The following is a 72,089-nucleotide window of genomic DNA, read 5'->3' as shown; positions in this document are numbered from 1 at the left end:
TAATTGCATCATATTTCATGTTGAGCATATATTTGTGCATTGAAATTGTATGGCTCCACGAACTATTTATTGTATCCTTTTGGGGGTTGGAATTTCTATGGAAACGCGTTAGTAAGACTTTTGAGTTGTGAATTTTCAGGAATTAAGGATGCTACCTTCTAAGTTCACCAGTTTAGGATACTTAGAGAAGATGGATAATGAGACTCCTCGCACGTATGTTAAGAAGATCGTGTTTGCTTGTGACTATTTGGCTTCGACCAAGAACATGCCCCACCTTAGGCACAAAGATATGATGGCTAGTATGATTATACATTGTTTACCCCATAAGAACCCTTACATAGACCTCAAGAATAGGTTCAGTGACATGCATTACGGTGATGGTACCCCTAATTGGTACAAATATGGGACTAGTGATGGTAGGTGGAAGTATGATTCTGAGGTTCTTGCTACTATCCTAGAGGTTGCGGAAATTAGCTATGAGGATGGAAAGTATTCTGCGGGTTTTGGTATGGGCTATGGAGGAATAGAAAGTGATGGTGAGGATGGCATGATCCATGATGAGCAAGCTAGTGATGTTGAGGAGGATAGTGATGATGATGTGGTAGAGATTGAGAATCCTAACCCTATAGTTCCTGAACCAACCATTGAGATATCCAGTGGATCTGAAGATGAGCTTGAGGAGAATAATGTGGTTGATAGTGAGCCACAGCAAGATAATGAGGCTATGGATGAAGACTCGGATCCGGAAGAAGACTTGGATGATCCTAATGATCAAGACTTTACTCCAGAGCAATACAAGGAAAGAAATGATCGTCGTGATGACGTTAGTCTCTAGAGAAATGTAATCCTTAGTTTTATTTCTTTTTGTTCTTTCTTTTCGTTGAAGTAATAAAGTGGCAAAGCTACTATTTATGGTTATAGATATTATAGTTGGAGAATAAATGTTATGGCATTAGTGGATGTAAGACTTATTCATTGGAGTTTTAATAAAAGAATAGAATTTCCTTTTTCGTTATCCTTTAAGTTTAATTCTCAATTCTAAGTCGTGTGGGTATCGCAAAGGGATTATTTGTTATTTCTTCAAGGAAATTTTATGTGCAAGGTGGTTTAGTAGCAACCATCTAAATTTACTTGCATCGAATAGTGGGGTGAGAAGGCCCGAAAGTGGCGCCAACTCTTCCCCCTAGGTGGCGCTTAAGTGTGTTCTTGTTGTGACTAGGTTCGTTGTGGAACCCGTACCTTAGTGATGTCATGTCCAACCAATATTAAAGTTAGACTTTTTATTTATTCAGGAGAAGGGATATGGCTAGCCAAGAGATTTCTGAAGTGGTTAGACAACTAGCTGAGGTAGTTCGTGACCTAGCTCAAACCAGAGCAAACCCAATGCATGACCCGGCTGGGGAAATGTTTAAGAAAATAGCTTAAAGCAAGCCTCCACTCTATAGCGGAGAGATTGAACCAAGTGTGTTGGAGAACTGGTTGAGAGAGTTTGATAAACTCATTGTAGCTGTGAATTGCCCCGAAAACCTTAGGGTGAATAGTGCTGTGTACTACCTGAGAGGTGAAGCTGATTTGTGGTGGCAACGATGTGAAAATACCCTTAGAGCCACACCTAGCTTTGGATGGGAAGCATTCAAAACTGCACTAAGGAACAAGTTTTACCCACCCTACCTGAAGAAGCAAAAGGCGCATGAGTTCATTGAACTCAAAATGGGAAGTCTGTCTGTGACGGAATACTATTCTAAGTTTATAGAGCTGTCTAGGTTTGCACCTGAAGTGGTGGCAACGGAAGAGCTCAAGGCTCAAAGATTCGAGAATGGGTTGACCATGGACTTACAGCTGTTGTTGTCTGGAGAGACCTTTACCTCATTAGACACCCTGTACGGAAAAGCTGCTCACCTGTATGGGTTACAGCAAAGGAAGAATGGTAGTGCTAAAAAGAGAAAGAATGTTGGAAACTCAAATCAAGGAAATAACCATCAGAATCAGGGGAATTTTAAGAAGCACAAAGGAAATGGGAATTTCCAGTTAGGGCTAACAATGGTGGTAATCGCAACAACCAAGGTGGTGGAAATCTGTCTGGAAGGAATACAGTACGGACCTACGAATGTAGGCGCTGTAACATGAATCACCCTGGAAAAGATTGTGATGGGAATTTGGTGACTTGTAGATTCTGTCAAAAGTTAGGCCATAGGGAGTATGAATGCTATTCTAAGAATGGAAAGCCTAACCAAGGTAACCACCAAGGCAATAACCGGAATAATCAGAACCGGAACGGGGGAAATGGAGGTGGAAATCAAAGGAACTACCAAAGTGGTAACAATGGCAATAGCAATGGCAATCACCAGAACCATGGAAAGCCTAGAGGGAACCAACAGCAAAATGGGAATCGAAACAACAATGGGAACACCAATGGAGGTGGCTATAACAAGGGAGTTGCCCAAGGAAAGTTGAATGTGATATCTAGGCAAGAAGCAGAGACTTCCTCTGACGTCATAGCGGGTACTTTTTCTATTAATTCCGTTTCAGTTAAAGTTCTATTTGATTCTGGTGCGACTTATTCTTTTATATCAGTAGATGCTTTGGGGAAATTAGGGTTGAAAGAGCCTGAATCGATTGAAGTACCTATAGTCATACCTACTGGTAGTATAGTGAAGTGTACCAAAATCCATATAGATGTGCCTATGACCATAGCCAAGACCGTATTCTTATCTAACCTAATCGAATTCGAGTTAGGAGAGCTAGAAGTAATTCTAGGGATGGATTGGTTGGCCAAGTTCAAAGCCAAAATAGATTGTGAGAAGCAGAAGGTTCACTTGAGGTCTAGCCTAGGCAAAGTAGTGTCATATCGCCGTTTTGGTAAATCTAAGAACATAGGAATCATCACGGCAATGGAACTCGTGAAGCTAGTCAGTAAAGGGAACCCAGCTTTCTTATGTAATGTAAGGAAATTAGAGCATGTGATCAAGGATCAGCCTGAGGATATTGCAGTAGTCAATGAATTCCTTGATGCATTTCCAGAAGAGATCCCGTGAATGCCTCCCAATCGACCTATTGACTTCACCATAGATTTAGTGCCTGGAACCGCCCCTATTTCAAAGGCCCCTTATCGAATGGCTCCAGCAGAAATGAATGAGTTAAAAGGCCAACTAGAGGATCTATTGGAGAAAGGATATATTAGGCCAAGTGCATCGCCTTGGGGAGCACCATTGTTGTTTGTGAAGAAAAAGGATGGGAGTATGAGGCTCTGTATAGACTACAGGGAGCTCAATAAGGTCACAATCAAGAACAAATATCCATTACCTAGGATAGAAGACCTATTTGACCAACTAAAAGGAGCAGGAATCTTTTCGAAGATCGATTTGCGTTCGGGTTATCATCAATTGAGAATCACTGACCATGACATACCAAAGACCGCATTCAGAACTATATACAGACATTATGAGTTCACTGTTATGCCTTTTGGGTTAACCAATGCCCCTGCAATATTTATGGACTTAATGAACCGTGTATTCCATGCCTATTTGGACAAGTTTGTAGTGGTTTTCATAGATGACATCCTAGTGTATTCAAAGAGTGAAGAAGATCACGCGAAACACTTGAGATCGGTGTTGAGTACCTTGAGAGATAACCAGTTATATGCCAAGTTCTCAAAGTGTGAGTTTTGGTTAGAAAGAGTTGCATTTTTGGGACATTTTGTGTCAAAAGAAGGAGTGGCAGTCGACCCTGCTAAGATCAAAGCTGTCAGTGAATGGCCTACGCCCAAGAGTGTGACTGACATTCGTAGTTTTCTGGGATTAGCTGGCTACTATAGACGATTTGTTCAAGACTTCTCTAGGATAGCCAAGCCCATGACTACTTTGATGAAGAAGGAAACCAAGTTTGAATGGAGTGACCAGTGTGAGGAAGCATTCCAAGCCTTAAAGACGCGATTGACAACCGCGCCAGTGTTAACCTTACCAGATGAGAGTGGTGCATACGATGTGTATAGTGATGCCTCTAAGAATGGTTTAGGGTGTGTATTGATGCAAAACGGGAAAGTTATTGCGTATGCGTCAAGGAAATTGAAGCCATATGAATCCAATTACCCTACCCATGATTTAGAGCTAGCAGCTATAGTATTTACATTGAAGATATGGAGACATTATCTGTATGGTGTGAAGTGTAGGATATTTACGGACCACAAGAGTTTGAAGTACATCTTCACACAGAAGGATTTGAATATGCGCCAACGAAGGTGGTTGGAGTTGATTAAGGACTATTATTTGGATATCCAGTACCATGAGGGAAAAGCCAATGTAGTTGCGGATGCCTTGAGTAGGAAATCAAGTCATAGTATTAATGCGTTAGTAGTTGCTAACGAGCTGTGTAAGGACATGCAGCGGTTGAACCTTGAAATAGTAAGTGGTGAGAGCCTTGTGGGAATAATGAATGCCTTAACCATCCAACCGTCAATATTTGATCAGATTAGAGAGAATCAAGCTGGTGATGTGAAGTTGGAGCGAATCAAGGAAAATATTTCGCAAGGTAAGGAGGTAGATTTCCGAATCCATGATGATGGAAGCTTGAGGTACAAAGGCAGGTTGTGCGTGCCTCAAAAGTGTGGAGAACTGAAAGAGAGATTGATGAAAGAAGAGCATAATACGCCATATTCTGTGCACCCAGGGGGTGACAAGTTGTATAAGGACTTGAAAAAGGTCTATTGGTGGCCAAGGATGAAGAACGAAGTGGTTGAATTTGTGGCTAGATGTCTGACTTGTCAGAAGGTTAAAATTGAGCATAGGAGACCTCAAGGGAAGGTCCAACCTTTAGAGATTCCAAGCTGGAAATGGGACTGTATTTCTATGGACTTTGTCACTTGTTTACCTAAGTCAAAGACTGGGAATGACACAATTTGGGTTGTGGTAGATAGGTTGACCAAGTCAGCAGTGTTTATACCAATGAAGGAAACCTGGAAAATGGAACAACTTGCTAAAGCCTACATTAAGAATGTGGTGAGGTTACATGGAGTTCCTAAGGATATCGTATCAGATAGAGATTCAAGGTTTCTTTCGAATTTCTGGAAAAGTGTGCAGAAGAGCTTTGGTACAACATTGAAAATGAGTACAGCCTTCCACCCAGCCACGGATGGAAAAACTGAAAGGACTATCCAAACCCTGAAAGACATGCTTCGGGCATGCGTTATTGATTTCCAAGGAAGTTGGGAAGATAGCCTAGATTTGATTGAGTTTTCCTATAACAATAGATATCATACTAGCATTGGAATGACACCATTTGAGGCTTTGTATGGACGAAAGTGTAGAAGTCCACTTTGTTGGAACGATATTAGTGAAACCGTAGTGTTGGGACTTCAAATGATAGAGGACACCATGAACCAAATCCGAACCATCCAATCAAAGATTCAAGCGGCGCAGGATCGCTAAAAGAGTTATGCAGACTTGAAACGTAGGGATGAAGAGTTCAACATAGGTGATAAAGTGTTGCTCAAAGTGTCACCAATGAAAGGTGTCATGAGATTTTGGAATAAAGGGAAGTTAAGCCCTAAGTACATAGGCCCATATGAGATCTTAGAAAGAATCGGAAAGGTAGCTTATAGACTAGCCTTGCCTATGGACTTGCATAGAGTGCATAATGTGTTCCACATATCTCAGTTAAGGAAATATATCCCGGATAAATCGCATGTGTTGCAACCGGAGACCATAGAATTAGACCAAAGTCTAACCTTTGAGGAAAGACCTGTCAAAATCCTTGATAGCAAAGTGCGTAGTACGCGTACTAAAGATGTGAAAATTTTCAAAGTGTTGTGGTCTAATCAAGAATCTGAGGAAGCCACTTGGGAAGCGGAGGACGAAATGAGAAAGAAGTATCCCGAGCTTTTTCCCGAGGTTAGTTGAGTTACGGGGTCGTAACTCGTGTCTTTTAAGGGGGGTAGAGTGCGGTAGAATTTCGCGCTTTTTACCTTGTTTTCCCCTATTTTATGCTTAAATTAGTGCTTTCTATTGAATTCACACTTATTATTGTCCTGTTTAATCATGTAAAGAGTACAGCAACTTAAAACTTTTGTAAATGAACGTATTGAAAAGTCTCAGAAAGTCTCAAGTTGAGTTGAATTTTGGATTTCCGAACCCAAGTTTCGGGACGAAACTTCTTTTAAGGAGGGTAGACTGTAATACCTCGTATTTTGATAATATTTATAAATATATTTTTATTATATTTATAAAGCATTTTACGATTTATTAGCATTTAAATAATATTTAAATGTATTTAATGTATTTTAATTAATTAGAATATTTATTATTTTAATTAATTACGAAACGAATTTAATTCTTGAGTCGGGAAATTAAATGAGTTGCAAATGATTTTTAAAGCTTCGGGTTTTAAATAAAAAGTCCAATTCGTTTTATTAAACGAGCCCAATCCAAACAGTTCAATTTAAATCCTAAACTAGCCCAATTCATTTAATTCCTAAGCCCAACTCAAATATCCTAAGCCTAGCCCATCAAGGGATTAGGGAGCCTATAAATAGGACTCCCCATCATTAAATAAACCCCAAAAATTTCATAAAGCCCCTTTTTGATTTCTTGCCCAACACTCCTCTCTCTCTCTCCTCTTTGGTTGGGTCCGCCCGCACGCACAGCACGAGCACGGTCGTGCCTCGTGTGCTGCTCGCCCCTTGTTGCTCGCCCCTTGTTGCTCGCCCCTCCCTCTTGCTTGAGCCCAGCCAGCGCGCCCTCGCGTTGCTGCTGTGCTGTTGTTGTTGCTGCTGTGTGCGTTGCTCGCGCCAGCCACACCCACACTCCCTCTCTCGCCTCGCGCGCCAGCGCCCACACTCGCCCTCTCTCGCTCTCTCCTCGCGCACAGCGCGCGCCTGCAGCCCTCGCGCCCAGCCCCTGCGCGCAGCCCCTACTCGTCGCCCCTCTCGCTCGCGCGCGCGCACACACCACGTGTGTGTGTGTGTGTGTGTGTGTGTGTGTGTCTGTGTGTGTGTGTTGTTCGTGTTCGTAATTCAATTCCTTTTTTGCCCAATCACCCTAATTCGTGATTGTTCCGTGCTATAGGCCGGATTGGTATAATTCTCTTCTTCCTTGCCTATTCTATTTAAATTCCGTTTTTTAAATTATTATATTAATATTGTTTTGAGTAATTAAAATGCTGGGAACCGGTTATGAATACCGTGGTTTGAGGATTTGTGTGTTGTGATTCATTAGGTTTTTTTTAATTATTAAAGGATGAATTTTCAGATTTGTTTATTTAATAAAGCATGGATTTTTATGATATTAAACTAGTGTTATTGGGATTTTCAAGTTAGGGTTTTAACCTAGACCTAATGAGTCAATTGATTAGCATAATTCGGTGATGATTTTAATTATGATAATCAAATATATTTTCAGATTTGAATAAAGGTTTAAAGTGTTGATTTTTATTGATTTTAAATGCGGAAAAAGTATGTTTTTGTACTAGGGATTGATTTTGCAATTTGAGACGACTTTATTATTGAAAAACGATTGAATTCTAAAGTCTAAAGGAAGTTTTAATTCTTATAAAGTTTCTGGAAATTTAATGAACATGGAAATAATTTAATTTTCATTATTTTGATGATAGGAGGTGATTTCTAGTTGAGTGCTCGTTATTGCAAAGTGGCCCTACGCTTAGGTATTCAAGGTACGTACAAGTCTAGGGCGATCACACCTTTTTGTCAATGACATTACATGATTGTTGATGATGTGAATTACATTATGTGGAATCATGTTTATTTTGATGAACGAGCATGTGATTTGTGATGTTGGATTTGTTGGATTAATGGTTGAACAAGCATGTTGAAATTATTATGAGTATGGATTTCATTGTCAATCATGTTGTTCAATATTTATGCATGTATGGTTTAATTCACATGCAAGGGGTGGATTATTTATTTGTATGCTATTGTACGGGATGTCTAGCATACTTTGAGCCATTTATTTGTACCTCATCGTACTATTTATTTTACCACATGTGAAGGGTTAGCTCACGTAAGCCACCGCACATGTAGGGTTCAGTTGGGAATATTATGTATGAAATGAATTAGGATTTGTCGTGCAAGGGCACAACCCTCATGTTAATGTGCATGATGTGGAGTCTCACTTTGGTGAGGAGGAACATGGTAGTAATATCAGAAGTGTCTTGCTTGGTTGATCACAAGTCCTAAAGCATTAAAATAAGATTTGTTTTGGTTGTTGTTTATTAATTGTATGTATGCATGTTGTCGAGTCTTGAGTTCGCCTTTAATAAAATATTAATAAACGTAAAGTGCAACCAGAACAAGCTTCAAAACTCTTGGAACGTATATACCTTGAGTATGAACAATGGGGGGAGTCTTGCCGGAAAGCTCGTACTCCTACTAATGATACAAGACGTTGTTTCATTTATATTATGCGCAGGAATTCCGTCGGTATGGCCCGACACTCGGTATGGCCCGATTTTTATTATTATTATATTTGGTGTATGGTTGGCTCCCATCACCTTTTTCCCTTTGTGGATTATTCTTTTGGCCCGTTCGAATCTTATTCTAATTAAATTGTGAGTCAAGAGTCGAGTCACGAGTCGAGTCTTGTATTCATGATCGGTTGTTAATTATTATATGGCTTTTGCATGTTGATTAGTACTTAGTGAGTGATGCATGTATTAGTTTTGTTTCACTCTATTCTTGTTAGTACTTAGCTTTTGCTGACTACGTGCTTTGTGTGTTTCTGGTCATGGCCTTTGCCTTAATGACCCTATGATGATCCATCATTTGCACTTGCATTGTTGGGGAGTAGATTAATATAGCAGGTTGGTAGATCAAGTACGATCGAAATCATGTGGCTTGGGATGATTGAGAGAGTTGCATGTTTTCGTTCTTTGAAACTATTTTATTTAATATTTTAATTATGTTTGAATTATTTATACTTTGGGTTTTGGGCCATTATGGTTCCAAATTGTAGGAGGCCTCGATATTTCATTTATTATGTTTTTAAAAGTTAGTTGACATTTAATTTCGCTGCGTAATTCTGGTAATAGCCTTAGCCGTTATCACGGTGGCGGTAATACTTTAGTAATTCCTTTATTTTAAGTTGGAAAATGGTTTTATAAAAGCAAGGAATTATTAGGGTGTTACACCTCTGCCTCCTCCTCCTTATCACTCCAATTACCACCACTATCAAAAACTCCTCTTATTGTGTTTCTTTTCCTTCGTTGCTCCGCCTTCCTGTGGAAGAAAGTCGTGTTTTTAAGCATGATAATTGTTTTGTGTTCCTTCCTTTTCGGATTTTAGGAAGGGAAGAGAATAGTCATGTCAGATTTGGGGGTAAAAAACACCTGTTACATCTGTTCTATAAAATTTATAGCTATCGTATTGAACAAAAAAATATCCTTTTTTATGACTTTGTATAATGTCTATGTTTTATATGTCATTTCAGTTTAAAATGTAATAACATATGTTTTATAATATTCACACGCATAGCATGCATATAAAACTAGATGTAATTATAAGTTACCTTATTTTCAAGGCTATTAGCTCAAATGAGAGATCAACGTACAATATTGTACATGGTGTGGGTTCAAGCCCCACATAGTTTACTACCTATATTACACTTGTGTATTAGTGTATTCTCATTGTTGGTGTTGTATTGGTCAATAGTTATAGCTTGTAACAACCATATCACTCTTGATCAGGGTCACTTCATTGTTTATTATTAGGTCACATTTTTCATTGGTTAGGATCACGTTTATCCTTGAGTAAGGTAACTTTATTCCTCAAAGAAAGTCACTTATATCTTTCACTTTTATCTTTGGCCTGGGTCATTGTTTATCTTGATTGAGTTCTATTTTTCATTTTTCACGCTCTAGGTTAGATGTACAATAAAATACCGTAGACCGGGGGCACACACAAGTTTTTGTTTATTGTTTGATTGAGGCTTTTTGGTATGAAACTTCGTACCTCAAGGGTTCTAAATCCATTTCATCCCCCTAAAATCTCATACCCACCTCTCTCCCCAAGTTTCACAATCTGTTCCACACAAGTTACAAACCCTAAGTCACAAAAGAGAGGAGAGAGAGGAGGCGTTTAAAGTTGAACGGAGGCCACCACCTAGGTAGCACCGATACAGATACGGGAACGGATACGGGTACGGGAACGGAATACGGCAAAACCAAAATTTCTAAAAACAGGTACGGCTTGGATTCGGCCAAAAAAAGAAAAAAATATATATATATGTATATATATATATATATATATATATATAAAATCTCCATCTATTTTTTGTAGAAAAATTATCTGATGACATGTTACACACTTACACTGTATAAGTGGACAAGTGGTGTTATGTACTTAAGTATGGGTTGGGCTTATTGGTTAGTCCATGAATAGCACGAGCACCCTCAACTTATTGTACTATTAGAATTTATATTGGATCATATGAGTCAAAAAAATTGACTTTCCTTATTACTATTCTCCCTTCTTTCTTCACCTCTTTCTCTCTCCTCCGTCTTTCCCCTCCATCATCATCATTTATCCCATTTTACCCTAAATTAAAAAAATATTTAAAAACCAAAAAATCACAGAAACTATTTTACACCAAAATCAAGAAAAAAAATCAACATTTAATCAGAATTATCAATATCAATATCATCAATGGCGACATCCGACATGATGGGCGGAGCACAACAACTTGCCGCCACATATCCAGAAGGAATTGACGGTGCTAGAATGCATGGAACGCATGGGCGTGAAGTCACGAATCGAGGTGGAAGCTTCAATAAGCCACCAGCCACCTGTAGACACCTACTTTTGTCCATTATCCCCATTCCCGAAAGGGAAGGTTCGATGATGAAAACGTAAATCTCCACTTGACAACGCATCTCCTATAAAATAACGAATCTCAATCACCCTTCTCGTTTCACCCGAAACCTGCTATTTATAGAAACCTACTATTTATGGAAACCTGCTAAAAATAGTAACTGCCGTAAAGGGTAGCTTCTAAAAGTGGCAAGTCATAAAAGATAGAAACCTGTCAGAATTAGGTGTTGCACTCCAACATAAATCCTAAATGAGATAGAAAACTGCGAGAATCCTATTCCTAATATGATTCGTAAATTAGAGTTACGTATTAATTAAAATCCTAACGAGCCTAGAGTTCGTAACGGGCCCAGACGCATTCCGTCATAAAATTGATACGCAATGAAAGACTCGATTAAATCTCAAACACTCCGGATTCTAAGAATCCGAATCTGACAAAGAACTCGGCCCAGACATCACTTTCAACGCCCAGAGCTGGGCGCCGAAATCTTTAACGCCCAGCCCTGGGCGTCGAAATTGCATGGATCTCTATTTTCAACGCCCAGCCCTGGGCGCCGAAATCTTTGACGCCCAGAGCTGGGCGCTGAAAATACATGGGTACGTGTTTTTTTCCTAATTCTTTGTGGATTAGAGCTCTGCAATTCTGTCTTTCCACAAACTCTTTTCTATAAATATAGCCCAAGTTCGACGTGAAATCACACAACACACAATTCATATTCTGAGTATTGACTCTAAGCCCCTAAGCCTAAGCCTCACGCTACAAAACTGATCACGCGTTCTGTCACAATCGATCCATAAATCGAACAGAACGTATCCCGTCCCATAATTTGAGATTCGTTAAATAAAAAGGAGAAATAGCAAAATCAAAGTGGTTAGTTTTCTGAGAACCGTGACGCACCTCTCAAGGGTGCGTCGTAATGTGTCTCTTTTCCATGGTTTAATTGCTTTCCTCGCCCTTTTTATGAACTGTTAAACTAACTAAATCTGATTGTTCTATCACGCTTAATAAATATAATATCTTTGGGAAATTGGATTATCATGCTAGGTCCCTTAATGCTATTTAAATCAGATAATCGCGATCGATCTAGTATTATATGTTGCATATTGCTAAAATCAACTCAGTTTAATAGTTAACGCATGTCCCTTCAATTATTTATGCTGAGCTAGTAAGGATATCCTGCCTCTGGAGTTATCGACGAGCGAGTACTCCTCTCGGTAGTTACAGTCCCCCGAACCCTCAATCTCTACCTTGCGGGTGTATGTTGAGAGATCCCCACACCAGGGATCACAAGGGAACCTACGGCCGTCGTGGTCAAACATAATTGCACTCCCTTTATGTCACGATAACCGGGTTTTGTCAGTTTTTCTCATTGTTGTTAAAAACTGAATGGCGACTCCTATATTACTAGTCAATTGGGTGTAAACTCACAGGAAATCCAATTACACTTGATTGAATAAAAAAGAATCGTCACACCCACGAGGGACGAGGTCACGCATTAGCCTCGTGCTTTTTCGACCCCCTCACAGTGGCGACTCCACTGGGGATAGTGAAGGAAATACTCGTGCTTGTAGGTAATCAAAATAGCCGAAGGGTGAAACGATCCTACCCCGCGTTTATTTCCCAATCAAGTTGGGACGACCTGAAAATCAGCATATTAATGTGAACGGGCAGAACAGCATAACGAATCTCGGCTCCCTCGGGAGTTGGGACTAAGGATACCTTTTTTCGCCAATAGGGGGGTGCATACGCCGCGAATGTTGCCCACTCGGTACTTGTGCAGGTAGTACACCTATCCCGAACCCAATGGCTCGCTCGTTAGGTCCCTCTCGCCTGCATGCCCCCTTGGCTTGCACTTGCGGGTTGGCCTCTTCAGTGAAATTCGTCTGTTGAAGGCACTACCTCGACCGGGGCATGTGTTGGATCCACGATAGAAGCGATACCAAGCCAGGCGCAAATACTACCCATAGAAGCCTATCATAAACTACGTGACATATTTAATTTTCAAATCCATGTTTGTAATGTAGTTATGTGTAGCGAACTATGTGACTATGTTATGATTGTGCGTACGAATAATGCTAGACAAATAATGCTAGAAAACCAACGACCTTAAAAATTGCCCAAACATTCATGAACCAATTGGCCAAAGAGTTATACCAAAATACGTGTTCCGCAAGCCCGAACGATCGCCACAAAGATAAGCAACGCTCGGGATAGCCTATAACGAATCCCACAAACGCTGTAACGCGTAAAGGACGTTATTAGGCAAGCACGCAAAATCAAAGTCGCATAAACAAAAGTAGACGCAAACAGAAAACGAGAACCAGCCAGGGACGCATTTTCAACGCCCCTGGCTGGGAGCCAGGATTTCTCACGCCCGACGCTGGGCGTTGAAGTTGCTGCTTGGCCTTCTGGTCAGGCGCAGCAGCCTCGGTGCCCGCGCAAAAGGAAAGTACGTAGCACAAAAAAAAACGTTCGTAAAAAGAATTGCTACGAGGGCGTATGAAAAAGCACTCGATTCTAAAAGCGACTAAAAAATAAAAATAAATAACTCTTTGTGTCGTTGTTAGGCCTCCTACGACGACAACGCTCGGCACCAAAACCGAGCATGCTAATTAAACGACCTTGAATGTCACATGGGCAAAGTATTCAAAAAAAATAATGTTCAAATGAAGTTTTCAAGAAAAATAATGTTCGAATAAAAAATAAATCCGAGTCTAGACTAGGTTATGCCAAAGTACAATCTAAATCCTAAGTCTTAGTTGTCTTATCCATAGAATCGGTCCTAATACTTGGTTTCGTTCTGCAAGCTAAAAGGTTAAACCATATTGAGTCTCCCTTCCTACCATTTAAATCAATGAGCACCCATATGTAATTGTCATCCCTTGCTAGGAATCCACGGCCTCAATATTCTCTATCACCAATAAAAAGAATATATTATAGTATTTGCAAAATGGAAACGGTCACATTCTGAAAATCATTCCCCCATAGTCGCACAACCCCCAAAGTGAACCTAAGGTGTCAATACCATTGGCAAAAATTAATGGCCTCAAGGCTTATAATCACATTGGGTCACGACTATCATAGTCCTCTCGAGTCATTCGCTCCTTGAAATTATACTAAGTACGGACTAAAAGATTTTCCATGAATGCAACATGACCAACCATGAAAATACCCAAATCGGCATACCATAAGGCTACCATTGGGGTAAAGCAATACACACTAAGAGGGAAGCCGCACTAATGATTCTAGCCTTGTAAAAATGGAAATTCGATCTCCCTAATTAACTACCTTGCCAACATTAAGCAAAATGGCGCATGACAAACGAACACCCAAGGGTTAAAATCTAAAGTGTCAACCAACGAAAGTTCTGGTCCAATTAACCTAAGTCTGAGAGTCGCTTGGTCAAGTATTATAGGCTTATGACACGTCATTATTTTGAGTCTAGGCCACCTCCTTGTATTCATACACGGGTTATAATCAGAAAGAATAATGAAAGTTTGAGTCTAAATCACAACTTCCAATTAAATCCCGAAAACTGTAAAAAATTATTTTCGATAAATTTCAATAAGGTAAAAACAAGATTTCGAATCTACGCTATTTGCACATTTTAAACGACTAAATACGCTTGCAAAGTAAGACGATTTAAGGGTCCACCCTAGGCCTGCTAGAATTAAAGGTCCACCCCAGGCCCTACTAAAATTAAAGGTCCACTATAGGCCTACCAGACGAGGCTCACTCAGTCTCGCCTCGTGACTCAAAGACCACAACCATCTACCTTTTAGCCCAAATAAATAAAAATTGATTGAAGGATTTATGTTGGGGAGAAAATCCCAAGCAAAAAGAAAAAAAGAGAAAGAGAAAAGGGAGAGCGAAAAGAGCCATGAAATACTTAGCCCGTACCTCCCAAAGTGCGAAATTTACCCAAGTAAACAAAGGAAAAGAATTAAGTCAACCGATCCAAATCATGCCACAAAAACTACATAAAGTTCTGCGATGTCTACCCTTTCCAATCCTTATGTTCTTAGACGTCCTCGCTCTGGGCCCCCTGTTCAGCTCATTTAACCCATCCATGTTCTCATTGCCATAACCCAAGAAACCATTACCTCGACTCTTGTTCTTGAACTTGTTGTCAAACCGCAAACCACGCACGGCCATTGACACGTGCGTCATACCCATTATTTCCAAAGCCCAAACCTGTTCTTACACCACCATTAGCATAATGACCATATAACTTGTGTGGATACACCCTGTTGATATACCCTTGAGCCGTCCTCATGCTACTCATTGGCCTTGATTGATGTAAACTCGTGACACTAGCTTGAGGCTGCAAATTGCGAGCCCTAGCAGATATAATCCTCATGCTTGACCAATACCTATACAAATTATCCTATCTCATTCAACCCATCTTTCAAACCGTCTTGAGTCACGAGTAAGGAAAAAAAAGACTAATGAAAAGTACAAAAAGATAATAAATAATAAAAAAGAAACTTTGCAAAGCGCCTTTAAAGTTAGTCTAAAAAGAAAAGAAGCATTTAGCGCACCAAAAAAAGATCCGCCCAGAAATAATTTTCAGCGCCCACAGCTGGGCGCCGAAATCTTTAGCGCCCCAGCCTGGGCGCCGATTCTCTCTGCTCGCCAAATTTTGTCCAGAAGTGCTCGTCATTTTATCCGCACATGCACGAAAAAATAACGAACACTTGGAGGGGTACAACACGTATTCAGACATACGTACCACCAAAAAATACATGTACTCAAAAAAAAATATATAAAACAAATTTTTGGCTTACGGCAAGGCAGCAGATTAAAATAATAATAAACTTCACTTATTCTACCGTTTCAAATAATATGTTTCCACCTCAGAACGTACTTGTTTAAAATCGGCATTCTAAGAAACCATTTTCTAGGCTAAGAACTACGCAAGACCTGATTCCAAATTAAATCCATTTAAGGCGGATACGTAGGCAATCCATGATTCGGTCCAACCAATTTGCAAAAATATTAAAGCCTATAGAAAAACATGAATAAAGAATAGAAGTCCCTTATTGAAATTTAATTACTTGCAACCCAAGTCGAAAGAAAAGTCAAAGGAAGAATCCAAGTCACCAAGATGCCAAAACGAGCACACATCGAAAAATAATAAAGGCACGTACCCTTGCTAGAAGGAGCACTCACACTCCTAGGCACTTAGCCAAGAATCAAAAAGATCGCTTTGCCTCAATTGAATGGGGGCTAGCGCAAGCGTCCATGACCTCTAAGGTACTCGATTTGACCCTCCCTAAAGCGAACTAACTCACTTAAAGACTTCCTCTCACCACTAGACATAGTCGTTCTCTTAAAGACCTTCTTTCACCCCTAGACACAGTCATAGTCGCCGACAAGTAGTAAAGGCAGTAAGCTTGCAAGAAAGAGGAATGTTCTACGGCATCACCCCATCGTTCCTTCGAACTCAGGGCACCCGTTCATGGTAATTCAAATGCTTGCTAATCTCCTTTGAAAAAAATCAGACATTGTCAATAGGACTTGGCACTTAACCAAGGCTCACCCTACTCAAACATATGACACGGGCATCTAAAATCGAAATCTAAAAGCATCATTAATGGGAAGACATAATAGCAACTGGGGGCTAAAAATTGAAATGAAAGAGCTAGGGAAAGAACTAAGTATACCTTGACCTTTTGTGCAGACATACACCAAGTAAATCTAAGTCGATTTGAAAACGGTTTATATTCCCGCAATTCTGGAAAAGGTGGCCCTAAAAGCCTAAAGCATATGCCAAACGGGCACAAGTGTATCTTGACGCCTGCACCCTGGCCTCCAGCAAATCCTTAGACAGCATTCCAAAAATCGTAACAGTATTTTGATTCACTCAAGTAATCCTGTGCGAACCCTTCTATAAGTCAACTTACTTAGGACACCTCGGATTGTACACAGTAGGATTCGGATTTTAAATAATTTTCAAATGATTTTCAAAGACTTCCTCGAACATAATAAAGTGTCGTTGGTTTAAGCAAAGTATGCGTTTATCTCAATGTTGCAAGTGAGTCAAAAGATTTCTAAATATGATTATGGGTAAAGAAAAGGCACCTAGCTTTTGGTCAAGGCACACTTCAACACGTGACTACCTTGACCATGGCAATGTCGCACAATACGACATTTACAAGAGAAGTAGCAAATCACTACTCGAACGTGCCTCGCACTAAACGAGTCTGGTTCAAACTGTTCATGATCCATGTCACCATGAATGCATAAAAACGTATGCCAAGCATTATAGCACCAAGCCAATCCCGTAGCTACAGTTGGAGGCTTGAGAAAAACACTCTAAAAATGCTCGAATTGACGATTTTATCGAAAATTCTCGACGCTAATGCTATACATACATCATAGGGGCACAATCCTAAGCTTTAATCGTGTAAAACGAACCTTAGAATGGCTACAACCCCTCCCAAATTCTAAGCACTACTTAGAGTATATAAAGTCACCCCACTAACAAGGGTAACTGAAAATCGCGAGTCACCAAAACTCCAATCAAACTACTGCACATAACGCTCGCCCTACAAGCGCCCGTTACACAGTCTACCTCGTTCCAAAGCAAAAGCGAAAGAAAAATCAAGGATAAGAACTGTCAAAATATACCCAGAAATCATTTTCAACGCCCAGAGCTGGGCGCCGATATCTTTAACGCCCCAGCCTGGGCGCTGAATCTTTCTGTTAGCCAAGTTTTGCCCAGATATCAAAATAAGAAAGAAACACCTATGAATCCTCGCATCGAACGAAGCAATAAGCCGTGCAAACCCACGCAGAAGGTGCTACACTTGTTCGAGCACCTGAACAAGGCGTGATGAAGTACTCCAATGCAAAAAATAATAATGATATCCCAACACCTGGAGGAATGTTCTAAGACACGCCGTTAGGCCACACAAGCCTACGTTGCACTATAAGTTCAACCATCCCACGGTACAAGTCTAAAAAAGAGAGTAAGACATATTGCACTAATGCAGGCACGACCAAGAGCATGTGTAAAAGAGGCAAAGACTACTTATCGCCCAAATTCAAAATGCAAGCCACACGACTTCTACATTAAGGATTAAAGGTAGCAAAATATTACCTACCACGGAAGGGATAGCTCGCACCTACACGAGCGGAACCCCAAGGCATCTTTCTCGAAAGAACCTACAAAAATCGTACGCCAAAAGGAAAGCATCCTAACATGCATATTTGGGGGCTCCAAGCTACGAAACAACCATAGCAAAATAAAAAAAATCTCGAAGCACATGTTTGAACAATCGAAAGGGCACGATGTTTGAGCCCACTTCATGAATGGGCCTGAACCCTATCAAGCTTCTAAGCAAACTATTCAAAATCAGTCGTTGCTCAAAAAAAAATGAAACGATTCAAGCAAACTGATTAATGGACCGCACACAACGGCCATTCTATGAACGCTCGTTCGCACATACATATCATCATTCTAAATATCGAACATTCACGAATGAACAAGAGGCCAACTGTGTTATTAAGAAACCTCGCCAGAAATCATTTTCAGCGCCCAGCGCTGGGCGCCGAAATCTTTAACGCCCAGGCCTGGGCGCCGAAAATGAGACCAGGCCCAAAAAACAGCTCTGACTTCTATAGGGCCCTGCCATATTCATTCGACTTGAAAATTGCCGATTACTAAAAGTCGCACCTCACGGCTTTGTTAAGAGTAGCACACCACTACAAAGATCGCTCGCACTTACGAGCACAATCCCAAACACGATCAAGACGTTATAGAATGCGTATCCCCAAGGAACCTCTTTGACAAGAAATGACCGTCAAGCACGAGTGCTTGGGGGCTCGAAAGAAAATATATATTATGCAAAGGTAAAACAATATTGCCAGACTACGTTGTACGAAGTCCCGTGTCTGGATGTCTCAAAAGATAAAACCGGTTTACGACCTCAAGACAAAGGTCGCCGTTGATACCTATACGTAGTCCCCTAATCAAGGACCCAGGTAGTGGCAAAATTGAGCCAAAAAGACTAGCTCAGAACCATGAAAGATGATGACCACGAGACAATGGTCCGTCTAAGCACGTTGTCAACCCACATTCAGGTTACAACTAAATCCGAGCATCCCTCGAAAGAATTCGCTCTTGCAAGAATGAATAAAATAAATTCTCAAAATAAATCACGACTTGCCCACCTCAATCGGGCAAGATCGCGTCACAAACCACGTAGGTCCTTATTTTCAAAAAGCACAAACAAATTTCAAAATAGATTCGTCCACTTCTATCGGACGGGGTGTCCACCCTTAGCGGACAGGTTCGCCATCTTTAGCCGGCGGGGTCTACGTCACAAGCCGCGTAGGTCCTTATTTTCAAATTTCAAAAACAAGATTCGTCCACTTTTTCGGAGGGGGCGTCCACCCTTAGCGGACAGGCTCGCCATCTTTAGCCGGCAGGGTCTACGTCACAAGCCGCGTAGGTCCTTATTTTCAAATTTCAAAAACAAGATTCGTCCACTTTTTCGGACGGGGCGTCCACCCTTAGCGGACAGGCTCGCCATCTTTAGCCGGCGGGGTCTACGTCACAAGCCGCGCAGGTCCTTAGTCGCTACAGCGATAAATTTTTCTGGTTTTCCCTTTTCCAAAAATTAAAAGGATTGGTTTTCCGTTTTTTCCAAAAAAGAGCGATGTGCTGGATTTTCCTTCGTTTTACGTCCCATAAAAACAAGGGGGTTTTCTCGTTTAACTAGCCCTGAAAATGAGAATCTTTAAAAACATTTGTACCTCGTAGTTGGGCTTGGCCAGGCCCAATTACACTTTATAGCTTTGTTTTCGAAAACATCTGTAGCTACTCCCAATGACAAAGTGAAGGAGTTTCTACACTTCTTTAGATCCTTCCAATGACAAAGTGAGGAAGTTTCTATACTATCCGTTGACAAATCCCAATGACACGTGAGGGATATGTCGACACTTCAAGTGATGACCCTTAAGTCAAATGTTATCACTCGGGGGCTCGTGAGACCCTCGCCAAAACAGGTCACCATGGCTTGTGCGACGCACTCCGTCTAATACTTTGACCATCGTCTTACTCCAAGACTCAGTCAAAGTGGGGGCTAACTATAGACAACTACTTTTGTCCCCATTCCCGAAAGGGAAGGTTCGATGATGAAAACGTAAATCTCCACTTGACAACGCATCTCCTATAAAATAACGAATCTCAATCACCCTTCTCGTTTCACCCGAAACCTGCTATTTATAGAAACCTGCTATTTATGGAAACCTGCTAAAAATAGTAACTGTTGTAAAGGGTAGCTTCTAAAAGTGGCAAGTCATAAAAGATAAAAACCTGTCAGAATTAGGTGTTGCACTCCAACATAAATCCTAAATGAGATAGAAAACTGCGAGAATCCTATTCCTAATATGATTCGTAAATTAGAGTTACGTATTAATTAAAATCCTAACGAGCCTAGAGTTCGTAACGGGCTCAGACGCATTCCGTCATGAAATTGATACGCAATGAAAGACTCGATTAAATCTCAAACACTCCGGATTCTAGGAATCCGAATCTGACAAAGAACTCGGCCCAGACATCACTTTCAACGCCCAGAGCTGGGCGCCGAAATCTTTAACGCCCAGCCCTGGGCGTCGAAATTGCATGGATCTCTATTTTCAACGCCCACCCCTGGGCGCCGAAATCTTTGACGCCCAGAGCTGGGCGCTGAAAATACATGGGTACGTGTTTTTTTCCTAATTCTTTGTGGATTAGAGCTCTGCAATTCTGTCTTTCCACAAACTCTTTTCTATAAATATAGCCCAAGTTCGACGTGAAATCACACAACACACAATTCATATTCTGAGTATTGACTCTAAACCCCTAAGCCTAAGCCTCACGCTGCAAAACTGATCACGCGTTCTGTCGCAATCGATCCATAAATCGAACAGAACGTATCCCGTCCCATAATTTGAGATTCGTTAAATAAAAAGGAAAAATAGAAAAATCAAAGTGGTTAGTTTTCTGAGAACCGTGACGCACCTCTCAAGGGTGCGTCGTAATGTGTCCCTTTTCCATGGTTTAATTGCTTTCCTCGCCCTTTTTATGAACTGTTAAACTAACTAAATCTGATTGTTCTATCACGCTTGATAAATATAATATCTTTGGGAAATTGGATTATCATGCTAGGTCCCGTAATGCTATTTAAATCAGATAATCGCGATCGGTCTAGTATTATATGTTGCATATTGCTAAAATCAACTCAGATTAGTTTAATAGTTAACGCATGTCCCTTCAATTATTTATGCTGAGCTAGTAAGGATATCCTGCCTCTGGAGTTATCGACGAGCGAGTACTCCTCTCGGTAGTTACAGTCCCCCGAACCCTCAATCTCTACCTTGCGGGTGTATGTTGAGAGATCCCCACACCAGGGATCACAAGCGAACCTACGGCCGTCGTGGTCAAACATAATTGCACTCCCTTTATGTCACGATAACCGGGTTTTGTCAGTTTTTCTCATTGTTGTTAAAAACTGAATGGCGACTCCTATATTACTAGGAGTGTAAACTCACAGGAAATCCAATTACACTTGATTGAATAAAAAAGAATCGTCACACCCACGAGGGACGAGGTCACGCATTAGCCTCGTGCTTTTTCGACCCCCTCACACCACCGCACAGCCGCCGGCCCACCCCATCAGAAACTTCTCGCGACTCCATAGAATTGGCCGCTTCTCAACACCGACTCTGATCCCTAACCATTCATCCTCCTTCATATATGTTTAGTGCTTGAATTTTTAGATTTAGTGTTACAAACCTAGATTTGAAAGAGGTGAGGAAGGGTACGTCATAAAGCTTTAAAATCCGTCCCCAAAACGTCCCCATCAACCTCCCTAGTCGTCCCCTACTGGACCTGACGTCCCCGCCTTCAAGAGTCCTCCCGGGGACGTTTTTCCGATGTATCCGTCCCGTACCCGTATCGTACCCGTCTCGGGTACGGGAAACGACACTTCGGGGAAGTACCCGTGCTTCATAGGCCACCACCCCCGAATCCGATCCATAGCCAGCAACCCATCACCTGTGACGATTCATCTTCTCCGACCTGGTTCTTGCAGAAAAGATATCAGACTTTTACTTTGAAGAGGATATAAGCTTGGCAATGGCGTTTCCTTCGTACTCCGGCAACAAAACCTCGAGGCTGGAGCTGCTTTTCCATCGAGACGTTTTCCAGATGTATTGGTTATGGTTGCTCTAGTACTGTTTGTTTAGAGTTTTTAAAGATGAACCAAGGGTTTGTCGATTATTTCCTTGGAAAGATGTATTCAACCATTACATTTTTCATTTCTTTTAAATAAATTGTGTTAAATTTGATTTTAAATTGTATTTAACTGAGGAGGAAAACTTAAATTATATGCAAGCATTAATTTGGAAAAACATTACTCCCTTATTTCTTAAATATTAGTCATGTTTTGACTTTTTAACTCGTTTCAACTCAATATTTAAACGTAAATATCTCCAAATACGTATTTTAGAAAAAATATAAAAATTTGATATTGTTAAACTACACATTAAGACGAACAAAATAAGATCTCACATGAATATGTTTTGAAGTACGTGTTGGAAAGAAATTAGGAGATTCTCTTTATTTGTGAATAGTATCAAGATTCCAAAAGAGACTAAAATATTCGAGAACAGAGGGAGTATCAATTTTTTTTAATAATAAACTAAATTAAATACATAAAACTAAATTCATTCTAAGAGTGAACCAAACACTAGAAATAGGATATAGAACCCATTCCAATGTTGAACCAAACAAATCCATGTTGGTATGGGATTCTCAATCAATACCACCATGGTATGAGAATCCATTCCAATTTGTTGAACCAAACGCGCGACTCATAAGAGTTGGTGAGTAGCTATGTTGTCATTTATAATGCTAATAATAAATATAAATATAATCGAGGAATCGAGTAATTGAGTAATAACTTCAAAAAATTAAAAATGACATTTGTTCTATGATGGCTCGGGTTTTGATGGGGATAAGATGGTGATCGGCGGAAGGTTCATTGGAAAAGTTAGAGTGATATTTGTATTACTAAATGGTTAAGAGGGATGAATTTTCGTGATTCAACAAGTTTTAATGGTGTTCTCGTCGATCTTCAATTTTGGAAACTGTTCGGTAATCATGATTTGTTGCTTAGTACAGTTTTTGGACCAAAGTACTACCCTCGTGGTACTTTAATTTTTTTGGAGTCTTCTTTGGGTTTGGCGGGAAGTTACTCTTGACAAAGTATTTTGTTTTCAAATGCTTTGTTAAAAGAAGACCAACTTAGTTTGGAGACTGGGTAACGTTGCTCACATGAAGATGATTGATTGGAGCAATATGGGTGAGTTTATCACATTTCGAATCTAATCGATGAGCAAGATTCTCGATGCATTTTAGCAATACCTCTAAGCCAAATAACACTTTTAGATTCTACTACTTTGGAATTTCGGCGGATGGTTGATACTAGGTGAGATTTGCATATATACGTAAATTCTTGCAATTTAGATGATATTCACTATGCTTGGTTGGAACCTGAAAGTTAAAAGAGACACCAAACGTTTGACATTTTCTACGGTGAGGCACAAGTATATATTCTTTAAGTTCGAGCTTATTTGAGAATAGGGTCGATGATTGTCCATGGTATGAAAGTTGCCTAGAAATTTGAAACAAGCTAAACATTGTTTGATTTTCGTACTTTTTTCTGATGTTTGTGGTCATAATGTGGGTGTTGCGAGATGGAAAAGTGGGAAGAAGATATGAGCTCTGTCGATTAGATCAGATCATGAAACAAGTAACACACGAAGAAGAAGTGTATATATGGAGCAACTTTATGGTGGAATATACCGATTAAAATGAATGACTTGGTATTTAATAATAAGGAGATCCCTCATCACATTATCCTAGTGAGTACATAGGATATGAAAGAGTGCAATTCATATGCTAGTATGGTGTATGGTTTGGTACAAATCAAAATTTAAAGCTGCCCCAAGGTGTGGATTCCCCTTATGTGGTGTGTCAAGGTTGAATTGTAATGCATCGCCTAGTCAAGAGGATTGGGCAAATTGAAGTTTTGGAGAGAGATTTGAAGGGATACGTCTTGTTGGCGACATTCAGAATAATGCAAGCGTATTGGTCTCCCATTGTGTGAATGATTGTCGCAACAAGATGTATCCCTTCAAATCAATACGTCTTGTATGAATACAAGCGTCTTTTGTGGGACAATCATTCACAAAATAATCACACAAACATAAAATCAACCACAAACACCAATACCAATGTAAAAATCTACAAATGCACACATTGTTCTTTAAGAAATATACTTCAACTCATAGAGCCTATTTGACTATGAACAACATAAATATGGTGAGAAGAACACATAAAACCAATCTATAATAAATCCAACATAAGATAAGTAATGCAAATCTATACCTAGTATTTAAAAAGGAACGCCATAGATTATTAGAAGCCATGTGGTATCTCTCCTTTCATCCATCATTTTATTTTGTTTTTTTTTTTCAATTTTTCTTTATTGTTTCAATGATTTACAACTTCTAATGTCTCTTCCACTCCATTTTCCTTATTCAACATCAAGTTACTAATAGTCTAATATACTCATTAGTCTCTTCCACTCCACCCCTTTAACATCCAAATATTTATTCTACATATAATTTTTATATTTTTCCAACCTTCAAATTACACCTCTATTTAATTCATATATTACCAAAAATCAGAAGTAATCACTAATTAAACTTCAAAAGACATCTAAACTGTTAGGTTATGATACATATAAACGAATATAAATCATGCGGAAAAACCATAAACGCCAGGATTCCAAATTAATTGCCACATAACAATTAGCATAATTTAGATGCATACACTTTGTAGCGTGCCCTCCCTTGCTGCGCCCGAACCGAACAAGAACAAGTCTTTAGGACTCCAAGTGTCATCCCTCCGTAGAAAGTCCACAGCACGTCCGGATCCGCCTTAAGATTGACCAACTAGAATCGCCCTTAAGGTACTAATAATACTCGGCTATATGGGCAAGTGTTTTGGCTGAATTTTTGCTCAAATTCTTACCTTTGAATACATGAAACTCGTTATAAATTATGAGCCCTGAACTCATATTTATAGGCAATGGAATAAGTAATCGAATCCTACTAGGATACGAATTAATTAAATTAGAATCCTAGCAGAACTCTAAAATTAATTAATCTATCTTTTTAGAATTAGGAAATTCAATCAACAAACGAATCCTATACGCTTTAGGTTTCGTAACTGAACACAAACACACACGCACGCACAGCAGCCCACGAGGGGCGCCATGCGCGCGCGCAGCTCGAGCACTCGCAGCCCACTGCCACGAAGCCCACACGCTGCCGCAGCCTTGGGCGCGCGGTAGGCCTGCCTTGCGGTGGGCCTGGCGCAGCCTTGGGTTGGCGTGTTGTGGTGCGCGTTTCCCTTGCTGGACGTGGGCCTGGCTTCGTGCTGGGCCTTCGTCTAGCAAGCTCGTCCGATGCTAATTCGTACGACGCGCTTCCGATTAATTTCCCGATTCCGGAATTCATTTCCGATATGAACAATATTTAACATTTCCGATTCCGGAATTAATTTCCGTCTCGAACAAATATTTAATATTTTCGTTTCCGGAATTATTTTCTGATTCCGATAATATTTCCGATTCTGACAATATTTCTGTTTCTGACAATATTTCCGATTCCGGCAATATTTCCATTTCCGATAATATTTTCCGATACGTACCATGTTTCCGTTTCCGGCAACATCTACGACTTGGATAATATTTATATTCCCGATACGATCCATATTCCGTTTCCGGCAATATCATCGTTTCGGGAGTATTCATTTATTTGCCTTTGACGATCTCAGCTCCCACTGAAACCAAGATCCGTCGATTCCGAATATGTATTAGATAGAGTATTCAATGCCATTAAATACTTGATCCGTTTACGACCTATTTGTGTGACCCTACGGGTTCAGTCAAGAGTAAGTTGTGGATTAATATCATTAATCCACTTGAACTGAAGCGACCTCTAGCTAGGCATTCAGTTCACTTGATCTCATTGAATTATTAACTTGCATAATTAATACTGAACCGCATTTATTAGACTTATCATTAAATGCATACTTGGACCAAGGGCATTATTTCCTTCAGTCTCCCACTTGTCCTTAGGGACAAGTGTGCATTTCCTAATTCCTTTGTCTCTCGATGCTTGCTCTTGAACATAAGGTAAGAGTTGTCATCCTTATTATGTCCAAAGGTGTTTCTCGGTTTTAGAGTTCAACTGATCAAATAAACAGATAATCGTAGCCTATGATTCATCTGAGCACGACCATGCATTTTACAGTTTCTAGCTCTCCGAGTGGCCTTGTACAACTTTCAGCATCTCATCCCGATTTATGGGAGGACAATCCCAATCTTGCGATCTTGAGATTAGACTTTGTTTGATAGGTGATTCCCTGAGCGTTGCCTTTATAGCCTCCTTTTACGGTGCGACGGTTGACAACGTCAAAGTAAGCAGTTTTCAAACAAGTAATCTCAAATCACTCAGGTATTGAGGATTAGTGTCTAATAATTTTAATGAAATTTACTTATGACAGATTTTCATCTCTTACAGTAATGTTTCATAGGTTTGTTCGATACTAGTCTCCCAAAGTAAGTATCTATGCAAATGATTACGACATTGCCATGTCCACATAGTTCAAGAAACAGAACTACTAGTCATCTTGCATTCTAGTCGTCTAACGTTTTCTATGCGTCCATCTTTATAGAAAACTCCGACCAGGGACCATTTTCAACTTTTGACATTCAAGTTCACTTGATAGACATTTCTTAGTCACAGGACTGGTCCTGACAGTCTATCTTGAATATATCGTCAAATTGAAGGGACTCATCATTTAATAAACCACAAATTAAATGGAAAAATGAATTCTATTCATTTATGTGAATGATTAACCAATAATGTTTTACAAAGTATTAAACCCAAAACTTTAAAACATTAAATAAGGACATCAAAGCCATTCTCCAACATGCTTGATTCCCATAGCTGCAGTGTGCGAGTTGTGCTACACCTGCTGCAGAGGTTTAGTTAATGGATCTGAGATTTTGTCATCAGTTCCAATCTTGCTTATCTCGACTTCTTTTCTTTCAACAAACTCTCCTAGAAGGTGAAATCTACGAAGTACATGCTTGACTCTCTGGTGGTGTCTAGGCTCCTTTGCCTGTGCAATAGCTCCATTATTATCACAATACAGAGCTATTGGTCCTTTAATGGAGGGGACTACACCAAGTTCACCTATGAAATTCCTTAGCCATATAGCTTACTTTGCTGCTTTATGTGCAGCAATGTACTCCGCTTCAGTTGTAGAATCCGCAATGGTGCTTTGCTTGCACTTTTCCAGCTTACTGCACCTCCGTTGAGGCAGAAGACAAACCCAGACTGTGATCTAAAATCATCTTTGTCGGTTTGGAAACTTGCGTCCGTATAGCCTTTAAAAATTAATTCATCATCTCCACCATAGACCAGGAAATCATCTTTGTGCCTTTTCAGGTACTTCATAATGTTCTTGGCAGCAGTCCAATGTGCCTCTCCTGGGTCTGACTGGTATCTGCTCGTAGTACTGAGTGCATACGCAACATCCGGGCGTGTACATATCATAGCATACATTATTGAACCAATCAATGATGCATATGGAATCACATTCATTCGTCTACGCTCATCTAGTGTTTTTGGGCACTGAGTCTTGCTTAGAGTCATTCCATGAGACATGGGTTGGTAGCCTCGCTTGTAGTCTGCCATCTTGAACCTTTCAAGCACCTTATTGATATAAGTGCTTTGACTAAGTCCAATCATCTTCTTAGATCTATCTCTGTAAATCTTGATGCCCAGTATGTACTGTGCTTCTCCTAGATCCTTCATCGAAAAACATTTCCCAAGCCAAATCTTGACAGATTTCAACATATGAATGTCATTTCCGATAAGTAATATGTCGTCGACATATAATACTAGAAAAGAAATTTTGCTCCCACTGACCTTCTTGTATACACAAGATTCGTCTGCATTCTTGATGAAACCAAAGTCACTGACTGCTTCATCAAAACGTATATTCCAGCTCCTTGATGCCTGCTTCAATTCGTAGATTGAGTTCTTAAGCTTGCATACCTTTTTAGAATTCTTTGGATCCTCAAAACCCTCAGGCTGTGTCATAAACACAGTTTCTGTTAAAATGTCGTTTAAGAAAGCGGTTTTGACATCCATTTTCCATATTTCGTAATCGTAATATGCAGCGATTGCTAACATTATCCGAATAGACTTTAGCATTGCAACTGGTGAAAAGGTTTCATCGTAATCCACACCGTGGACTTGCCTATAACCTTTTGCAACCAATCAAGCTTTGAAAACTTCAAGTTTCCCATCCTTGTCCTTTTTCAGTTTGAAAACCCATTTGCTTCCTATGGCTTGGTAGCCATCTGGCAAATCGACCAAATCCCAAACTTGGTTTTCAGACATGGAGTCTAATTCAGATTTCATGGCTTCTTGCCATTGCTTGGAGCTAGGGCTCGTCATAGCTTGTTTGTAAGTCGTAGGTTCATCACTTTCAAGTAATAGAACTTCATAGCTCTCGTTCGTCAAAATACCTAAGTACCTTTCTGGTTGAGATCTATATCTCTGCGATCTACGCGGGGTTACATTTATAGATGGTTCTTGATTCTCACCAGATACTTCTAAGATCTCTGAGTTTCATCCTGAATGTCATCTTGAGCATTTTCTAGAGTTTGTTATTCGACTCGAATTTCTTCGAGGTCTACTTTTCTCCCACTTGTCATTTTGGAAATGTGATCTCTTTCCAAAAAGATACCATCTCGAGCAACAAACACCTTGTTCTCATATGTATTGTAGAAGTAATACCCCTTTGTTTCCTTTGGATAGCCTACAAGGATACATTTGTCAGATTTTGGATGAAGTTTGTCTTAAATTAATCGTTTGACGTATACTTCACATCCCCAAATCTTAAGAAAAGACACTTTTGGAGGCTTTCCAAACCGTAACTCATATGGAGTCTTTTCAACAGCTTTAGACGGAGCTCTATTTATAGTGAGTGCAGCTGTATTTAGTGCATGTCCCCAAAATTCTATTGGAAGTTCGGCCTGACCCATCATTGATCTAACCATGTCTAGCAAGGTTCTATTCCTCCGTTCCGACACACCGTTCCATTGTTGTGTTCCAGGAGGAGTCAATTCTGATAGAATTCCACATTCTTTCAGATGGTCATCAAATTCATAGCTCAGATATTCACCACCTCTGTCAGACCGCAGTGCTTTAATCTTCTTGCCTAATTGATTCTCTACTTCACTATGAAATTCCTTGAATTTGTCAAAGGATTCAGACTTATGCTTCATTAGGTAGACATAACCATATCTACTGAAGTCATCAGTAAAAGTGATAAAGTAGCTGAAACCACCTCTAGCATTTGTACTCATTGGTCCACATACATATGTATGGATTAAACCCAATAGTTCAGTTGCTCTTTCTCCAACTTTAGAGAAAGGTTGCTTTGTCATTTTGCCAAGTAAACATGATTCGCACTTACCATAATCCTCTAAGTCAAATGGTTCTAGAATTCCTTCCTTTTGAAGTCTTTCTATGCGTTTCAAGTTAATATGGCCTAATCGACAATGCCACAGATAGGTGAGATCTGAATCATCCTTTTTGGCCTTTTTGGTATTTATGTTATAAACTTGTTTGTCGTGATCTAATAAATAAAGTCCATTGACTAATCTAGCAGATCCATAAAACATCTCTTTAAAATAAAACGAACAACTATTGTCTTTTATTAAAAAGGAAAATCCCTTAGCATCTAAGCAAGAAACAGAAATGATGTTTTTAGTAAGACTTGGAACATGGAAACAGTCTTCCAGTTCCAAAACTAGCCCAGAGGGCAACGACAAATAATAAGTTCCTACAGCTAATGCAGCAATCCGTGCTCCACTTCCCACTCGTAGGTCGACTTCACCCTTGCTTAACCTTCTACTTCTTCTTAGTCCATGTGAATTGGAACATAAGTGTGAGCCACAACCTGTATCTAATACCCAAGAAGTTGAATTAGCAATTATACAGTCTATAACGAAAATACCTGAAGATGGAACGACTGTTCCGTTCTTCTGATCTTCCTTAAGCTTCAAGAAATCTCTCTTCCAACGCCCCTTCTTCTTGCAGTAGAAGCATTCAGATTCAGAAGTGGGTTGGCTCACCTTCTTCTTTTCAGATTTGGTGCCGCCTGGTTGCTTAGTCTGGCTGGCCTTGTTGCCACCTTTCTTAGCATTCCTCTTCTTACCAGATTTCTTGAACTTGCCCCCACGCACCATAAGCACATCTTGCTTATCACTTTTGAGCGTCTTTTCAGCGGTCTTCAACATACCGTGAAGCTCAGTGAGCGTTTTGTCCAGACTATTCATACTATAGTTCAGCTTGAACTGATCATACCCGCTATGAAGAGAATGGAGGATGGTGTCTACAGCCATTTCCTGAGAGAATTGCTGATCCAGACGACTCATATTCTCAATGAGTCCAATCATTTTGAGAACATGTGGACTTATGGGCTCTCCTTTCTTAAGCTTGGTCTCAAGAATTTTCCTATGAGTCTCGAATCTTTTGACTCGAGCCAGATTTTGGAACATGTTCTTTAACTCACTGATGATCGTGAAAGCATCTGAGTTGATGAACGTTTTCTGTAGATCTGTACTCATGGTTGCAAGCATTAGACATTTCACATCCTTGTTGGCATCAATCCAACGATTGAGGGCTGCCTTAGTGACCCCGTCGCCAGCGGCTTCGAGCATCGCCTCTTCCAGGACATACTCCTTTTCTTCCTGCATAAGAACTATTTGCAAGTTCCTTTGCCAGTCAAGGAAGTTCTTCCCGTTCAACTTCTCCTTTTCGAGAATTGATCGGATGTTGAATGAATTGTTGTTTGCCATAGTTAAAACTACAATTGAAAAAGAATAAACAAATAAATAATCATTCACAGTTTCTCTTAATAAATTTAAATTCTAGAAAATATGCATAATTTATCATTTATTATATTAAGCATTTTGTTCAAGTTATGTGTTCCGGCAGGTGTGAATAAAATGATTCCAAGATCCTTAAATCATTGAAGAATTAAGCACATTATGTATTTTGACTCAATTCTAAAATATTTTAGGTAAGCAAAGCCTTTGCTAATAGTCTAGAAACTACTCTTGGTTGATAGGTACGTCTAAGAACTTATTAGGTAAACCTATCGCATTTGCCACGACATAAAAGGACTCCTTACTTATATCGTTGAGTTTCACCAAAACTAACATGTACTCACAATTATTTGTGTACCTTACCCCTTTAGAATCAATAAGTAACACCTCGCTATGGCGGAAAACTATTACTAAGATTGATGTAAAGGTTATCCAAGTAAGTGTTATTTTGGCATGACACCTTTTAACTCAATTTTTAAGTTTGGAACTTAAGGCTCTTACTAGGTTGGTTAGATTTTAAGTATAATAAAATCCTTAATCATGCAACATAATCAAGCCATAATCTCATGCATAATTAAGACATATTTAAAGCAATAAATAACTTAAAACATGCATAAGATATAAATGTGATCTAGTATGGCCCGACTTCATCTTGAAGCTTCAACTTCAAAGTCCGTCTTGAAAATGGATTGGAAACTCCGTCTTGAATTTCATCATGGGAGGCGCCATTTTCTTCAAATAGGATAAGCTATAATTAAACTAATTGCAACTATTTGATGGTACGCAGACCATATTTAAAAGCAATAAATTTTGGTACTTTAGACCAATATTACATTCAAATTAATGGTACACAGACCATATTTTCTATCCTATTTGGGTCATACTAGTCACTTTTCAATAACCTGCAAAACAGTACATATACAATATATACCATTCACCCATTCATTATCATGAATGGCCCACATAGCTGGTTAGTAAAACATGTTATGCATCACATAAATATTTGCAGCAATTAATCAAGGGCACCAATAATCTACCAATTATTCAGTCCTTATTAATTCTAATCAAGTTGTTTAACCTTAAAGGAATGTAGACCTAATCAAGAGTTTATGACTAAAATGCTCCCACTTAAACTAATAAATTCATATGCTTTACTAATTTTAAACATAAAAATGTATTTCCTAGTCTAACCGGAAACATACAAATTTAATTAAAATTTAAAGCTCATATGAATTTATAATTGAATCCATTTAATTCATTTTCAGTTGAATTAAAATGAATTTAAATTAATTCAAGGTTCTAATTTTAGTAAAATAATTAGTATAAATAAAATTTATAATAATTAGATTATTCAAAATTAAATTCCGAGAAAATAATTTAAATTAGGAATTTTAAAATTAATTAAAAAACGTTTCCGAACTGAAATTTAAAAATTAAAAATAAAACGCATCAATCGTAACAAGACGAGGGCACTTGGGCTTGCGCCCAAGCCCCGTCGAGTGCACGAGGCTGCATCGCCCCTCGACTGATCGTACAACACCACGCGAGCAGGCCACACGCAACGCAGCAAGCCCAGGCCACGCTGCGCGCAGCCCGCTCACTCGTCGCGTCTGCTTGCTTCGCTGGGCGCGGCAGCGCTGTGGCGCAGCACGCTTGCTGCCCACACGCGACTGCTCGCTTGGCTTGCGCCAACGCCCCTCGCCCTCGTCCTTTCCCCTTCGCCCACGCTGCACACAGCACTCGACACAAGGGCATCGTGTTGCCTTGTGCTCGTGTGCCATGGCCCTTGCTCGATGCATTATACCGCATGGGCGACGAGCTCCCTTGCTCGTCGTCGCATGCCCGCACTATACAACACCCCTTAAGGGTAACATGTAGCGTCCATTGCTTTGTGCGTGCAAGTTTTATGAGCGAATTGCATAAAATTAAAACTTTTATTTTAAAAATTAATGACAAATTAATAAATCATATTAATTTCATAATTTTAGGGCGAAAAATCGAAAATTTATTAATCAATTAATTTCCGATTATCATGGATTCAAACCTAGGTCATAAAAATTTAAAATTTATCATAAATTAACAATTTTTATGGTGGTTTTTAATCATGGATACCTAAATAAATCGTCAATTAATTATGAAAATCAAATCAAATTCTAAATTATTCGAATTTCAACAAATTAATTACAATTACAAATTAGGTTGTATAATTAACAAGCTTAGGCATTCAAATTTGTTAAACATATACAGTAGGTCAATCAAAAATTCAAGATTTAACAACAAGAATCGCAAATATTCAATTTAACATCTTAAAATTACAAACTTTTGCGTTCGAAAAACTAAAACCTCCGAAAAGTCATAGTTAGGCTTCGAATTTGGGAATTCTGGGTTCGGCCGAAAAATAATTATTTTGTCAAAATTTTAGAATGCCTTTTACATGCGGAATTGACACAAAAATAACTCGATTTCGTTGAGTAATGAAGAAACTGCCGAAAAACTGCGTACATATAATTAAATAAACGCAATTTGCAATTAATTAACAATTACGAAAATTAATCACCCCTTTTAATTCTTTGCAAATTTGTAAAATTTAACCATGTTAAGCAATTATTATGGAATTAATAAGAGGCTCGTGATACCACTGTTAGGTTATGATACATATAAACGAATATAAATCATGCGGAAAAACCATAAACGCCAGGATTCCAAATTAATTGCCACATAACAATTAGCATAATTTAGATGCATACACTTTGTAGCGTGCCCCCCCTTGCTGCGCCCGAACCGAACAAGAACAAGTCTTTAGGACTCCAAGTGTCGTCCCTCCGTAGAAAGTACACAGCACGTCCGGATCCGCCTTAAGATTGACCAACTAGAATCGCCCTTAAGGTACTAATAATACTCGGCTATATGGGCAAGTGTTTTGGCTGAATTTTTGCTCAAATTCTTACCTTTGAATACTTGAAACTCGTTATAAATTATGAGCCCTGAACTCATATTTATAGGCAATGGAATAAGTAATCGAATCCTACTAGGATACGAATTAATTAAATTAGAATCCTAGCAGAACTCTAAAATTAATTAATCTATCTTTTTAGGATTAGGAAATTCAATCAACAAACGAATCTTATACGCTTTAGGTTTCGTAATTGAACACAAACACACACGCACGCACAGCAGCCCACGAGGGGCGCCATGCGCGCGCGCGGCTCGAGCACTCGCAGCCCACTGCCGCGAAGCCCACACGCTGCCGCTGCCTTGGGCGCGCGTTGGGCCTGCCTTGCGGTGGGACTGGCGCAGCCTTCGGCTGGCGTGTTGTGGTGTGCGTTTCCCTTGCTGGACGTGGGCCTGGCTTCGTGCTGGGCCTTCGTCTAGCAAGCTCGTCCGATGCTAATTCGTACGACGCGCTTCCGATTAATTTCCCGATTCCGGAATTCATTTCCGATACGAACAATATTTAACATTTCCGATTCCGGAATTAATTTCCGTCTCGAACAAATATTTAATATTTCCGTTTCCGGAATTATTTTCCGATTCCGATAATATTTCCGATTCTGACAATATTTCCGTTTCCGGCAATATTTCCATTTCCGATAATATTTTCCGATACGTACCATGTTTCCGTTTCCGGCAACATCTACGACTTGGATAATATTTATATTTCCGATACGATCCATATTTCCGTTTTCGGCAATATCATCGTTTCCGGAGTATTCATTTATTTGCCTTTGACGATCTCAGCTCCCACTGAAACCAAGATCCGTCGATTCCGAATATGTATTAGATAGAGTATTCAATGCCATTAAATATTTGATCCGTTTACGACCTATTTGTGTGACCCTACGGGTTCAGTCAAGAGTAAGTTGTGGATTAATATCATTAATCCACTTGAACTGAAGCGGCCTCTAGCTAGGCATTCAGTTCACTTGATCTCACTGAATTATTAACTTGTATAATTAATACTGAACCGCATTTATTAGACTTATCATTAAATGCATATTTGGACCAATGACATTATTTCCTTCATAAACAACCACTATACAAACGCTCGTTCTATGAACGGGCTCAAAAGCTAGTTATTTTAAAAGCCAACTAAAAATCTATCTATACTATTATTAAATCTCAATGGCATTTCATGCCATCTCGCCACATGTCGCCGTCATTAGATGACAAGTGACATCATAGCCACATTGACATATAATATTTTCTTACAAAAGGATGAAGAAATGCAAATATCAATGCTTGAACCCATGAACTTCATGTTCATAAGTTAGAACTTTAACCACTAATCCAATAATACAACTTATGGTATTTAAGCAATCACAAACATATAAGTTATGTTTATTAATACCTTGTATTAAAACTTTAATGCCTACCATAATTATACATTTTAATAATTTTCTTATGAAACTAAAGTAAACTTAATTGTTTTTTTCATTTACATTTTCATTTAGGTTCATTTATAATTACGTTTTTTAGCAGGCCAGTTCGTGTAAGTTTACATAGAGCAATAAAAAAAAGAGTATTACACATAACAAAAGACTACTCCATTTTAAATTTAAATTTAGTTTAGTAAGATGTTTAACCAAATTTTATATTGAATCACCCTTACATAAATAAAATATAAAAATAAATTATGCACAAATATTTATCTCATGTTATTTGTAAGTATTTAATATCAAACTATTGTAATTATTTTTATTTAACTCAAATTTTATTAAGATTAGTTCTCAAATTACATATAGTCACCGGGGCATCGCCCGAGACTATATCTAGTTAAAGTTAAAAACCCCTAAAATACTGAGAAGAAAAATTAGGATGACGACCACAACGCAAAATATGAGTTGACAAATTCATTTAACTTGTCGTGTAATGCGTTAATGACTTGTGCTAGAGAAATCACGTGATCTAATAGTTATTACCAATAGAAAAGTGAAAATTATTGAGGGCGTGTTTGGCGGTAGCGTTTGAGGTAACGGTAGCTAAAACCTATTTGTAAAATTTACAAGTGTTTAGCAAGGTAGCGGTTTACGTAGCGGTTGGCGGTAGAGGTAGCTTTTGAATAGCTTTTGTTATATGTTAAAATTAGGCTATGGGCGTGTTCGGCGGTAGCGTTTGAGGTAGCGGGTAGCGTTTTGACCTGGTCAAGACGCTACTTGTAAAATTTGGAAGTGTTTGGTAAAGTAGCGATTTAGGTAGCGGTTAGCGGTTGAGGTAGCGGTTGGGTAGCTTTTGTCAAACGTTAAAATTAGGCCCTGTTCGGCAAAATTAGCGGTAGCGGATAGCGGTTAGCGGTTGAGTAGCGGGTAGCGATTAAAGTAGCGAGTAGTGTTGAATAGTAGCGGGTAACGGTTAGCTGTCAAAGTAGCGGTAACTAATATGAGTGTTCGGTAAAAGTAGCGGTTGATATTATAAAAATAAAAATAAAAACAAGAATATTATTTAAAACTTTATTATAAATTTGTCAAACGCTACCCGCTACCTTAAACGCTACTAATTTTAACGTTTGACAAAAGCTACCCAACCGCTACCTCAACCGCTAACCGCTACCTAAATCGCTACTTTATCAAACACTTCCAAATTTTACAAGTAGCGTCTTGACCAGGTCAAAACGCTACCCGCTACCTCAAACGCTACCGCCGAACACACCCTTAGTAGCGTTTAAGGTAGCGGGTAGCGTTTGACAAATTTATAATAAAGTTTTAAATAATATTCTTGTTTTTATTTTTATTTTTATAATATCAACCGCTACTTTTACCGAACACTCATATTAGTTACCGCTACTTTGACAGCTAACCGTTACCCGCTACTATTCACCGCTACTCGCTACTTTAATCGCTACCCGCTACTCAACCGCTAACCGCTATCCGCTACCGCTAATTTTGCCGAACAGGGCCCATGTTCGGCGAAACTAGTGGTAGCGGGTAGCGTTTAGCGGTTGAGTAGCAGGTAGCTGTTGAAGTAGCGGGTAGCGGTCAATAGTAGCGGGTAACGGTAAGCTGTCAAAGTAGTTGGTAATTATTATGTGTGTTTGGTAAAAGTAGCGGTTGCGATTGTAAAATACAATAAAAGCTATACATATTGTTTGAAACTTTATTACTTCCCCCGTTCCGAAAATATCGCACCATTTATTTTTTACACTATTCACACTACGACTTTGGCCATTTTTTGTGATTCGTACGTAAGGAAATTTTAGTCATGTAGGATCATGTTAGATTCGTATCGATATATATTTTCTAAATATTAATTTTTTATTTTACTTACACACGATTTGAGATATTAAGAGTCAAGTAATGGTTAAAGAAGTAAAAGTCAACTATGCTGCGATATTTTCGGAACGGAAGAAGTATAATTTTAACAAACGCGAACCGCTACCTTCAAACGCTACTATTTTTTACGTTTGATAAAAACTACATAACCGCTACATCTATCGCTTACCGCTACCTCACCTGCTACCTCACCAAACACTTGCAAATTTCACAAGTAGCGTTTTGAATGAAAACACTACGCTATACCTCAAACGCTAACACCGAACAGGTCTTCAGTAGTGTTTAAGGTACCCACTATTCTAACCGATAATCATTAGACCATTACTCAACTCCTAACCGCTACCCACCATCGCTAATTTTACCGAATAGAACCTATACGAAGTATTACTCCGTAGCTGGTTTCTCCCCTTCTCTCGATAGAGCCACTGTAAACAAAACCCCTTTCAAATCTAAATCCTTCATCATTATTCACTAGGGTTTTAAGAATCCCCAAATTTCGAAATCAATTCACGTCAAAGTAGGAGAAAATCCAAACCCCATGGATAACTCATTAGCAAGCGCCTCTGCGATCGGCGATCAGAGGCAGAAAATCGAACAATATCGTCACATTCTCTCTTCTGTGCTGGCCTCCAATGATGTCTCTCAATCCAAGAAGTTCATTGATCACAGTACTTTCTCTCTCCTCTTCGTCTATCTTAATTTTTTTGAAAATTTTGATGCTAAATTTTTTTTTTTTTTTTGGGATTTTGTATGATGAAATTGCAGTGTTGTCGGATGATGTTCCTTTGGTGGTTTCGCGGCAGCTTTTGCAGACATTTTCGCAGGAATTGGGGAAGTTAGAGCCCGAACTTCAGAAGGAAATTGCTCATTACACCCTTCAGCAAATTCAACCTCGCGTTGTTTCTTTCGAGGAACAGGTTATTCCCACCCCCTTCTTTTATTAGGTTGGTTGCGTAAATTCCTCCAATATGGGTTCATATTGATAATTTCTGGGGCGCTTTGTTCAGTATTTAGTGGTAATAACTTCCGTCGTAATTGGTTGTGCAAAATTTGTCGAATATTTGGTGAACTTGTTGCTAATTGGTAAAAGTGGGGTGTTGGGGTTGCAGGTATTGGAGGAAATTCTGCATGTAGAATAAAGATTAATTGATGTGATTATATGCAACAATGCGGACATGCTGCATCTTATATGAATAACTAATTTAAGTATGGGAGAAAGATAAATATACTCAGGACCACAATAATTGAAGCTAGAAATCACAATGAAAGAATAAATCAAGGTTAGGACACCTCCAAATACTTAAATTGGCATATTGCGTACCTCAGCATATTGAATTTACATTTTTCTGTTGGTATTCACAGTACAATCTAAGACTTAGCTGATATCCATTACTCTGGAAAAGGGATTAAAACCCTAAATATCCAAAGTTAAGCACAACATGAACGAGATAAAAAATCCCCCTTAGAACACCAACATATCAATTCACAACTACCTAGATTCAGATTTGAAACACAATGTACAAATGTACAATTGAGTAAAAAGTTCTAAGACCCAATACAGAAAATGAGAAAAACCTTGACTTGATTTAAAACTTGACTTCTCCTCAAATGAATTTTCTTAATTTTGATGACATCCAGATTAATGTTGCTTAGTGATTATGAACATCCCATGATATAAAAGTTGTAAAAAATCGAAGAAAGAGAGACCTTCTGCTCGATACGAGGGAAGTATTTTACCCTCAAGAGCACAACTGTCAACATTGAGTTATCTGTAGCCCTGGGCTAGCTGAGTTTTTATTCACCATCAACTTGAATCTTATAGTCATATTCTGATCTCTGATCTTGGCAGTGAGAAACTTACAGGATTCTAATTTAGTTAGGAAGTTAATAGAGACAGATAGTAATGGCAATTTAAGAACCTTTAAATGATCGCCTTGGAGCACTCTTGAATTCTGGAACTATGTTCAGTTGGTAATATTCCTATTAGGTGTGTTCCTTAGACTAAGCTATGACTTTCTTCATCTGACACATATATATCAAAGCTCCCTACATTGATCCTATGATAAGGGATTTATAATGTGATCAAATTCAAAGGTTTTGAGGGTCTTGTTTTTTACAATAGACGTGGGAACTTTGATGTGAAATGATGAGTTTGACACTTATATTTTTTCTGTAGATAAGGACAATATGATGAGTAATGATCATTGCTTAACCTTTATCGAGAATTATATATGTGAAATCCAGCTCTGTTGTTGACTTTTTGATCTGTTGAACATATTTTGTGCGTGAAGTCGTTATTATGTTTGTAATGCAAAATTTTATAACTTCATGATTAGCTCCAGCTGTGGATTGATGAATGAGAATTAGAACTAGGGACAGAATTTTCTAATTCTTTGTCTTGAGTTACAGGCCCTAACCATCAGGGAAAAGCTGGCTGACTTGTATGAGTCCGAGGAGCAATGGTCAAAAGCAGCTCAAATGCTTAGTGGGATTGATTTGGATTCTGGAATGAGGTCAGAGTCTTATTTTAATTTTCAATCTTCATTGCTCTATCCCTCTCTTTTCATATCCAACTGTACAATGTATGTCCAGCATGACCCTTCAGTTTAACGATTTCCAATAACTTTTGATGTGCTTCAGAGGAATTGATGATACTTACAGGCTATCAAAATGTGTTCAGATTGCTCGTTTGTATCTTGAGGTACTCAGTTTAACTATTTTGCTGTATTTATTAACTTCTGTCTTGATGCATTGAATAGAGAGATTTCTTTCAACTCAGTGGTTTCAAGCATCTCCAAACACCTTAGAATTCGGATATCAAGGTGTTTACATATGATACAATACGAATTGGATACTAAGGTGTTTACAGATGATACAATGTTTCCCCATGTTTTTCTATCAAAGGCCTATAACTGTCCTACTGGAACTCCCTATTTTTGCCAAGGAAAGACATTTTTTTCTTTTTCTTTTCTTTTTCTTTGTGTGTCTTTGTGACTTGGAGCCTTAGGGAGAGGATGTGCTGCTACCCTGACCAGTACTTTTTCTCTTTCTAACATTTGAGAAGAAATCAGAATATTCATATTTCATAGGAGTTCCATTCTAGTAATTCAACAAAGTTAATGTTTTCTGCATTTCATTTTAAAGGATGATGATGCAATAAATGCCGAGGCTTTTATTAACAAAGCATCTTTCCTGGTCAGCAACAGTCAAAATGAAGTTCTGAATTTGCAATATAAGGTTGGTACTTGACTTTCTTGTGAAGGATGCTGGTGTTTGGTCGTAGTTGAACGGTTTCTGAAGCATCTTTCCTTTATGTGTGCGTAGGTTTGTTATGCAAGGATCCTAGACTTGAAACGCAAGTTCTTAGAAGCAGCAATACGATATTATGACATATCTCAGATTGAGAAGCGACAAATTGGAGACGAGTATGTGAGAAACACATTATTTTTTTTATTTATAATATTCCACTATTTTGACTTTACGACCATCTTTGTAGATGCTACTTGTGCTTATTAAAGATATTTCATAATGGTGAACTTCTAAATTTCTAATATCTTGTTCATATCTGAGCTGTGTATGTTCTACGTGAATTGATGAATGGTAGTACTATATTGATGTTTGCTATTTTATTTATTATTCTTTTCTTTTTTGTGATTTAACGACCCCTGTCTATGGTAGATGGGTGCTCTTATGTTTATTGTCGTGGTATGAGTAACCGTACTGTTAGATTGGATGCACCTGATATGCAATTAACAACGAGGTCATAGGTTGTGCTAATTGGTACGTGGTATAGTACTATACTTTTGGACTAGCTTAACTAAATTAGGTGGTGTACTATGTTCTGGTGTACCACTGTACCAGAACGAATTGCTATCAAGGTGCCATTTGTCAAACCTTGATTCTTTGTTATTACCAAGTTTTAGTAAAGATTAGTAAGTAGTAACAGTAAATAATTACGGAGCATGATAATTTGAGCCTAGCTTCATTATCGGGCAAAGAGTGGAAATGTTGGTCTATAGTTGTAACAGTCCCATTGAGTTCCTGACATTTACCTAAACAGTTCAAGTCGTACATGGACACACATTACAGTTAAAATCATCTGTAAGCTTTAGTTTATTGTGAGCAAGACACTTTGATGTATATTCTTGTCAGATAATGGTAGTCTTGTACTTTTTTCATTTCGTGTTGTTTGATTCCAAACATTCCAGTAGACGTGTAGTACGGAGTTTGAGAATATGGTCCATTAAATTTCTGTATATTAACTTCCACAAAAAATTCACCAAACAACTGATTTGTGTTTTTAGTATTAATTGCTTCAAAGCAAAAGCAACCAAGGAAACTTCTTAAAATTACGTTCCGATTACATGCACCTGGTCATGGGCGAACCTATAGTGACCCCATAGGGTCCATAGGACCCCATTATTTTTGGAAAAAAATCAGAAAGAGTATGTAATTTGAATTTTAAAAAATTATATTTGTGGTCCCCATAGTAAAAGCAATAAAGAATAAGATAAAAAGACAAAAAAAGTAGATTGTTGGAAAGTACGGAGTAGAAAAGTGGAAAACAAACCCACTTCTCAAATGTCACGTGAAGGAGCTGACTTTCATTCCCATCAAGGCAACCATTGCAATTAGTTTTATTGAATGAAAATTAAAACATTGAATATAATTATCAAAACCCCAAATTTATCTCTCCCAATACTACAAAACAAACGACTTTTCACCTCCCATTTCCTAAATCTCAGAGTCAATCTCCTCCTACTCTATGCATTTTCAGTAAATTAAAATTAATGATGAAATCAATTGTTCAACCTTATTTTTTGTAAATCAAAATTTGGGTGATTAATCATAGAATTGGGTTATTGAGTATTTGATTAGTGTTTAGATTGTCTCGATTATCTTAATTAGTTGATATAAATATGAATTTTAATTTAATTTAGTGTTTGTGTTATTGAGTACTTGAGTGGTTGAATTTTTGTAATTTGTTTATGTGTAAGATTTCTTGTTTATGGCTATTTTCCCCGAATTTGATGTGTAAGATGTTTGTATTGATCTTATTTGCTAGAATACTCGACTTTTATAGAACACGACATTTTTATCCATGTTAGTGATGATATTATGAAGCGATTTCAAGGAATGCAAAATCGTCATGAACAATTGAAACTTTTTAAAAAATATATTTTCATTAGTTTTATTGTATCGTATGAACGTGATTTTTGAAATGTATTGGTAACTTTTAAATTTTTTGTGCAATGAAGTTGTAAAAAAATTTGGGACCCCCATTAATTAATTCCTGGGTCCGCCCCTGCACCTGGTGACTAAATAGATGGACATGGGTAATCATGCTTGTTTATTGTCTTGTTTGGCAACGTCCATACATTTACGCATTGACCTCAACTGCATGTTCACATAGATGGTAAACTAGGTGGCTGGGCTAATGAAGTGCTTTTAGTAATAAGGCATCATCTAAAAACATAGCGGAGATGTGATTAGAATCTTGTAATTTCCCCCGTTTAAAAAGAATTCCTTTGATTTCAAGTGAAGAATTGTTAGTTGTAGTGGAAGTACCTAACTGTGCTTCTTGGTCTTTTCCTCCCTTCTCTTTGGGGGGGAAGGGGTCCTTAAGACTTTAGGGGCTTGTTAAGTACCCTTGATTAGGCCATTGACTTTTTACATGTGGCTTGATTCGTTTGAAGGGAAATTGATGAAGCAGCACTAGAACAAGCTTTATCAGCTGCTGTCACCTGTACAATATTGGCTGGTGCTGGGCCTCAACGTTCTCGCGTTCTTGCTACATTGTACAAGGTATTCATGTTTGGTTGGTGAGTGAAACATGTTAATTTCTTTTTCTCAGCGATGCTTAATATTTGAACTTCTTACAGGATGAACGATGCTCAAAGTTGAAGATTTATCCGATATTGCAGAAGGTGATTTCTGACTTCTCTATAGTAGTTTAGCATAAATATGATATTCTCTGTCAATCTTCTAACTTTTTTAATTTAATATTTGGCTGTGCAGGTATATCTGGAAAGGATTCTGAGGAGACCTGAAATTGATGCGTTTGCAGAAGAATTGAAACCACATCAGGTTATGGATTGCACTCTACCTTGCAATCTTCATTTCCATTTAGTACCCCGTGCTTTCGAGGCCATTTTTTTATATGAAAATCTGACACCTAAATTTCTGACAGAAAGCGTTTCTTCCTGACAACTTTACTGTGCTGGATAGAGCAATGATTGAGCACAATCTTCTAAGTGCTAGTAAACTTTACACAAACATAAGGTGATTGACCCCCTCCTTTGGTCTTTCTTCCCCCTGTAGACAGACTAGACCTCTACCCCTGGTACCCCCCTTCCCGAATGAAAAGGAAAAGGGTAGATGTTACATTACTTCCATGTATTGCTGATGACCGACCTTAATCTTACTGTTTTTTGTCCATTGTGTAGCTTTGATGAATTGGGCACATTGCTTGGCATCCCTCCTCATAAGGTTACTTTCTGTCTTGTTTGACTATACTTTGACAAGTCATGTGCTTTTCTTCTTTCAGTATTCTGTATTTTATTTTTGTTGGTCAGGCTGTTTTTGGAAATGCTTGATGATTTTTGTTTGAACATAATTTTTTTTTTCCAGCGAGCATGTGCTTGGTCTAGCTGAGCTTTTGCCATGTAGACTGTAGCATCTGCAGTTTGATATCATTTGCAATATCTCTGTCTTATAGTTATATGGTTGTATTTTGTAGGTCTTTAGGTTGTATGGCAATGCAATTGTAAGATGTAAGAATAAGAACTGTAATGTAAGGATGAGTCTTCATCATGTTTGTGTTTCCTTTTAAAAAGGAGTTCTTAGTGCTTTCAATCTTTTGAGTGTCAGGACGATAAAGGATGAAGTCTGCTACTTTGATAGTTTCAGGTCTTTGGTGTACATGTTAGTTTACTTGTTCCCTTTGACATCAAGAGGGATTGGACTTGCATTTGAGCAGGATTCTTATTCTTCTTAATCATATCGTTTGTTTTTTGCCATCCGTTTATATATCTTTTTCCCGGAGATGTTGATGACCTACTTGTTGGGGGAGATTGATTGATCCCCTGCATAATTTTGGTTGAATTTTTGGTTCAAGCTTTCTCAAAGAGTCAAATCCCAACACCAGGGCTTGTTTATGCTTGAATGGTTGTCTCGTTTCCTTGCATGTGTGTCTCTCATTAAAGTTCTGGTATGTTGTTTGGAAGTTGAATGATTTCTCTTTTTTGCAGGCTGAGAAGATTGCTTCGAAAATGATATATGAAGATCGAATGAGGGGCTCAATTGATCAGGTATGGTTAGATTTTGATCTTTTCAGTAATCTTTAAACTCGCCCGATTGAAGTTTTCTTAATGGTTGGGGATGGCACTGGAGTGTGCATATAGTTGTGGTGTTACGTTATATTCGCTCAATTAGAAAAGTAGTTGCCTTGTTTTAACTTGGCTCGTGTTTGTGGTTGTATTATTTATGCATCAGGTGGAAGCTATGATACATTTCGAGGACGACACAGAGGAACTGCAACAGTGGGATCAGCAGGTATGCTACGTTTTACGCAATTTGTTATCTCTCCCATTTTCTTTAAAGAATCACATCTCCCTGTCTCCGACTGCTGGGAGGAGAAGGATGTAAGTGGATGTAGCAACTGCGTTATCAAAAGAGTTTGGATTTGGGACGGTTGTACATTCCTTAGGCGTTGGTAAAATATCATGACATAGCTCGTCATTCCATCAATTTTTTATTTTTTTTTTAATTTCTTTTGTTTTGTTATTTGTGAACCTCTGCAGATTGTTGGAGTATGCCAGTCCCTTAATAATATTCTTGATGGCATGGCTAAGAGGGGATTTCAGATTCCTGTTTGATCATGATGCAGTTCAGTCAGTTCAGTTACACCGAAGTGTTGATACTTTTTGGCATGGCTTGTTGAGGGTAGAAGCTCTTTGTTCAACGGCCACTCGGCCTCTCTTTGTTTCACAATTTGCAGTTGCAACTTCAGCGATCAGTTTCGTTGGTTCTCTCTCTTTATTCTTTGGAGGGGATTTTCATTTTCGAGGAGAAAAAAGGCCCTAGATATTAGATAATGTGTATAGAACTCACTTAATATAACTGATTTAGCTTTTTCAGAGAGGAAATCCATTTGTCTTGTCTTCCTCCTAGAAATTAGCTTATCCATGTGCATTCTGGTTGAGTGTCTATACAAATTGTTTCAGACTTCCAGGACGTTCGTGATTTTTAACTTTTTTGAAGTGCTATGTCACGTTTGTATCGATTGTTTTGCCTAGTCCCTTGGTTTAGTCATGTATCGTGTGCCACTCTTAGTCTCGATGTTGAGACTGCCAAGCTCTCCTCCACTGTGTGCCTTAGGTTTGTAGCACAGTCCTTAGGCCTTGTTCTTTTGGACCTTTTTGCAGTTTCATTCAGCTCAGCTCAGCTCCATTAAGTTCAGTTCAGTTCCATTAAGTTTAGTTCAGTTCAGTCCATTAAGTTCAGTTCGGCTTCATTCAATTCAGTTCAGTTCAAAAGAACGGATTCATCTTTCTTTGTATATATATATATATATATATATATATATATATATATATATATATATATATATATATATATATATATATATATATATATATATATATATATATATATAATTATTATTATCGTTATTATTATTTAAATATTACTATTATTATATTAATATTATATGTAATTAATGATATTAATTAATAATTATGATTATTGTAGCTATTATTTATTATTATGAGCATTGTTATAAATATTACCATTATATTTATTTTTTATTATTTTTTATTTATTGTTTTTTATTTATTATTTATTATTCATTCAGTTCCATTTACTTCTATTCAGTTCAGCTCTATTCAGCTCAGCTCAGTTCAGTTCAGCTCCATTCAGTTCAACTTAGTTCAGTTCAGTTCAGTTCAACTCTATTAAGTTCAGTTCAGTTCAGCTCCATTAAGTTCAGTTCAGTTCAGTTTAGTTCAATTCAGCCAAATAAAGTTAAGAAGAACAAGGCCTTAGTGCTAGAGAAGCCTATGTTCTCTTCACCTTGTAATTGTTACTTATTGGATTAGATTTTATTAAGTCCACTCCCAGCCTCGATGTTTAGACGAGTCAAGCTCTCCACGCACTTTGGCCTTGTTCTCTTCAATTTATAGGACCTTATTTTTTGGTTCTATAAGTTCAAATAAATTTCTATAATAAGTGTTAACAAAGTTATATAAGTTCCGTTGTTATATTAAATTAATTATATTTATATTATTATATTAAAATAATTTGTGGTTACTAATTGACGATAATAATTATAAATGATATTTATAATGAATTAAAATGTTACATTATTAATTACTATCAATAGGGAAAAACTTAATAAACACTTTTAAAATAGTACATCATAAATCAATGGACGATTTTTTGGGTGAGACGCAAATAATCATAATATTACTTCTTTATATCAATGCATCAAGTGAAATTCTCGTACGGAGTACCAAAGAGTTATTTTTTCATCCGCGATAAAGTTACATTACAAAGTGTAAAAATGTTTATTAAAGAGTTAGTTACAAATATTTTTACAAATTGGTCGATTTCGTACTTGGATTTTATAAATTTTGGGTAATTATTATAGAGTAATAATTTACACTATGAAATAACGTAAAAACATAATTATTAATATAAGAACTAAATAATAATTGCTTTGTTAATTTGTATTTTAGGAAAATTTGTTAGAAATGACATTTTATAAGGCCGACTTTGTGAGAAATGACCTTTATAAGCAAAGTGGCAATTTGAGACCTTAATGAATTTTTTGTTGTTGACTGAGACCTTTAGTTGGAAAATGAACATGACCACATTTTTCCGGCGTTGACTCCATCACGTGACCAAAAAATAGATTTTTTTTAATTTATATTTTTTTTCTCCTTTTCCTCTCCAATTATGAACCCCCTATTATTAACCCAAAATAATAAAACCTCCAATCTCTCTCTTCTCTCTCTCGACCCAAATTCTTTGTTCTTCCCCAAACCTTCAATGGCTGCCACAGAAACAACCTTCAACAATTTAATTTGCTACTACCCATTGCAACTTGTATCGGTTCGCATCAGACATGATGAATATTCCTCTCAATTTTTTTTTCCCATTCTTCTAATTTGTGTCAATTTGCATCATGCGACATATGGATAAAGGGATAACACACAAAAATAAGAGCAAAAAACCCCTCTCTCATTTCTTGCGATTTCCCAAAACTCCAGTCACAAATTTGTGTTAGTGCCAAATTCTTCAATATCTGGGCAATCAATCTCCTTCAAATTAAATCCAATATGTGCTTTGGAAAGTTTTTAATTAGCATCAACATTAAACGATCAACGACAAAAACAAAAGAAACCTAGAGAAGAGGCAACAATTTCATCAATCCTCCCATGGCATGGCCTCCTTCAACACTCTTCTTAATCTTCTTCTTCAAATCCCAAGTTTTCATTGCAAAATCTGGTTCATTTGCAATCTTTGAGCAGTGGGTTTGGTCTAAAGTTGAAGACTAAAGTCTTAACAAATCTGCCATTGTTGAAGGATGTTGTGGCTGAAGAAAGATCTTCTTCATTTACTGCATAATCATATTCAGACTAAGATCGAGAGTGAAGAGCCTTTTTTTTTAGTAATAGAGGGGGTGGGTTGGAAATGGAGGTGAAAAGGGAGAAAAAAAAAATTTGTTTTTGTTTTTTCAAGTCACATGCTGGTCACGTGATGGAGTCAACGCCGGATAAATATGGTCAATGCCATTTTCCGACCAAATGTCTCAGTCAACAACAAAAAAGTTCATTAAGGTCTCAATTTGCCACTTTGCTTATAAAAGGTCCATTCTCACAAAGTCGACCTTATATAAGGTCCTTTTTTTTTTTTTTTACAAATTTTCCTATATTTTATTAATATTTACAATCAATTATTATCAATATTCTAATGGTTAAAGATTTAGTAATAATATAATAAATTTTAAATAAAGTCTGATAAGATTTAATAAGGTCTTATAAGGTCCTATAAGATCCTATAAGGTCCTATAAGATCTTATAAGGTCCTATAAGTTAAATAAGGTCATATAAGGTCCTATAAGTTAAATAAGGTCCTATAAATTCAGATAAGTTCTAATAAGTTCAGTAAAGTTCAGGTTCTATAAGTTTAAGAAAACACACCGTTTGTGCCTTAGTGCTAGAGATACCTCTGATTAGTTAGCACAATTCCCTCACCCGAGCACACTCGAATGACACTATAAGGCTTTGTTCTTTTCAACCTATATGACCTTATTTTCAGGTCCTATAACTTCAAATAAGTTCAGATAAGGTTTTATAAGTTGAATAAGGTCCTCTAAATTCCAATAAGTTCCTATAAATTCCAATAAGGTCCTATAAGTTTCTATAAGTTCCAATAAGGTCTTATAAGTTCCAATAGGGTCCTATAAGTTTTAATAAAGTTATATAATTTCCAATAAGATCTTAAATAAAATGTGTAATATTATGATTATTTGCGTTGTTATATTAAATGAATTATATTTATATTATTATATTAAAATAAATTGTGGTTATTAATTGACGACAGTAATGATAAATGATACTTAAATATGAAATAATATGTTATTATTAATTACTATAAATATAATTATAAGGTAAAAATTTAATAAGCACTTTTAAAATTATTTGTACATCACAAATCAATGGGTGACTTTTTTGTGAGACGCAAATACTCATAATATTACTTCTTTACATCAATGCATCAAGTGAAATTCTCGTACGGAGTATCAAATAGTTGTTTTTCGTCCGTGATAAAGTTACATTACAACATCTCAAAATGGAATCCCATAAAACTAATTACTCTTTCTCCTCTCGTGGTGACCCTTAACCACCACCACCACCACCAACAACAACAACAACAACAACACACAATTAACATAATTGCCTCAATCACCACCACAACTAACATCGTATCACAAGACGTTACTATTGTACCCCGAGTTCTCGTTATTGGTGCGTCGTCCCACGGTCTTAGCCTCTGCATCGCCGTCCACAATCTCCGGTAATATGTAACGCACTTCAATTCTCTAGCGCCGATGCCATCCCAGATTGATGTTGTTAGTTGTAAATTGTTATTGTCATCTTTGTTGCGTTGTTGGTTGCAAAGAGTCTACATACGGAGTACTGCACTATATTTTGTTTTGGCAGGAATTACAAACATGCATAAAACAAAAGAAAAACTACTACCCAAGACACATAGCATGTGTCTATTCGTAGGTAGCATAAGACACACTATTACCATAATTAGAACTACCACTAGACTCCACACCGGAAGAACAAGACATGGTACAAGACTTCACACTACTGCAAGACATAGTCCTCTTTCCTGGTCGATTGGAAGCCTTCAACGTAGGCGCATAAACCTTCCTCTACATTCCGGTTTGGTACCTTCAATCAAAAACATGATGAGAATGAGTTGAATTTGTCGGTAATTTCCTATTTCCCTTCATTAGTTAAGTTGAATTTGAGCAAAATCAAAACCCCCAATTTACAAACCCTAACTTTCTATTTATTTGATTTTTGGTTAATCTTTAATGTTTCTATCTTTTATTTTGTTGATCATGAGTAATTTATTTGATTCTTTGATCTGCTTCAATTGAATTTTAATTTTCAAGTTAATTGAGATGCAAATTGAGCTAGAGAACCTCTCATAGGATAACGAGAAGCTAGTAATTTGTTGATGTTCTTTCATTAGTTGCTGCCCAAAAATAGGATAGCTTATATTGTTGCTGCCAGATCGGTAATTTGTTGATGTTCTTTCATTAGTTGCTGCCCAAAAATCTTAGTGGTCACTGATATTCTAATTGACACTCAATGCTGCTGGTATGTTTTTTTTGATTGACACTCAATGCTGCTGGTATGCTGCTGCCCAAAAATCTTAGTGGTCACTGATATTCTAATTGACCAGCAAGGCTCACACAAAGCCCCAAACAGACCCCAAAAAAGCTAATTACAAGCTAGCAAACCAGCGAGCTTCACTAGTGCTAATTTTCTTTCCTATGAGTTTACTAACTCTATTCTTTACACAAAACTGAGTGTGCTGTACAGTGTGTTTGACAGTAGGAACAGACCCTTCCCAAATAGAAGAGTTTCTAGCTTTCCAAATAGAGTAGACAACCCCAGTGATCACTGCATAGGTGACCTTTCTTTGAAACCAGAAGAGCAATATCCCCTAACCCACTGAAAGAGAGAGAAAAGAGATGATCAGTAGGTTCTAAAACATAGCCAGTGCATCATAGCAGTGCATCAATCCTTGCTATATTTTCACTCAAAAAATAAGTGAGCTCCAGTCTCTGGATGGGAGCCACAAAGGCCACACAGATTGTCATCACCAATGCCTAATGGGAACAACCTTGCTTTGGTTTTTAATATGTCCCGTAAAGCTAACCAACATATGATTCTGTGTTTGGGCACAGAGAATCTGTTCCAGACAAACATATTCCATCTAATCTTGTCTCTAGAACCTCTCAGCAACTTGTAGGTATCTTTAATGCAATACTTTGCAGAAGTGAGCCATACAGAGGAACCAGTGATCTCAGTACAAGCCCGCTTGGCTCTGCAGATGTACTTGATGGCCCAACTAGCAGTCATTGAGGGGATATACATCTGCCAGGATTTTCTTTTTACATAAATAGAGTGAACCCATTTTACCCACATGTTATCCTGTTTTTGCTCAATTGCCCAAGCCAGTTTTCCCACAGCAGCTTGGTTCCAAATGGCAAGGTTTCTGAAACCAAGACACCTTGCTCTTTGGGCAAGCACAATGTCTCCCATGCTACAGGTCCAGGCCTGCTATCATCGTACACTCCATTGTTAGGTTATGATACATATAAACGAATATAAATCATGCGGAAATAACCATAAATGCCAGGATTCCAAATTAATTGCCACATAACAATTAGCATAATTTAGATGCATACACTTTGTAGCGTGCCCTCCCTTGCTGCGCCTGAACCGAACAAGAACAAGTCTTTAGGACTCCAGGTGTCGTCCCTCCGTAGAAAGTCCACAACACGTCCGGATCCGCCTTAAGATTGACCAACTAGAATCGCCCTTAAGGTACTGATAATACTCGGCTAATATGGGCTAAGTGTTTGGCTGATTTTTTTGCTCAAATTCTTACCTTTGAATACTTGAAACTCGTTGTAAATTATGAGCCCTCAACTCATATTTATAGGCCATGGAATAAGTAATCGAATCCTACTAGGATACGAATTAATTAAATTAGAATCCTAGCAGAACTCTAAATTAATTAATCTATCTTTTAGGATTAGGAAATTCAATCAACAAATGAATCCTATACGCTTTAGGTTTCGTAAGTGAACACAAACACACACGCACGCACAGCAGCCCACTAGGGGCGCCATGCGCGCGCGCAGTCCACGAGCACTTGCAGCCCACTGCCACGAAGCCCACACGCTGCCGCAGCCTTAGGCGCGCGCTGGGCCTGCCTTGCAGTGGGCCTGGCGCAGCCTTGGGCTGGTGTGTTGTGGCGCACGTTCCCTTGCTGGACGTGGGCCTGGCTTCGTGCTGGGCCTTCGTCTAGCAAGCTCGTCCGATGCTAATTCGTACGACGCGCTTCTGATTAATTTCCCGATTCCGGAATTCATTTCCGATACGAACAAATTATACATTTCCGATTCCGGAATTAATTTCCGTCTCGAACAAATATTTAATATTTCCGTTTCCGGAATTATTTTCCGATTCCGATAATATTTCCGATTCTGACAATATTTTCGTTTCCGGCAATATTTCCGATTCCGGCAATATTTCCATTTCCGATAATATTTTCCGATACGTACCATGTTTCCGTTTCCGGAAACATCTACGACTTGGATAATATTTATATTTCCGATACGATCCATATTTCCGTTTCCGGCAATATCATCGTTTCCGGAGTATTCATTTACTTGCCTTTGACGATCTCAGCTCCCACTGAAACCAAGATCCGTCGATTCCGAATATCCATTAGATAGAGTATTTAATGCCATTAAATACTTGATCCGTTTACGACCTATTTGTGTGACCCTACGGGTTCAGTCAAGAGTATGCTGTGGATTAATATCATAAATCCACTTGAACTGAAGCGGCCTCTAGCTAGGCATTTAGTTCACTTGATCTCACTGAATTATTAACTTGTAAAATTAATACTGAACCGCATTTATTAGACTTATCATTAAATGCATACTTGGACCAAGGGCATTATTTCCTTCATCCATGCCATAAGAATGCCCTACAGACATCATTTATCTTCTTCACTACAGGTTTGGGAAGGATAAAGATCTGCCCCCAGTAGATACAAATTCTCATTAACATAGAGTTCACCAATTGCATTCTGCCAGCAAAGGATAGATTTCTAGTGCTCCAGATTTTGATTCTTGAAACCATTTTATCAACAAGCTGATCACATTCTCCTGCTTATAGTTTCCTAGTGCTGATGGGAACCCCCAGGTACCTGAAGGGTAGATCATCAAAAGTAAAACCAGTGATATCCCTAATGTTATGTTTGACAGCATCAGAAATACCACTGTGATGGGGTCGAAAAAGCACGAGGCTAATGCATGACCTCGTCCCTCGTGGGCGTGACGTCGTCAGATCAAGTGTAATTGGATTTCCTGTGAGTTTACACCCAATCGACTAGTAATATAGGAGTCGCCATTCAGTTTTTAACGACAATGAGAAAAACTGACAAAACCCGGTTATCGTGACATAAAGGGAGTGCAATTATGTTCGACCACGACGGCCATAGGTTCCCTTGTGATCCTTGGTGTGGGGATCGCTCAACGTACACCCGCAGGGCAGAGATTGAGAGTTCGGGGGACTATAGCTACCGAGAGGAGTGCTCATCGATAATACTCCAGAGGCAGGTTATCCTTACTAGCTCAGCATAAATAATTGAAGGGACATGCGTTAAACTATTAAACTATTCTGAATTGATTTTAGCAATATGCAACACATAACACTAAATCGATCGTGATTATCTTATTTAGATTGATTTAAGGTACCTAGCATGATAATTCAATTGTCCAAGGTATTATCTTATTAGGCGTGATAGATCAATCAAGTTAATAGTTTGACAATTTTATAGAAGGGTGATGAAAGCGATTAAATCATATGAGGGACACATTACAACGCACCCTTGAGAGGTGCGTTGTGGTTCTTAGAAAACTAACCACTTGGCTTTGCTATTTCTCCTTTTATTTAACGAATCTCGAGTTTCTAAGCAATGTTCCAGTATTTAGGCTTAATTCATCAAGCTACAAGGGGCAGGACGCGTTCTGTTCGACTTTTGGGTCGATTGCGACAGAACGCCGGATCAATTTCGCAGCGTGAGGCTTAGGCTTAAGGCTAGAGTCAATACTCAGGTTATGCAATTGTCCTTTCTTCACGTCGATTTTAGGCTGTATTTATAGGAAAAGGGTGTGTGGAAAGATAGATTTTAAGATACGAATCCAAAAAGAATCCGGAAATAAAACGGCCCCAGGCATTTTCAGCGCCCAGGGCTGGGCGCCAAAGATTTCGGCGCCCAGGTCCAGGCGTTGAAAATGGGATCTGGGCCGAGTTCTTTGTCAGATTTGGACTCTTAGAATACGGAGCTTTGAGATTTATCCGAGTCTTTTAGTGCGTATCAACTTATGACGGAATGCGTCTGGGCCCGTTACGAACTCTAGGTTCGTTAGGAATTTAATTAATACGTAACTCTTATTTTCGAATTATTCCAGGAATGCAAATTCTATCTCTTTTAGGATTTATGTTGGAGTGCAACACCTAATTCTGACAGGTTTCTATCTTTTATGACTTTGCCACTTTTAACAACTACCTTTTACGGCGGTTACTATTCTTAGCAGGTTTCTATAAATAGCAGTTTTGACTGAAATGAAAGGGTGATTGAGATTCGTTATTTTATAGGAGATGCGTTGCCAAGTAGAGATTTATGTTCTCATCATCGAACCTTCCCTTCCGGGAATGGGGACAAAAGTAGGTGTCTACAACCACTACAATACACAAAGGACTTTGAGGGATTAACTTGCAGACCAGTGGTGGCAGAGAAAAGGTTAAAACCTTCAATCATAAGCTGAATGGACTTAAGGTCTCCTCTGCAGAACATTAACAAGTCATCAGCAAAGCACAAGTGGTTGAGCTTGAGTGTTATGCATCTGGTGTGGAATATGAACTAGGGTTCTCACCAACTGTTTTCATATACCTAGAGAAGTACTCCATACACAGAGTGAATAAAATAGGAGAGAGAGGATCTCCTTGTCTCAAACCTCTCTTTGGCTGGATGAGATCAGTGGGGGAACCATTGATGAGGATAGAGTATCTGGTGGTGGAAAGACAAGTCATGACCAGTTGCACAAAGAAAGTAGAAAACCCAAGTTCCAACATAGCTTCCTCAATAAAGCTCCATTAAACAGTATCATATGCTTTCCTCAAATCCAGCTTCATTAGGCAACAAGGTTGAGTGTGTCTTTGGTTGTACATTTTGACAATATCTTGGCAAATAAGGACATTGTGTAGAATAGATCTCCCAGAGACAAAATCCCCTTGATTATGGGAAATGATATCTTGCAAAACCTTGTTCAATTGCTCACACATAAGTTTGGAGATACATTTGTAGATTACTGTGCAACAGGCAATGGGTCTGAAGTCTCCCACTGTGGCTGGAACAGGCACCTAAGGAACCAAAGTGATTGCTGTAACATTTATCTCTTTCAGTAACTTCCCAGTTCTGAAGAAGTCAGTGATGGCATTGTACAAATCATCTTTAATGATGGCCCAGGAAGTCTTGAAAAAATGACTATTATAGCCATCAAGACCAGGAGCTTTGTGAATGGGGATGTCATGCAACACTCTTTTCACATCCTCCATAGAAAACTGGCAAGATAACAACTGTTTGTGGTTCTCAGATAGCCTAGATCCTCTATTCATGATGCAGTGATTGACAGCAGTTCTGTGTTCCAAAGTGGTAAAGAACAAGTCACTATAGAATTGATTGAAAGCTAAGTTCACTCCCTGTGGGGACTGGATCCATTCACCAGACTGGGAATGTATGGAGTGAATGTTGTTTTGTTTCCTCCTTTGCTTGATGCTCTGGTGGAAAAGTCTAGAATTCTCATCACCAAACTCCAACCAGTCAATCTTGGCTCTCTGTTGAATGAAAGAAGTGTAGGTATTGTGAGCTTTGAGGTAAGCTGCAGCAGCTGCTTTCTCCAATGTGGCTAAGTTGGTGTTGCTAGGGTCTGAATGCATTTTAGATTGAGCTTCCAGAAGAAGGCAATGCATTTTGAGATCTTCATCTTCAACATCATTGAAACCTTGCTTGTTAAGGGCTTTGAGATCAGTTTTAAGCCATTTGAGTTTCTGTGTAAGTCTGAACATAGGGCACCCATGAACACTCTTTTTCCAGTTCTGTTCCATAAGACTAATGAACCTATAAGAGGTTGTCCACATATTGTAAAATCTAAAAGGCCTCTTGACATGTACAGTTGGAAAGCTGCAAAGAACCATGGGGCAATGATCAAAATCCCCCTTTGGAAGGAAGTTAGCTTCTGCATCAGGAAACATGTCACCCCATTGTGAATTTGCCAACACTCTATCAATTCTAGAGAACACTCTAGAAGTCCCCTCCTGCTTGTTGGTCCATGTGTAAAGTCTACCAGTGGTTTTGATTGTATCCAATTGACAGGAATTCATACAGTTTTTCATTGGTTGAATGTCATTCAATCTAATAGGGGCTCCAATTCTGTCATTAATGTCCATGAGAGCATTAAAATCTCCCATGACTACCCAAGCTGAGCTGCAGTTAAGGGCAATTTCACAAAGGTGATCCCATAATTTGGCTCTGTCAGCCTTATCATTCATCCCATAGATGAAAGTGACAAAAAATTTGAGGCAAGTATTAAGAGATGTCAGTTCACAATGAACACTCTGGTTGGTCATGGCTAGAATGTTGAGATTAAAAGAGGAAGGATCCCAACCAATCACAATCCTGCTAGAAGAACAACAACTCAAATTGGTGGTGAAATTCCACCCAGGACACAAGCTCAGATAAAGGTCACCCAATTTTGGAGCCTTTATCTTGGTTTTCAGAAGGCTGAATAGTTCAATGTGGTGAAGATTAAGCATTCTCTTCACCTTTAGCTGCTTGTCACACCTATTCAACCCCCTGATGTTCCAACATAGGATATTATCCATTTGACTCAGGGGTGGTCAACCCCTGGTCAAACCCAAATAGATCATCCACCACATTGTCTGTCTCCCTTGCATCATTGGCACTCAACACATGAAAGCTGTTCCTAGTAGCAACATGCCTTAATTGACTACATTGTTGTTTGCTGAATCTGTTAACCAGTTCAAAGCCAACTTGATAAGTATTCCCTGCAGTATCAGTATCATCAGCTAGCACTGGCACCACAGGCTTTGCAGCTTGGTTGGCTTTTTGCACTGAAACTTTCCTTGTTCTCACAGGTGGGTTTTGTGCTTGCTTAGCTTTCACACAACTAGTGCTATCATGCCCCATTTTCTTGCAGGAGGTGCACTGAACATGAAGCTAGTCATATATAGTCCACCATCTGTTCTATCAACAATCCCTTCTCATTCACAAACTAGAATGTTTTTGGGAAAGGTTGATCAAGGCTCACTTCCACCAAAACCTTGGCAAACATGAGGTTGTCCCTATTAAGTGTGGCTGTATCAACCTTGATTGCTTTCCCTACCAGACCAGCAGTTTTAAAGAGACTTTTCTCACCCCAATACTTCACATCAAGCCTAGGCAGTTTGATTCATATTGAGATTTGTTTGACAGTTTCTTTAGTGTAGCATTCATCAGCAGACCAGGGTTTGAAAATAAGGGGTTTTGAATCAAAAAATTGAGGTCCACCTTGCAAAACTTTCTGGCAGTTTTCCATGGTGGTGAAGTGAACTAAAAATAATCCTCTACCCATCATGGAGATTTTACCTCACTAGTGGAAAAAGGCTTATTTGCATCCCCGCATTTGCCACGCCATTCTGAACATGCGAAGCAAATAACAAATTTTAGCATAAAATTTAGTCATTTGCATCGCAGATTTATAATTCTGCGTGGCAAATGACTCTAGGAGCACCCTAGAGTCATTTGCCACGCAGAATTATAAATCTGCGACGCAAATTACTCAATTAAGTGCATCGCAGATTTATAATTCTGCGTGGCAAATGACTCTAGGGTGCTCCTAGAGTCATTTGCCACGCAGAATTATAAATCTGCGATGCACTGGTTTTGATTTTTTTTTTTCGAATTCGCGCTCACTAGCTTAGTTGCTTAGGAACTTCATTCTGACTTGGGTTAATTTCTCGACAAACACTGCTTCCCCCCCAAACGAAACCAACACCTATTTTTCCCCAAATTCTGTGTATTTATCATTCCATAACATGTTGTGGTGGGTTTGCCCCTAATACATAGCAAACCACAACAGAATTCCAGTATGTAATTTCATCCTCAATGTCTTCTAATTCAATGTGAACCAGATTAGGGGAAACATTCAAAGTAGTCGCAGCAAAATTGGGGGAAATTATACCATCATTCACAGTTTTTGCAGGCATAGTTGTATGATCATCACGAGTTACTATTTTATTGCCTGAGTGAAAATGGCTACACACATTTGTCCCATTACTTAAACCATTGAGCCAAGCATTAAAACTATCACGAACCTGAGATCTTTGTTGCAATGCGCGCAGAGAGGATTTAGGAGTAAGCAATTCGGGTTCCAAATCAACAAGAATTTCTGGGTTTTCTTCTGGGTTTTCTTCCGGTATTCATCATTGTTCTTAGAGTTAATGTGATGGAGACGATTCTTTCATTGAAGCAGCTCGAGTGTTAGGACGAGCCACCACAGGTTGAGTCACCTTCTTCTTCCCTGAGTTGTTCGAGCGAGTTTGTTTTCGAGGTCTACCCATGGTGTCGAAGGAGTTTCCTCTTCGAACCTCTCAACAAACTTTTTTTGCTGCTGGTATGTTATCTTACTTACTCTGTATTAAAATCAATTGACTGTTTGATAGAAATGGAGGGATATGAGAAGTGGGAGACCCCAGACACTGAGAGGATAGTTTAAATGAGACTTTCAAGAAGTATGGTTAAATCCTTCCATTCTTTTATAGCCAATTCTCCCCGGTAACGAAATTATGCATGTATAGCCTCATTCCTCTATAGTTTGTACGTGACCAGAACATGTCTAGGTTTTGATGTGAGGGGAAAACATGTTGGACCGTGGTTGGTTTTGTACCCATATCTCTCAGAATTTGTCATGTGCGCTACAAGTGATTCTTTAGCGAAATAAGTTGACATTAGGAGCATGGAGAGATTGGGGGGGGGGGGGGGGGGGCATAGTCGGTGATGTTTATGTAGTGGTGGTGATATTTTGGTGCATATTTAGATGAGTTTGTTACAATTGCCTGTATATGAAATTATTATAGACATTATTACTTGTAGTTGTATGTATTGGTTGTCTTAGTTGTATGTATTGGTTGTATATATTACTTGTAGTTGTATGTATTGGTTGTCTTAGCCTGTTCTAGACTGGATCTTACAGCCATACATGAAATATTAGAAGATATTGGATACAAGGATGACGAGGGGATTGCAAATGAGGTAGGCTCCTCTACCTTTTGTCATTTATTTTCATCTTTATTGTTTGGTGGGTATTTGGGTGTAAATGCAGGATATGAAACAAAACACCAATTATATGTGTCTATATAAGTATATAACTATTATAACATGCTATCTGCTGAGTGTATTTTGTCTCTATATTTGGTGAAACTCCAAAGCAGGGTTTAGTGGGTTAATTTCCCTTTTTGGAAAGTTCTTTTTTTTTAGGGTCCTATATACTTAGTACATAAATAATTTACTATGTTTGTTAAAGGTTTTTAGCTAAGAAACTCCACTATTTGAATATTTCGTCTTACAGTTGTAATTTTTTTCCTGGAACATTGCATTCAAGAATGTTAGTCGACACAAAACATTTTGGGACTAAGGCTTTGTTGTTGTTGTTGTTGTTGTTGTTGTTGTTGTTGTTGTACGAGGGTAGTGTGAGAAAACTGAACTTACTAACTTTAGAAAGTGGCCTATAATTTTGTGACAAACTGCAAATATGGCCCATTTTCTTGGGACGGAGTGAGATATTTGGCTGTTCAATTCATTGATCTGCCAATCTTCATCCAGAAATAACAGACACTCAACCACTAGGCTATGACTTATGAGACCTTCAAAAGCTGGGTGTAATCATATACTTCCTGATTTGCTGTTTTTTCAGATTTCCACATGTCTTAGAAAATGGATGCACCATAATCAATTTAGATAATAGAGCAGATTGGGTCCTGCATTGCTCATTATTGCAACAAAATTACCATTATAATATTGTCTGAATTGATGAGATTGGCTCCTGCTTAGCTTATATTGTTGCTATAGTCAGCTGTTAGTATATAAAATGACCAACTTTTGTTGTTTCGGTTGTGGTTCATCTGTTTTTCAGTGACTGGAAAACGGTTTTGGTTTTCCCAAGCAGTTAGAAATTTATCAATCTTATCTTTTATACAGGAATTATAAAAAAGCTTGCCAAAAGTTGTAAACCAAACTAGGACTTCACAATCGCCATGTGCTGCAAACCAAGTGCAAGTCCGCGTTCTTAACAACATAAGAAAAGACACTATAAAAACCAAGTGATAAATTACTGTTGTTGCATGGATAAAGTGTGAATTTTATGTTTGTAAGTTTGCTTTGTGTCACATCTTTTGTTCTGCAGTGCTCAACTATTTGATGCTCATATAAAAAATAAACGAGCCTTAAATGTACATAATTTGGCCAAAATAGGTGATAATGAGTCTTTGAAACATAAAACTAAGTGTATTAAGCATATAAAGCGTTTTAAATACTTATTTAAGTTCATTAGTTTAAAGTGGAGACCAAAATAAACCATTTTAGTCAAAATGTGGCCTATAATGATTAAACGAGCCTTAAATGTATATAACTTGACCAAAGTAGGTGAGAATGAGTATTTGAACTTAAAACTAAGTATATTTGACATGTAAAAGGTTTAAAATACTTATTTAAGTTCATTAGTTGAAAGTTAGGACCGAAATAAACCATTTAAGTCAAAACGTGACCTATAATGATCAAACGAGCCTTAAATGTGTATAACTTGACCCAAGTAGGTGATAATGAATCTTAGAAACGTTAAAATAAGTCTAATAAACATGTAAAGGGTTTAAAATGCTTATTTAGATTCATTAGTTCAAAATTGGGAGCGAAATAAGCCATTTTAGTCAAATACGACCTATAATAAACAAACTAGCCTTAAATCTGCATAACTTGTCCAAAGTAGGTGAGATTGAGGCTTAGAAACATTAAAATAAATCTAATAAACATGTAAAGGGTTTTTAATAGTTATTTAGGTTCATTAGTTCAAAGTTGGGACTAAAATAAGCCATTTTAGTCAAAATATGGCCTATAAATATCAAATGAGCCTTAAATGTGTATAACTTGACCAAAGTAGTTGAGAATGAGTATTTTAAAGTTAAAACTAAGTATATTTGACATGTAAAAGGTTTAAAATACTTATTTAAGTTCATTAGTTAAAAGTTAGGACCAAAATAAGCCATTTTAGTCAAAATGTGACCTATAATGATCAAACGAGCCGTAAATGTGTATAACTTAACCAAAGTAGGTGAGAATAAGTTTTTGAAACATTATAATAAGTATAATGAACATGTAAATGGTTTCAAATACTTATTTAAGTTCATTAGATGAAAGTTAGGAGCGAAATAAGCCATTTTAGTCAAAATTTTCTATAATGAACAAACGAGCCTTAAATGTGCATAACATGACCAAAGTAGGTGAGATTGTGAGAATGAGTGTTTGAAACATAAAACTAAGTATATTAAACATCCAAAAGGTTTAAAATACTTATTTAGGTTCATTGGTTGAAAGTTAGGAGAGAAATAAGCCATTTTTATTATTATAAGGTTCATTATTTCATTGTTGTGAGCAAATTATGTCTTACTTTAATGTGCCATACAATATATATAATATACCTAACATATTTTTTTTTCTCGATGATCAATCTTCTTTAGGTATTCAACAATCCGAGGGAGCAGCCTTTTACCATGGAGTAGATACATGAAGTTCGAGAAAAGTTGGCAAAGTTCATTACATTTATTGTCTTTGATATTTTCTTGTAGTAAATCTAGATTATGAATGCTTGTTTTTCATGGATTGTAATGTAATCAATTTTTATATTTATAATTATATACTATTCAATTTAATTATCAATATAATTGGATACTTTTTTTATGTGATGTATGGAGGTTAACTAGTGGGCGGGTCTAATTGTATAATATACGTAGCAGGGATATCAGTTATATAACAAATTTCTAGATCAATTGCGGCTCATTTATATATCAAGTGCGGCTCATTGATATATCTGTGAGGGGGTCGAAAAAGCGCGGGGCTAATGCGTGACCTTGTCCCTCGTGGGTGTGACGATTCTTTTTATTCAATCAAGTGTAATTGGATTTCCTGTGAGTATACACCCAATTGACTAGTAATATAGGAGTCGCCATTCAGTTTTTAACGACTATGAGAAAAACTGACAAAACCCGGTTATCGTGACATAAAGGGAGTGCAATTATGTTTGACCACGACGGCCGTAGGTTCCCTTGTGATCCCTGGTGTGGGGATCTCTCAATATACACCCGCAAGGTAGAGATTGAGGGTTCGGGGGACTGTAACTACCGAGAGGAGTAATTCGCTCGTCGATAACTCCAGAGGCAGGATATCCTTACTAGCTCAGCATAAATAATTGAAGGGACATGCGTTAACTATTAAACTAATCTGAGTTGATTTTAGCAATATGCAACATATAATACTAATTCGATCGTGATTATCTGATTTAAATAGCATTGAAGGACCTAGCATGATAATCCGATTTCCCAAAAATATTATATTTGTTAGGCGTGATAGAACAATCAGATTAGGTTAGTTTAACAGTTCATAAAAAGGGCGAGGAAAGCAGTTAAATCATCGAAAAGGGACACATTACGACGCACCCTTGAGAGGTGCGTCACGGTTCTCAGAAAACTAACCACTTTGACTTTGCTATTTCTCCTTTTTATTTAACGAATCTCGATTATGGGACAGGATACGTTCTGTTCGATTTATGGATCGATTGCGACAGAACGCGTGAACAATTTCGCAGCGAGAGGCTTAGGCTAAGGGTTGGAGTCAATACTCAGAGTATAATTATGTGTTGTTGTGTCCTTTCACGTCGAATTTAGGGGCCTATTTATAGGGAAGAGTTCGTGGAAAGATAGAATTGCAGAGTTCTAATCCACAAAGAATTAGGAAAAAACACGTACCCAGGTATTTTCAGCGCCCAGGCCTGGGCGCCGAAGATTTCGGCGCCCAGAGCCAGGCGTTGAAAATAGGGTCTGGGCTGTTTTCTTTAGTCAGATTTGGATTCCTGAAATCCGTAGAGTTTGAGATTAATTCGAGTCTTTTAGCGCGTATCAATTTTATGACGGAATGCGTCTGGGCCCGTTACGAACTCTAGGCTCGTTAGGATTCTAATTAATACGTAACTCTTATTTCTGAATCATATTAGGAATAGGATTCTCGCAGTTTTCTATCTCATTTAGGATTTATGTTGGAATGCAACACCTAATTCTGACAGGTTTCTATCTTTTATGATTTGCCACTTTTAGAAGCTACCTTTTACGGCAGTTACTATTTTTAGCAGGTTTCCATAAATAGCAGGTTTCGAGTGAAATGAAATGGGGAATCGAGATTCGTTTATTTTATAGGAGATGCGTTGTCAAGTGGAGATTTACGCTTTCATCATCGAACCTTTCCCTTGCGGGAACGGGGACAAAAGTAGGTGTCTACAGTTAGCCCCCACTTTGACTGAGTCTTGGAGTAAGACGATGGTCAAAGTATTAGACGAAGTGCGTCACACAAGCCATGGTGTATGTGACTTGTTTTGCGAGGGTCTCACGAGCCCCCGAGTGATAATATTTGACTTAAGGGTCATCACTTGAAGTGTCGACATATCCCTCACGTGTCATTGGGATTTGTCAACTGATAGTATAGAAACTTCCTCACTTTGTCATTGGAAGGATCTGAAGGTGCGTAGAAACTCCCTCACTTTGTCATTGGGAGTAGCTACAGATGTTTTCGAAATTAAAGCTGTAAAGTGTAATTGGGCCTGGCCAAGCCCAATCACGAGGTAAAACGTTTTTAAAGATTCTCATTTAAAGGGCTAGCTAAACGAGAAAACCCCCTTGTTTTTATAGGACGTAAAACGAAGGAAAATCCAACACATCGTTCTTTTTTGGAAAAACGGAAAACCAATCCTTTAATTTTTGGAAAAAGGGAAAACCGAAAAAGGTTATCGCTGCAGCGACTAAGGACCTGTGCTGTTAGTGACGCAGACCCCGCCCGCTGAAGGTGGGCGAGCCTGTCCGCTGATGGTGGACGCCCCGTCCGATAGAAGTGGACGAATCTGTTTTGATGTTTTGAAAATAAGGACCTACGCAGTGAAGGAAATAATGCCCTTGGTCCAAGTATGCATTCTATGTTAAGTCTAATAAATGCGGTTCAGTTTTAATTAACAAGTTAATAATTCAGTGAGATCAAGTGAGCTGAATGCCTAGCTAGAGGCCGCTTCAGTTCAAGTGGAATTAATGATATTAATCCACAGCTTACTCTTGACTGAACCCGTAGGGTCACACAAATAGTACGTAAACGGATCAAGTATTTAATGGCATTAAATACTCCATCTATGAATATTCGGAACCGACGGATCTTGGTTTCAGTGGGAGCTAAGATCGTCACAGGCAAGAAATGAATACTCCGGAAACGATGATATTGCCGGAAACGGAAATATGGATCGTATCGGAAATATGAATATTATCCAAGTCGTAGATGTTGCCGGAAACGGAAACATGGTACGTATAGGAAAATATTATTGGAAATGGAAATATTACCAGAATCGGAAATATTGCCGGAAACGGAAATATTGTCAGAATCGGAAATATTACCGGAATCGGAAAATAATTCCGGAAACGGAAATATTAAATATTTGTTCGAAACGGAAATTAATTCCGGAATCGGAAATATTAAATATTGTTCGTATCGGAAATAAATTCCGGAACTGGAAATTTAATCGGAAGCGTATCGTACGAATTAGCATCGGACGAGGCCTGCCGGACGAAGGCCCAGCACGAAGCCGGGCCATCGCCCAGCAAGCACGCGCGCCACAAGCCCAGCCAAGGCAGCGCCCAGGCCTACCACAAGGCAGGCCCAGCGCGCGCCAAGGCCACGGATGCGTGGGCCGCGCTGCGTGGGCTGCTGCTCGCACGCGCATGGGCAGCCCTTGTGGCTGCCGTGTGTGTGTGAGTTTGTGCTCATGCGTGATTCCTAAATCTACAAGAGTTAGTGTATGATTAAATTTCTATTCCTAATTGGATAAATTAATTAAATAGAATTCATGTAGGATTCTAATTTCAATTAATTCGTATCCTACTAGGATTACGATTCCTTTTCCATAACTCTATAAATAAAGGCCTAGGGGTCATTATTTATAACACAAGTTTTAAGTATTCAAAACTAAGATTTTTAAGCAGAAAAATCAGCCAATATTCTTGCCTACCTAACCGAAAATATTAGAACCTTAAGGGCGATTCTAGTTGGTCAATCTTAAGGCGGATCCGGACGTGCTGTGGACTATCTACGGAGGGACGACATTTGGAGTCCTAAAGACTTGTTCTTGTTCGGTTCGGGCGCAGCTAGGGAAGGCACGCAACAAAGAGTATGCATCTAAACTATGCTAAATGATTATGTGTAAATAACATGTTTCCTGGCTTTATGGTTTTTCCGCATGATTTATGAACTGTCATATGAATCATAACCTCACAGTGGTATCACGAGCCCCTTATTATTTTCATAATCTAAATTGCATGAACATGGTTAAATATTACAAATTTGCAAGAATTAAAAGGGGTGATTAATTTTCGTAATTGTTAATTAATTGCAAATTGCGTTTATTTAATTATACGTACGCAGTTTTTCGGCAGTTTCTTCGTTACTCATCCAAATTGAATGATTTTTGTGTCAATTCCGCATGTAAAAGGCATTCTAAAATTTTGACAAAAATAATATTTTTCTGCCGAACCCAGAATTCTCAAATTCGAAGCCTAACTATGACTTTTCGAAGGTTTTAGTTTTTCGAATGCAAAATTTCGTAAATTTAAGATGTTAAATTAAATATTTGCGATTCTTGTTGATAAATCTTGAATTTTTGATTGACCTACTGCATATGTTTAACAAGTTTGAATGCCTAGTCTTGTTAATTATGCAATCTAATTTGTAATTATGATTAATTTGTTGAAAATTAGAATAATTTAGAATTAATTTGATTTTCATAATTAATTGTAATTTAATTAGAAACCTATGATTAAAAACCACCATAAAAATTGTAAATTTACGATAAATTTTAAATTTTTATGACCTAGACTTGAATCCATAACAATCGGAAATCAATTGGATAATAAATTTTCGATTTTTTCGCCCTAAAATTATGAAATTAATATTATTTATTAATTTGTCATTAATTTTAAATATAAATTTTAAATTTTTATGCGATTCGTTCATAAAACTTGCACGCACGAAGCAATGGACGCTTCGTGTTACCCTTAAGGGGTGTTGTATAATGCGGGCATGCGACGACGAGCAAGGGAGCTCGTCGCCCGTGCGGCACGAATGCAATGAGCAAGGCATAGTGCACGAGCACAAGGCAGCAGCCCTGCCTTGTGTCGTGTGCCACGAGCAATGAACGAATGGGCATGGGCGAAGGGCGAGCCAAGGCAGTCGCGTGTGGGCAGCAAGCGAGCTGCGCCACAACGCGCGCTGCCTCGCACAAGAGCGCGCAGCCTCGCGCGCAGCGAGCGCAAGCTCGCGTGCCACGAGCGCTGCGCCCAGCATTACTCGCGCGCACAGCGCGCGATGTCGCCTGCCCAGCGAGCGATGTCGCGCCCCAGCGAGCGATGGCTCGCGCGCACAGCGAGCGATGTCGCGCGCCCAGCGAGCGATGTCGCGCGCCCAGCGAGCGATGTCGCGCGCCCAGCGAGCGATGTCGCGCGCGCCCAGCGAGCGATGTCGCGCGCCCAGCGAGCGATGTCGCGCGCGCGCACTGCGAGCGATAGCTCGCGTGCGATGAGCGCTGGCGCGCGCAGCGAGCACCAATGCGTGCGGAGGCTTGCGATAGGGAAGCAGCAGCTATGCGACGAGCGCATGGGCTGCGCGCACATGGCCAGCAATGGCTGTGTGCGTACGGCCCATGGGCGTGCAACGCGTAGGGTGTTTGCGTTACGATTAGATCGTTTTGAATGTTTAATTTGAAAATTTCAGTTCACGTAATTTTAATTAATTTTAAAATTAATAATTTGAATTATTTTCTTGGATTTTAATTTTGAATATTATAATTATAATAAATGTTATTTATTCTAATTATTTTACTAAAATTAAAATCATGAATTAATTTAAATACGACTGAAATTAAATTAAATTTTTGGATTCAATTATAAATTGATATGAGCTTTAAATTTTAATTAAATTTGTATGTTTCCGGTTAGACTAGAAATACATTTTTATGTTTAAAATTGGTAAAGCATATGAATTTATTGGTTTAAGTGGGAGCGCTTTTTAGTCATAAACTCTTGATTAGGTCTACAAATCCTTAAGGTTAAAACAACTTGATTAGAATTAATAAGGACTGAATAATTGGTAGATTATTGGTGCCCTTGATTAATTGCTGCAAATGTTTACGTGATGCATAATGTGTTTTACTAACCAGCTATGTGGGCCATTCATGATAATGAATGGGTGAATGGTATATATTGTATATGTACTGTTTTGCAGGTTATGAAGTGACTAGTATGGCCCAAATAGGATAGAAAATATGGTCTGCGTACCATTAATTTGAATGTAATTGGTCTAAAGTACCAAAGTTATTTTTCAATTCAAATATGGTCTGCGAACCATCAAATAGTTGTAATTAGTTATAGCTTATCCTATTTGAAGAAAATGGTGCCTCCCACGGAGATTTTCAAGACGGACTTTGAAGTCAAAGCTTCAAGATGAAGTCGGGCCATACTAGATCACAAATATCTTATGCATGTTTTAAGTTATTTATTGTTTTAAATATGTCTTAAAATGCATGAGATCAAAAGCTTGATTATGTTGCATGATTAAGGATTTTAGTTCACTTAAAATCTAACCAACATAGTAAGAGCCTTAAGTTCCAAACTTAAAAATTGAGTTAAAAGGTGCCATGCCAAAATATACACTTGCTTGGATATCCTTTACATCAATCTAGTAATAGTTTTCGCTCAGCGAGGTGTTACTTATTGGTCCTAAAGGGGCAAGGTACACAAATAATTGTGAGTACATGTTAGTTTTGGTGAAACTCAACGATATAAGTAAGGAGTCCTTTTATGTCGTGGCAAATTCGATAGGTTTACCTAATAAGTTCTTAGACGTACCTATCAACCAAGAATAGTTTCTAGACTATTAGCAAAAGGCTTTTGCTTACCTAAGATGTTCTAGGATTAAGTCGACAAACTGTGCTTAGTTCTTCAATGATTTTAGGATCTTGGAATCATTTTATTCACACCTGCCGGAACACATAACTTGAATAAAATGCTTAATAAACATTGAATTATGCATGAATGCTAGAATTTAAGTTTATTAAGAGAAACTGTGAATGGTTATTTATTTGTTTATTCTTTTCAATTGTAGTTTTAATATGGCAAACAACAATCAAAACATCATCATGGGTTCTGAGCTTATGGTCAAGCTGAACCTGACAAATTTTCTTGAATGGGAAGCTAAGCTAGTTGAAATAGTCAAACTCAATGGACTTGAGTATGTACTATCACATCCCATGCCAAGCTACTATGCCAGAGACATGACCCCTGAGAGATTTTACGCCTGGGATGCGGATCTCAAAAAGGTTATGAGTCTCATGCTGAACAATATCCCTGATGATTGGGCTAGAAGGTTTGTAGCCTATGAACCTTTTACGCTCATCAAGAATCTGAGGGATATCTGTCGTGGAAGTACGGAGGATAGGGACCTGAACGTCCATGAGTTGATTGAATCAATGTCTGGTCTAAAGGTTAGTTCTCCCAACAGGTGTTATAGGATGGAGGTCCAAGAAACACATGTTCAGCTCCTTCGCACTAAACAGAGGGTAGGCGTCCCACTGAGGTTCCATGTGGATCTTATGTGTTCATATTTTGATCGCCTAAGTCTACTAGGAACACCAATAAGCGAAAGGATGGCAGTCTCTGTCTTGCTCAATTCACTACACAGTGGGTTTGGTCGCTTCAAGCAACAATACCTAAGTGAACCAAGAGAAGAAACAGTTGCAGAATTTATTCACCTTGTCAGAAAGGCTGAAATAGTACTGGACTGTGAAGCCAAAGATTTACTCAAGGCTAGAAAGAGACCATTCAGGAAAGGTGGAAAGTCCAAGGGCAATGCTAGATCAAAGCAGGACAAGTCCACATCAAGCTGTCTTTATTGTGATGGAATAGGCCATTACAAAAGAGAATGTCCAAAGCTAAAGGAAGATCAGAAGAACGGAACAGTCGTTCCATCTTCAGGTATTTTCGTTATAGACTGTATACTTGCTAATTCAACTTCTTGGGTATTAGATACAGGTTGTGGCTCACACTTATGTTCCAATCCACAGGGACTAAGAAGAAGTAGAAAGTTAAGCAAGGGTGAAGTCGACCTACGAGTGGGAAATGGAGCACGGATTGCTGCATTAGCTGTAGGAACTTACTATTTGTCGTTGCCCTCCGGGCTAGTTTTGGAACTGGAAGAATGTTTCCATGTTCCAAGTCTTACTAAAAACATCATTTCAGTTTCTTGCTTAGATGCTAAGGGATTTTCCTTTATAATAAAAGACAATAGTTGTTCGTTTTATTTTAAAGAGATGTTTTATGGATCTGCTAGATTAGTCAATGGACTTTATTTATTAGATCACGACAAACAAGTATATAACATAAATACCAAAAAGGCCAAAAAGGATGATTCAGATCTCACCTATCTGTGGCATTGTCGATTAGGCCATATAAACTTGAAACGCTTAGAAAGACTTCAAAGGGAAGGAATTCTAGAACCATTTGACTTAGAGGATTATGGTAAATGCGAATCATGTTTACTTGGCAAAATGACAAAGCAACCTTTCTCTAAAGTTGGAGAAAGAGCAAATGAACTATTGGGTTTAATCCATACAGATGTATGTGGACCAATGAGTACAAATGCTAGAGGTGGTTTCAGCTACTTTATCACTTTCACTGATGACTTCAGTAGGTATGGTTATGTCTACCTAATGAAGCATAAGTCTGAATCCTTTGACAAATTCAAGGAATTTCAGAGTGAAGTAGAGAATCAATTAGGCAAGAAGATTAAGGCACTGCGGTCTGATAGAGGCGGTGAATATCTGAGCTATGAATTTGATGACCATCTGAAAGAATGTGGAATTCTATCAGAATTGACTCCTCCTGGAACACCACAATGGAACGGTGTGTCAGAACGGAGGAACAGAACCTTGCTAAGCATGGTCAGGTCAATGATGGGTCAGGCCGAACTTCCATTAGAATTTTGGGGACATGCACTAAATACAGCTGCACTCACTATAAATAGAGCTCCGTCTAAAGCTGTCGAAAAGACTCCATACGAATTATGGTTTGGAAAGCCTCCAAATGTGTCTTTTCTTAAGATTTGGGGATGTGAAGTATACGTCAAACGATTAATTTCAGACAAACTTCATCCAAAATCTGACAAATGTATCCTTGTGGGCTATCCAAAGGAAACAAAGGGGTATTACTTCTACAATACATCTGAGAACAAAGTGTTTGTTGCTCGAGATGGTGTCTTTTTGGAGAAGGATCACATTTCCAAAATGACAAGTGGGAGAAAAGTAGACCTCGAAGAAATTCGAGTCGAACAACAAACTCTAGAGAATGCTCAAGATGACATTCAAGATGAAACTCAGAGATCTTTAGAAGAATCTGGTGAGAATCATGGTCAATCTAGAAATGTTACCCCGCGTAGATCGCAAAGATATAGATCTCAACCGGAAAGGTACTTAGGTATTTTGACGAACGAGAGCTATGACGTTCTATTACTTGAAAGTGATGAACCTGCGACTTACAAGCAAGCTATGACGAGCCCTAGCTCCAAGCAATGGCAAGAAGCCATGCAATCTGAATTAGACTCCATGTCTGAAAACCAAGTATGGGATTTGGTCGATTTTCCAGATGGCTACCAAGCCATTGGAAGCAAATGGGTTTTCAAACTGAAAAAGGACAAGGATGGGAAACTTGAAGTTTTCAAAGCTAGATTGGTTGCAAAAGGTTACAGGCAAGTCCACGGTGTGGATTACGATGAAACCTTTTCACCAGTTGCAATGCTAAAGTCTATTCGAATAATGTTAGCAATCGCTGCATATTACGATTACGAAATATGGCAGATGGATGTCAAAACTGCTTTCTTAAACGGCGTTTTAACAGAAACTGTGTTTATGACACAGCCTGAAGATTTTGAGGATCCAAAGAATGCTAAAAAGGTATGCAAGCTAAAGAAGTCAATCTACGGATTGAAGCAGGCATCCAGGAGCTGGAATATACGTTTTGATGAAGCAGTCAGTGACTTTGGTTTCATCAAGAACGCGGACGAATCTTGTGTATACAAGAAGGTCAGTGGGAGCAAAATTGCTTTCCTAGTATTATATGTCGACGACATATTGCTTATCGGAAATGACATTCCTATGTTGAACTCTGTCAAGATTTGGCTTGGGAAATGTTTTTCGATGAAGGATCTAGGAGAAGCACAGTACATATTGGGCATCAAGATTTACAGAGATAGATCTAAAAAGATGATTGGACTTAGTCAAAGCACTTATATCAATAAGGTGCTTGATAGGTTCAAGATGGCGGACTCCAAGCGAGGCTACCTACCCATGTCTCATGGAATGACTCTAAGCAAGACTCAGTGCCCAAAAACACTTGATGAGCGTAGACGAATGAATGGGATTCCATATTCATCATTGATTGGTTCAATAATGTATGCTATGATATGTACACGCCCGGATGTTGCGTACGCACTCAGTGCTACGAGCAGATACCAGTCAGACCCAGGAGAGGCGCATTGGACTGCTGCCAAGAACATTCTGAAGTACCTGAAAAGGCACAAAGATGACTTCCTGGTCTATGGTGGAGATGATGAATTAATTGTTAAAGGCTATACGGACGCAAGTTTCCAAACCGACAAAGATGATTTCAGATCACAGTCTGGGTTTGTCTTCTGCCTCAACGGAGGAGCAGTAAGCTGGAAAAGTGCTAAGCAAAGCACCATTGCGGATTCTACAACTGAAGCGGAGTACATTGCTGCACATGAAGCAGCAAAGGAAGCTATATGGCTAAGGAAGTTCATAGGAGAACTTGGTGTAGTCCCCTCCATTAAAGGACCAATAGCCCTGTATTGTGATAATAACGGAGCTATTGCACAGGCAAAAGAGCCTAGACACCACCAGAGAGTCAAGCATGTACTTCGTAGATTTCACCTTCTACGAGAGTTCGTTGAAAGAAAAGAAGTCGAGATAAGCAAAATTGGAACTGATGACAACATATCAGATCCATTAACTAAACCTCTGCCGCAAGCGAAGCACAACTCGCACACTGCAGCTATGGGAATCAAGCATATTGGAGAATGGCTTTGATGTCTCTGTTTAATGTTTTAAAGTTTTAGAGTTTAAATCTTTGTAAAACATTATTGGTTAATCATTCACAATAAAT

General features: G+C 38.5%; 1 protein-coding gene and 1 long non-coding RNA gene across 3 annotated transcripts; both read left to right on the top strand.

Moving 5' to 3' along the window:
* Positions 1-37,510: 37,510 nt before the first annotated feature.
* Positions 37,511-45,354, top strand: LOC110790351 (COP9 signalosome complex subunit 4). The gene is made up of 14 exons (XM_021995133.2): positions 37,511-37,787; positions 37,885-38,036; positions 39,529-39,632; positions 39,760-39,820; positions 40,264-40,356; positions 40,444-40,544; positions 42,816-42,924; positions 43,002-43,046; positions 43,138-43,206; positions 43,310-43,401; positions 43,566-43,608; positions 44,370-44,429; positions 44,614-44,673; positions 44,922-45,354. The coding sequence occupies exons 1-14, from the start codon at positions 37,658-37,660 to the stop codon at positions 44,994-44,996; spliced, it is 1,194 nt and encodes a 397-aa protein (XP_021850825.1). The 5' UTR covers positions 37,511-37,657; the 3' UTR covers positions 44,997-45,354.
* A 3,614-nt stretch (positions 45,355-48,968) lies between these two features.
* On the top strand, positions 48,969-61,502 carry LOC110790350 (uncharacterized). Of its 2 annotated transcripts, XR_008924704.1 has the most exons (3): positions 48,969-49,626; positions 57,912-59,935; positions 61,299-61,502. It is a non-coding gene; the product is annotated as an uncharacterized lncRNA (long non-coding RNA). The 2 variants fall into 2 exon arrangements; XR_008924703.1 differs by having other exon boundaries at positions 57,912-61,502.
* The last annotated feature ends 10,587 nt before the right edge of the window (positions 61,503-72,089 follow it).

The sequence above is a fragment of the Spinacia oleracea genome, chromosome 6 (assembly GCF_020520425.1).
Source record: "Spinacia oleracea cultivar Varoflay chromosome 6, BTI_SOV_V1, whole genome shotgun sequence".
In the NCBI taxonomy this organism is placed as follows: Eukaryota; Viridiplantae; Streptophyta; class Magnoliopsida; order Caryophyllales; family Amaranthaceae; genus Spinacia; species Spinacia oleracea.
Note: the sequence above shows the minus strand (reverse complement) of the source record. Positions and strands in the feature narration are given on the sequence as shown.

What these genes read in the sequence shown, in the direction of transcription:
- LOC110790351 (XM_021995133.2), top strand. Translation starts at nt 37,658, where the DNA reads ATGGATAACTCATTAGCAAGCGCCTCTGCGATCGGCGATCAGAGGCAG. An exon ending in TTGTTTCTTTCGAGGAACAG is followed by an intron (nt 38,037 to 39,528) that starts GTTATTCCCACC and finishes CTTGAGTTACAG; the next exon opens with GCCCTAACCATCAGGGAAAA. An exon ending in AAGCGACAAATTGGAGACGA is followed by an intron (nt 40,545 to 42,815) that starts GTATGTGAGAAA and finishes ATTCGTTTGAAG; the next exon opens with GGAAATTGATGAAGCAGCAC.